At 25.8% G+C, this 72089-nt stretch overlaps 7 protein-coding genes across 7 annotated transcripts; 6 read left to right on the top strand and 1 right to left on the bottom strand.

The window, feature by feature from the left end:
* Positions 1-6365: 6365 nt before the first annotated feature.
* K444DRAFT_542245 (uncharacterized protein) lies at positions 6366-6560 on the top strand (the record flags this gene model as incomplete). The annotated part of the gene is made up of 1 exon (XM_024875865.1): positions 6366-6560. A coding segment is annotated over one exon (195 nt), but the record flags the coding sequence as incomplete, so codon positions are not given.
* A 41446-nt stretch (positions 6561-48006) lies between these two features.
* K444DRAFT_542887 (uncharacterized protein) lies at positions 48007-48207 on the top strand (the record flags this gene model as incomplete). Its single annotated transcript, XM_024875916.1, has 1 exon — positions 48007-48207. A coding segment is annotated over one exon (201 nt), but the record flags the coding sequence as incomplete, so codon positions are not given.
* A 132-nt stretch (positions 48208-48339) lies between these two features.
* Positions 48340-49307, bottom strand: K444DRAFT_542508 (cell division control protein 2; the record flags this gene model as incomplete). Its single annotated transcript, XM_024875881.1, has 2 exons — positions 48340-48592; positions 48700-49307. Coding segments are annotated over 2 exons (861 nt in total), but the record flags the coding sequence as incomplete, so codon positions are not given.
* Positions 49308-49841: 534 nt separating this feature from the next.
* On the top strand, positions 49842-50981 carry K444DRAFT_635816 (uncharacterized protein; the record flags this gene model as incomplete). Its single annotated transcript, XM_024883918.1, has 3 exons — positions 49842-50238; positions 50302-50858; positions 50931-50981. 3 exons carry the CDS (start codon positions 49842-49844, stop codon positions 50979-50981), a joined length of 1005 nt encoding a protein of 334 aa, XP_024729785.1.
* A 431-nt stretch (positions 50982-51412) lies between these two features.
* Positions 51413-51613, top strand: K444DRAFT_542585 (uncharacterized protein; the record flags this gene model as incomplete). Its single annotated transcript, XM_024875885.1, has 1 exon — positions 51413-51613. A coding segment is annotated over one exon (201 nt), but the record flags the coding sequence as incomplete, so codon positions are not given.
* A 1541-nt stretch (positions 51614-53154) lies between these two features.
* K444DRAFT_635815 (uncharacterized protein) lies at positions 53155-54420 on the top strand (the record flags this gene model as incomplete). The annotated part of the gene is made up of 4 exons (XM_024883917.1): positions 53155-53240; positions 53354-53420; positions 53469-53856; positions 54062-54420. The coding sequence occupies 4 exons, from the start codon at positions 53155-53157 to the stop codon at positions 54418-54420; spliced, it is 900 nt and encodes a 299-aa protein (XP_024729783.1).
* Positions 54421-63073: 8653 nt separating this feature from the next.
* Positions 63074-63803, top strand: K444DRAFT_619569 (uncharacterized protein). The gene is made up of 2 exons (XM_024881541.1): positions 63074-63273; positions 63333-63803. The coding sequence occupies exons 1-2, from the start codon at positions 63262-63264 to the stop codon at positions 63633-63635; spliced, it is 315 nt and encodes a 104-aa protein (XP_024729782.1). The 5' UTR covers positions 63074-63261; the 3' UTR covers positions 63636-63803.
* The last annotated feature ends 8286 nt before the right edge of the window (positions 63804-72089 follow it).

The following is a 72089-nucleotide window of genomic DNA, read 5'->3' as shown; positions in this document are numbered from 1 at the left end:
GTATATGTCTTAGTAGCTAATATATAGGCCCAAACTCTAATATAGGTATAATAAATAGTTAGAGATATATCCCTAGAATAAAAACTTAAGGAAATAAAGAAAATAAGTATAAATTATAAATCCTCTCCTATTTCCTATTTCTCTTTTCCCCTATTTCCCTTCTCCTATTTCCTCCCCTATTTCCTCTCCTATTTCCTCTCCTATTTCCTCTCCTATTTCCTTCTCTATTTCCTCCCCTATTTCTACTTCCTTTACTTCTATACTTTGCTTAATATACCATTTTCTTATATATATACTAGTTTCTTTTAAGAATACTAGTATATTTAATATCCTAATTTCCGTATATAATAGTAATTATAGGTTAAAAGTACTAGCTTCCAGGCTTCCTTTAAATAGACTAAATAGTCTAAAACGTTCCTCCCTATATAGTATATAATATAGAAGGAAGTACTTTATATTCTTAGTTTTACTATATTTATATTTGTTATTAGATACTATTTTTAGCCTATATAAATAGAACTTTAAATATCCGTAGCCTAGCTTTAGCTAGAAGAATATACTAGCTATAGGCCTAAGTATTCTTATAGGTAGGTTTATTTTTCTGGATACTTTTTACGGATATATATTATTATATAATTCTAGCTAGGTTTTCGGTTTAATATAAGATTTTAAAAGTAGTTTATACTCTAGTTTCTTAACTTTATTAATTTTAATCCCTAGGAAAATAAAGGAGGTTTTTACTAATTCAGGTTCTAATATAGGAGAAATAGTACCTAGCTTAGCTAGTATATCTACTTCTTTATTTCCTATTATATCCGTATACCCTAGAACCCAGATTAGTTCTATATTAGCTCCTTTAGTTTTAAGGGCCTTAGTAGCTAATATAGCTCTAATCTATTAACTTTAACCGGACTTATTAGAAGGAGTTTTTAGTCTTAGTAAACTAGCTTGGTTATCTATATAGATATTAAAAAGCTTTCCTCTCTTTACTTTATTACTAGTATATTTAATAGCCCTAGTAACGCCTTCTAGTTCTCTATTATAGACTATAGTACTAGCTCCTATATTCTGGCTTTCTCTATATTTAGCTATAACCGGAATATAAGGAGTTTCATAACTATAAACTATAAGCCCTAGGCCTATTCTAATTCCTTTTTTAGTTTGAGATCTATCTATATATATAAATAGTATAAAGCTACTATTATATAAAGTCTTTAGGTAGAAATTATATAATATAGTAGTCTCTTCCTTTGGCTCTTTTAATATAGTAATTTTATAAGGCACTTCTCTATTCCAGGGAGCGAAATAGAAGTGTCTTATAGTTTCTATATCTTTAGGGTCTACTAGATTACTAATAGAATCTACTATAGTTTCTATTTGAGACTTTTTAGCTAAGTAATCTTGCTTTAGATTAGTATTTAGACTATAAATAGAGTCTATATTAGATTCTATTACTTCTAAATCTCTAGATCTTTAGAAAAACTTCTCGAACTCTAGTCTAATAGGGTATTTTAGACTTAGTTTAAGAATACGAAAGGCATATTAATATTAACTATAATTTAGCCTTATAATAGGTAAAACTAAAGCTAATTTGACTTCTATAGGAATAATAGAAGCAGTTTTAAATACTCCTAGGGTTTTCCTTAGGGCTAGGTTTTGAATTACTTATAAAGGCCGAATTTGAGCTTTATTTTTAGTCTTCTACTATAGTATAGAACCATAGTCTATTATACTAGTAATATAGGCTAAATATAGCTATCTAATTATAAAAAGAAATAAGCTATATAATATATTTATAAGTCTTTATATCCTATAAAAGGCTTATTTTGCTTTGGATACCCTATAGGCTATATATTCCTTAAATCTGAGATTTTCATCGAAATAGATCCCTAGCTATTTAACTACTTTACTAGGAGAAACTAGTTCCTTATTAGGTAGTTTTAGACTAGGCTTATTTTTGGAATTATTAAAATAAATAAGTTCTGTTTTATTTATATTAAAGCTAATAGTATTCTTTTTCCCTAAGTTAATTATATTCTTTACTTCCTATTCTAGGGTCTTTATATTCTTTTTAAGACTTTTAGAAGTAGTAATAAGAGATATATTATCTAAATAGGATCTGAATTTAATATTTACTAATTTAAATAAGTCTCGGATATAAATAAGAAATAATATAGGAGATATAGGGCTACCTTATAGAATACTAATAAGTATAGACCTAAATACTTCTATACTATTATTAAAAGCTAGTTATAATACTTGGTTATCTAGAAATAATAATACCTAGAGAATAAGGCTAGTAAGTAATAGTAAACTAATTATAATCTATAATAGCCTATTCTTGGATATATAATTAAAGGCGCCTTTAATATCTAGGAAAAGAGTACTAGTTTTTAGCTTATAAGACTTATTTAATTCTATTTTATTTTATAATAGTAAAGTAATATTAATAACTAACTTATAGAGCCTATTTTTTATTTGGGAGTAATATAGTAGGTTACTAGTCTTAGCTAAATAGCTAAGTTGCCTAGCTAGTATTCTTTCAGAAACCTTCCCTAAGTAATTAAATAGGGAAATAACTTAATATACTTTAGATAGGAAATAGTTTGGTTTCTCTAATTTCTTTAGAATAAAGCTAATAGCTTATTTCTAGACTTTAGGGTAATATCCCTTATTAATAAATAAGGAATATAGCTTATAAAAGATATCTAAAGAAGCTTTATAAGTATAGACTATAATCTCTTAAATAACTAAGTCTAGTCTAGGGGTTTTTCCTTTTATCTTAGAGATATAGGCTTATTCTAGCTTTATTTTAGATAAAATAGGCTAGTCTTACTTTAAGCTAGGCCTTATTAAAAGGGTAATCTGCAAGCCCGGTATATGTACTTATATATATATACTAGCTACCTGATTTATATATATAGTATATATAAGAGAGCTTTACTCTCTTATTTATATAATATATTTAATATATGCTTTTATTCTCTTAATAGGTTATAATGCCCGGATTTCCGCTAGGACTTAGTCTCTCTCTTTTATCTTATATACTAAGTCCTACTTACTTATAAAAGCATGAAAATTAACCTTTTATAGCTTCTCTTGCCCCGATTTCTAGTATATAAGAGCTTTAGGTATCTTTTCCTTTTAAAAACTATTTCTCGCTTTCAAAATTCGGTATAGGATACTATATCCTCTCTATTCTCTTACCTTACTCTCTTGCTTTGGCCTCTCCTAGCCTCCTTACTTAGTATATACAGATGGTTTGGCTAAAGCTTATCTGTAAACGAGTTATATAGACCCCCGGAAATTAATTTTTCCTATTCTTCCCTCCCTTTTCTACTATATTCTCTCTTTTTCTACTATATTTTACGGATATAGAGCCTCTAAAAGGCGTTTTTTAGCTTTCTTATTTCCGTATCCAGGGCTATAGGCCTACTAGCTCTGTATCTCTCGGTTACTATCTTGTTAAGTACCGATTTGTGGGCTCTGAGCTCTCATATTACTATAGAAACCACTATATCTTTATATAATAGACTAATTCCCTTAAATTATACAGATAAAAACCTTATTCTTAATCTCTGAAAGCTATTAATTGCGAAGCGAGGCCCTCTTATTAGCTCTTGCTTAGTATAGCGGTCCCGGAGAACTTCCGGTAAGCTATATCTCAATTTTTTATACTATACCAAAGTAGTAAGAACTTTATTTCCGAGCCTATACCCGTACCTATATGGTTTATACGGTTTGTTTACTCGATATTTACTCCCAAGTATAAGGAAACTAGTAGAGAGGAGAGAGAATCTGCCCCGGAAAATAAAAGGCAGGGAAGATTCTCTACCGTTCCTTCTCGCCTATAACTTACCGAGTAAACCCTCCTCTAACTTGAGTAATCTCTACTAAATTACTGTCTCATATAGTATAATCTTAGCTATTGGCTCTCCTATATCGAGAGTACCGTTTAAGATATATTTGATATATATTATAGCTTTCTAGATCCCGATTTCTATCTGTCTATATTTAACGGACCGTATTTCTCTATTCCCCTCTTATAAGCAGATTTCTAAGAGAGCTACTACTTACCTGCAGGTTCCTCGGATCTCTTTGGCTTTATAGTCCGCTTTCCTCGAGAGATTCAAGTAGTAATTCCCTTATAGACTTACTCTTTCTCTTATCCTCCCTCTCAAGTCTTATCTCCTACTTAACTAACCGTTATATAGCCCTGCTCTCTTCTTCTCTTGGCCCCTTAAGAGACCCCTTTCGAGTTCTTCTATTTCGAGTCCGAGCCTCCCTCTCTATAAAAGCTATTAAGCTCAGACTCAGATCCTTTATATCTATATCCTCCTCTATAAAGACCTTCTTATTTAAGGTCCCTATTACCTCTCTCTCGTCCTCCTTCTCGTTCTCTATAACTTATCTATCTATATTCGTATAAGTACTATAGATTAACTAATTCCTTTCCTATTAAAGTTATTAAGATCCCAGACTTATAATTAGATAGATAAGCTATATTATCTAATAAGAGTAAGATAAGTAGGATATCCCTTAGCCTAATTCTATAGCTTAAGAATAACGGATCTAATTAGTAGGACTTCTTCTATTAATTAGAAGAGATGCTTATAATAGGGGATTTTATAGATATAATATAGTAAGTAAAGGAGCCATATTACCTGCTCCCTCCGGCGGATCTCCTGGATAGTACTATAGAGGCCTAGTAGACAGTATATCTTATTTAGTATATAGACTATATCCTACTTAAGGCAGAGTATAATAAAGTACTCCCGATCTAGACAGAGAAGCAAGGTTATATATATATAATAATCCGGAGTAAGTACGAGTATAATAATTACTAAAAGGTTAAATCAAAGACCCGAGTATATTAGATACTTGATATTCTCCGGGCTAGCTATAAGAAGGGTTCTGGAAAACTAATAGAGCTTATAACCCGGTTCTATACCCTCTACCTTAGGAATTACAAGAGTATTACTAATTTCTCGGGCTAGCTCTCGTAAATTAATTACAAATTACAAGATCTTTATCTATCTACTATATTCTCAGAGGTTTAGTTTGTTCTCTGCTTTCTCTAAGGCCTTGGCTCTATATATAATATCTTTATTACTATACTTACTTAATCTATAGCCCTAATTACCTCTACTAATACTCCTATAATTATATTTAATACTATAGTTTAGAAGGCTTATAATAAAAAGAAGTAGTAATCCTTATTAATTACCGGTACTAGGATAGCCCTTATAGTCTATAGCTTCTCCCGTCCGTCTAATACGGTCGACTATTATACTTACTATAATAAGAACTATTATATAGAGGCCAAATGCTTTCTAAAATACCTGTATCTTAAAAAGAAGTTTAATAATAAATAAAAGGCCCGGAACAAGAAATAAAAGCAGATAAGCGGAGGCAGGAGGGATTTTAAAAAGCTAAAGGCCTTTTCTCTATCCGAGCAAACCGTAGATATTACGGATATAGGTGTCCTAATAGTTAATTATATAGCTATTAATAATTTTGTATCCGGAAATATTACTCCTGCCCTAATAAATAATTAAGCCTTCTTAGCCCCGCCTTACCCGCTCTAAAATAAGTAGATCGTTAATATGGACTATATAAATCATATTACGGGTATTCTGGCTAACTTCTCCGAGCTCCGGAAGGGCTAGTACGGTACTTATGGTAATATTAGAGATAGTATACGTTTCGAGAGAATTAGGACGGTCGAGATCCTAATTTCTGGTCCTAGTAGCTATCTAATACTTCTCCGCTTAACCGAGATCAAGTACTACCTGTTTATAGGGCTATTTAACCTTATTTTTATATCTCAGATCTTTAAAAGAAAGAAGGTATAGCCCGTTCTTATAGAAGAGGCTATCTATTAGACTATAGGTAAGATTAAGATTAATATATCTGTAAAATACGGGCTCTGGCTCTTAGATTAAGCTAAATAATGGCCCGTTTATATCCGCTCTACTATAGGAGCCCCCTCTTCTTCTTTTCCTTCTCTGGCCCTATAGCTATCTCTTTTAAGCTCTCCGAGTAGCCGTCTCCAGTAATTTCCTCTACCTGAAATCTCCTTTATCTTATATTATCCGCTAGCTCTATAGATCTCCTTTATACTAAGGGCTTTCCCGGCTATCGAGAAGCCCCCTATTAAGAAACCTACTACCGCTTAAGCCTATATAATTCGAACTAATATTATTTAGTAGTATAATTATATAGGATACCTGGATTTATAGAATATAGCCCGTTTACTATCTATATACGAGGGTATTAATCTTACGGAAAAATATTACTCGTTAGATTATATTTATAAGGTATATCTCATATCCAAGGGCTATTAATTACTATATAACTACCCGATTAAGCTAGGGAAATATAAGATAGACCTAATCTACTCGGATATAATAGGCCTAATACCTGTACTAGGCTATAATAGGAGCCGGTACCTGGTTACCTTTATATATAATTATTCCAAGCTTATAGCAGTTTACCTAATTAAAGCCAAGGGTAATATAACGGACAGTTTTATCTACTTTAAGAAGTACTATAAATAGCCGGATCTGGGCTGGGTTATTAAGTGCCTCTATAATAATAATAGAGAGGAATATATTACTAGTAAGTTCCAGAAGATGCTTTTTAAAGGAGAGATTAGGTAGGAACTAACTAAACCATATATTTCTCAAATAAACGGATCTATAGAATATCTTGGATAGACTATTTATTATAAAGCGGCTCTGCTTCTTAAGTATACTAGCCTCGATCTCAAGTTCTGGCCCGAGGCTATTAAGTATACTATATACCTTTATATATAGAGCCCCTATTCCAAGATCAAGAAGACTTTATTCGAGGCATAATATGGCCATTACTTATATATTAGTTATATCTATATATTTAGTTCTACTATTTACTATAGTAATCCCGGAAGATTACGGAAGCTTATTTGTAATAAAGCTAATAAAGGGATCCTTATCGGATATAAGGGAAATACCCTATACCGTATCCTTAAACCAGACGGACGGATCTGCCGGGCTATAGCCCTATAAACTATTAAATAGATATTCTGGCAGTAATTTAATCCGGAAGATATCTAGGAAGACCCGGATATAGATTACTTTACGGATCCTACTAGACCCGGAGTTTACTATATCTTTGAATATATCAAGCCTATACTAATCTCAATTACTCTCTTATACCCTGTTCGAGGGAAGAAATATCCGGTAAATAAAGACTGGTTTGTTTAGCCCGTTACTAAGACCCGGATACTATCCTATGGGTCTTAACCATATTTAAGGGCCCCTATCCTGTAATTACCGGTTCTAATTAATTCTAGGCCTCTCCTGAGCTTCCTTAGACTACTATCTTACGGGTCTTAGCCATATTTATAGCCCCTTATTCCGTATCTACCGGTCCAAACTAGTACTAGCCCTTCTCTCCCGAATTCTATCCGGCGGTTAGGCCTTAGTATTTCTCCTATTCCGTATTTACCGGTCCTAATTAGCTCAAACTTTCCCCTGAGCTCCTCTCGACCGCCAGGCCTATACTAGTTAATCTACCGGAACCTCTAGTAAGCTCCGCCTATCTCTTATAATAATTTCTGGTATAAGTTCGGCGGTTCTCCTTCCGAGAGAACGGTACCCCCTTCTCCTGAGCCTCCTCCTATTCTAATAGCTCTAAGCTATACTTTACCCGTTTAGAACCTACTACTAGCTTAGCTACTAGCTCCAGGAATACCTCAGCTATAATCCTTATAGTCTGTATCCGTTAAATACTTCCCAGAAGCCTCTCTAGTAATTAATTCTATCCCCTCTCATTTATAGACCGTCTATAGCTCCGCCTAGTAAGGCTTATCTATCGAGCTAAGTCTATGGGCCTTCTGGGAAAATACCCTGCCAGAATAAGAGCCTCTCCCTTTATGGGCTATTAAATAAGAGTACTTCTGGTATCCGGAGCTCGATTCTGACTTTAAGGAACCAGAGGATCCGGAGGACTTATACTAAGCTTCTTTATATCTATATTCGCAAGCTATAGTAGAAGATAAGCTTATTTATAATTTCGAGAACCTTTTCTTTCCGGAACTATTTATAGATCCAGATCCTGATTTCTACCTGCCCTTAAAGGATAAAGATACTAACTCTTTTAAATATATCCATTATCCAGAACTCTGTCTATAAACTTTCCTCTCTTTAATTACGGATACGGATACGGATAAACTAGAACCTTTCGAGTACTTCTTTCTCTCTTCCTCTTATAAGTTTCTCTATCGAGTATTCGATTCTTCTGACCCTCTTATACTCTGTCTCTTCCTAATCTATCTCTCTATATTTGACGAGCTCTCTCTTTTTTTCTTTCTCGGCTATACTAATTCTTGCAAGCCTTTCGAACCACGAATATTACAAGAAGCTAAGGATAGTAGATAGTAGGAATAGTAGGAACAGGTAATTTAGAAGAAATACTAGTCTTTAGTAGAAAATAGGATATAGACTAAATAAGATTGCCTATTAAATCGCCAAGTATTTATAGGTAAATAGGTCTTTAAAATTAAGTAAGGGATATATAGAGAGATCCTCCGGTATAAGGCCCGCTAGGTTATCTATAGGTTTGAGTAGAAGAAGGGCCTGGATTTCTATGAGATATTTGCTTTTATAGTTAAGCCTATATCCTATAAGGCTATTTTCGCTCTTATGGCCATATATAACTAGAAAATCGAATAAATAAATATTAAGACTATATTCTTATATAGAGATATAAATAAGGATATCTGGATTGAGCTCCCTATAAGCTATAGGGTCTCTGGGATAGCAAAACTAAGGAAAGCCTTTTATAGTTTAAAGTAATCTCTATAGGTCTAGTATAATATACTTGCTATTTTTCTGGCTTTACTTGACTTTAAGCCCCTTAATACTAATTCTTCCGTATTCTGCCGGAATAGTACGATTATTATAATCTATATAGACGATCTCCTAATTACCGGAGCCTCTAAGCCAGATATTAATAGGATTAAGGCCGCTCTAAGTAAGCGGTTCAAGATATTAGACCTTGAAATATATCACTTTTACCTTAGAATAAAGGTTATCCGTAACCGTCTATAACGGATTCTCCGGCTCTTCTAGAAGGCCTATATAAAAAAGGTATTCCAAGATTACGGGTTTAGTTCCTATAAGCCTGTCTTTACCCCTATAGAAACCTCCTTCCGGTTCGTATCTATAGATAATTAAGCGGATTAAATACTCTATTATAAGTATTAGTCTATTATAGGCTCCCTAATATATACTATACTCGGGACCTGACCAGACCTCGCTTTTGCGGTCTTAGTAGTTTTATGGTTCTTTTTAAATCCTAATAAGACTTATATAAAAGCCATAAAACGGATCCTCTAGTACTTCTATAATATAGCAGATCTAGGGCTTGTTTTTTGTAGTACTTTATAGCTACTCTCTGGCTATATGGACTCGGATTAGGCCGGGGATCCAGATACCCGTTAATTAATATCCGGATACGTTTTTAGTCTCGGGAGTACTATAATTTCCTGGTTTTCCAAATATTAGCCTATAGTATTCCTGTCTATATATAAAGCGGAATATATTAGTTAAACGAATATTATTAAGGAAGCTATCTGGTTTCAAGGGTTCCTTAAGTAAATTAATCCGGGAGATCCCGGTCTGGGAGCTATAATTATCTATAGGAATAATTAAGGGGCTATTATATTTGCAAAGAATAATTAGTTCTATAGACGAGTCAAGTATATTAATATCTAGTACTATTTCGTCTATAAAAAGCTTATAGAAGGACGAATTAACCTCCGATATATCCCTACCTTAGAGCAAGTAGCGGATAGACTTATAAAGGTACTATATCGGGATAAATTCATAGTATTTAGGAAGGCTATAGGGATTAAATAGGGCTATAGGAGCTGGAATTCTCGATATCCGGAGGGGAGATATAGTAGTTTTTACTATATAATATCCGTATAATTCGAATTTCGCTCGGATGATTTAATCCGTAGCTATCTACTTAGCTTAGTTTATCCGATTACTTTCTGTCTTCTCTTTTATTACGGCTTACCATTCTTCTACAGACTGTCTTTTCCCCTATAAAGGGTTTTGGCTATAGTTTACTAAAGGTAGCCCGTTCTATTTATATATAGGAGCTAGCCTCTGCTCTCTTCTTATATATAGATCCTATAGGAGCTCTTAATTATATAGGAATATTAAAAGGGTAATCTGTAAGCCCGGTATATATACTTATATATATATACTAGCCACCTGATTTATATACGTAATATATATAAGGGAGCTTTGCTCTCTTATTTATATAATATACTCAATACATGCTTTTATCCTCTTAATAGGCCTATAGTCTATTAGACTAATAGGTACTATAATAGGAGAAAGTAGGAAAAGTATAGTTCTAAAGATATTATACTTTTCTTAGAAAGTTAATTTTAGCTTATTTAAACTATTATCTAAGATACTAGGAATAGATTAATATATAATATCTTTAGTATATTTTATAGCTTTAAAAATCGACTAGAGGTTTTTATTTTCTAAGAACTTATTCTAGTATACTAGCTTAGTACTCTTAATAGTATTAAAATAGGTGTTTTTTGTATTTTGGAGTTCTTATTTATAGAAAGTATATCCTAAAGCTTTAGACTTATAGCTATAGTATAGTATTAATTTATATAAGGTCTTTAAGTCCTTATTCTACTAGGGTTTAGAATACGGACTAGTAGTAGATTTTGGAATACTATTACTAGCTGCTTTTACTATTCTATTAGTAAAGTCTTCTACTAATAGGTCTAATTCATGGTTTCCAGGTATATTAGTAAATAGAAAGGATATATTCTCAAGGCTATTAATAAGGTAGCTTATAAATTTAGCCCAGTCTACTTTCTTAGTATTAAATCTAACTGGATTAGAACTAGAGCTATAAGTTGACTTACTAATAGTAAATAGAATCCCGAAGTAATTAGAACCTAAGTCTAGTAATACTTACTAGTCTTTAATCTTAGTTACTATTTTACTAGTAGCAAAACTTAAGTCTAATACGGAAGAAATAGACATATTAGGTCTATAGAAGGTACCTTCCCCTGGTTTATTTAATAGCCTTAGAGAATAGTTCTCTATATAGCTAATTAAATAAACTATATAACTACTTTGAGGTTTAAGGGAATTTTACTAAGAATAATATATATTAAAATCACCTAGTAATAGAGAGCTATTATAGAGAATAGTAAGTAAAATACTCTCTTTTAATATAGTTAATATACTATTAGGGTCTTCTAGGTAAATTATATTATAGAAATTAATTAGCTATATTTTTAGTATACTTAGACTTAAATCTATAATTAAGTAATTAGGATTACTTAGTAAGTTTGAGGCTAGACTAGCTTATAGTTCGCGAGCTATATAAAATAGGGTTCTAGGCCTCAGGGTACTATAATTCGGGAGTATTTAGAAATAGCTAGAGTATATAATAGAATAATATTTCCGATTATTACTATTTCTTATTATTACTTATAGTTCCTGAATTACTAGGACTTTAATATCTAGTTCTATAGCTATTTACAAGACGTTTTTAGTAGTAGAGCTATTATAATTCATATTAACTTATAGTATTTTAATATAGCTACTCATTAATAGTAATAGTAAGAATTATAGTAATAGTAGCTTTTTTAATTACTAAGTAAACCTTATATAGCTTAGAACTAGCTAAGTAAGTAATACTTAAGTAATTAGAGTATTTAGTAGTTATATAGGGGCATTTTTTGCCCTTCTTTTTATAAATAGAGCAAAAATGGTTCTTAGTCACGTGACCCTTACTATATAGTAAGTACTTAGGTTCCTTTTTGCAAATAGAATCTAAGTACCCGTATCCTATATACCTAGTATACTATATAGTACTAGAAATAGTATAGTATTTTACTACTTTAGTAGAGATCCCGGCTATAAGGAATCTATTTTTAATAGCTCTATTAGCTTGAATCTTGATAGGAAATACTACTATTACTAAACCGGTTTACTAGAGGCCTAAGTCTCTTTTCTCCTTAGAAGTAGCCCAATAGGGCTAGCTAATAGGCTCTAGTCTCTTATTAAAGGTCTTGATTTCTTCTAGAACTAAGTCTATTCCTTCGGGTATATTAAACTTATAAATAAGTAAACTATAGATAATAACTTTATACTAAGGTTCTCCTTTTTATATACTTATAACTAAGGGAAGCACTCCCTTTATAATAGCTTGATTTTGAACCAGAAAGTCAGAATTAAATTCGGGAGTAATATTAACTATAATATTATTCTTTAAGAAAGAGAGACTATAGAGATTACTAGTTCCTTAATTTCCTTAGAGCAGAAAGTAGTATTAAGCGAATTACAAGTAGAAATAGCAGAAAACGAGCTAGTCTGCTTTATATAAGCTAGTAGGAAGATACTTTTCCTAGAGAGAGCCATAGATTTCGAGCTAGTATTATAAGTACTAGAACTACTAGTATTACGGGTACTAAGTAATTTATTAGTATTACGAGTACTACTACTACTAGTAAGTATACTAGGGCCTTTTCCTCCCTGATTTTTGGACTTAGTATATAATACTATAGTCTAGTTCTTTTCCGAGTGAGATTATGGTTCTTGAGTAGTAATTTTAGCCCAAGTAGGCTTTTCGGGGGTAGTTTTAGCTTGAGTAGCTAGTTTAGCTTGAGTTCTTAACTAAATTTCGATCCGTTTAGTGGCATTTTCGAGATTCGTTACCTGGGAAGCTAGTAAAGTACTAGTATAGCGGATATGGCCGAATTTAGTATATTCTCTAAAGATTTCTACTAAATCTAGTAGTCGAGATTACTAGTTATATAACGAAGTAATAGTAATAGCTTTAACTATTAAGTCCCGGGCTTAATAAATTAGTAATTTAGCTTTATTCGAAGCTTAATTCTAATATTAGTAATAGTTTCCGTGGTTTTGGTATTTCTTATTAATATTACTATTAATATTACTCAAGCTAGGGCCATGCTTTAGCCCGTTCTGGAGGCGGCTTAGTCGAGCTATACTAGCTGAATTAGGCTAAGGAAAAGGGGCTGCAAGTTTGTCTAAAGAGATGGGATTTGTAGCTAAATCAAATACGAATTGAGCTCCCTGGCTGAACCGAGCTAGTAGGGAGCTAGTAGGTAGGTCTAGCTATTTGCTAGGGCCCTCTAGAAGCTCTCCGAGCTCTTGAAAGTTAATAGGAGGGGGGCTAGAGCCCGGGGGGTTAGGGGGGGCCATTTAGCCTGTTCTAGCTCTACTTATAGTAAGTTCTAGAGCCTGGGGCCAAAGGGCTAAGATATATTAAGTGAGTTCTAAAGGTGAGTAAAGTATGGGTATAAAAGTAAGGGAAGTAAAAAAACCGGAAAAAATAACTATAATAATAATATTTATTTAAGAGTATATTATAGTCCAAATTATCTCTTAAAGCTTTATTTATAAAGCAAGAATAATAATTCAAATTTGCTCTAATATCTTTAATACTTATATTAATAAGCTACTAAATTATATTCCTAATAAAGTATAAAGTAAAAATAGCTAATAGTATATTCTCTCTAGTAATTTCTATATAAATATCCTTATTTAAGAGTCTTAATAAGACTAGAGCCTTAATAATATTATTAAAATTTGACTTATAGAACCCAAGTATAATAGGGAAAACATTAGCCTAGCAAGATCTCTTCTAGATATTAAATCTAGCTAGAATAATATAAAACCCTATAAAAGTTCTATAAAAGTTTCTATATATCTTATACTAAAACTATTTATAAATACTAGAAATAATATAGAAATATACCTGGTATTACTATATAACTTAATAGTATCTTAGTTCTTAAAATACTTTCTCTTATATTTCTTAAGCTCTAACTTGCCTTATAAAGAACTAGAATAATATAAAAAGTTAATAATAGGCTCCGGAATATCTAGATTATCTATAATTTACCTAATAAACTACTTATTCTCTGGAAATAAGAATTAGGCTAGTATAATCTTTTCTGGATTATTACCGGATTTATAGTTTAAATAAACTTTTTCTAGTTATTCTCTAATAAAAGATTCCGGAATTTAGCTAATTTTCTAAAATAATAATAGCTTATTCTCGAGTAATAAAGAATCCAAAACCCTAATTATCTTAGTTAAATCCTCTCTATTAATAAAGTAGTTCTGGATTCTTAAAAGCACTTTACTAGGATTCTTTATATTAGCTCGGAAATTTTGGCTAATCTTATAAACTTTACCTAACGAGAATTTATTCTCTATATTCTATAGGAATAAGTAACTAATAAAATCTAATAAAAAGATAGGCTTTTTATCTAAATAATAAATATAATAGCCAGAGGTAATATAAATAAAAGATTACTAAGTAAAGAAGTACTAAAGTTTAGTAAGACTATTAATATAATACCTAAAGCCTTAGTAAATCTTATTTCTAATTTCTAAAGATATAATAGCCTTAAATAGATATTTGAGATTAAAAAATTATAAATTCTTAGTAATAATATTAGCCTTTTACTACTTTTTCTATAAGGCTATAGCTAAGAGAAGTTTAGTAGAATTAAGGGTAATAGGCTTAGATCTTATATCTAGTAGTAATAATTAGTATATAAGTTAGCTTTTAAGAATATTTAGGGTATTTAAAAGTATATTAATATCTAAAACAGATTTCCTATTTTAATTATATAATATATTTAGAATCTTTTTTAGATTCTAATATTCTAATCTAGAAATGCCTAAAGTAGTATAAAATAGCCCTAGAGCTATCCTAATAGCCAAAAAGTCTAATTTCTTTACTTTATTATATTTAATAAATATAAAGTAGTCTAGGAAATTCTTATTAAGAAATATATTAAATATAGTCTTATTATATAATTCCGCCTTATTTACTATTTCTATATCCTTAAATAGTATAATAAGAATAGCTTTATTATTTTCTAAAGCTAACTAGAGATTATTATAGTTAGCTACTTACTAAGCTTCTTTAAAATTAAGTATATTATTAAGTATTACTACTAAAATATTATTCGGATCTTATATTTTATTAGAATATAATATTAAAAAATAGAATTATTAGATATCTTATAGGTTATTTTATATAGGGAAATAATATATAAATACTAAAAATAGTTTCTTTCTAAAAGAAAACTTATTATTATAAAAATATCCTTATTATTAGGCCCCTTATTCTCAAGCCTAATTCTATTCTCAGAACTACTAAAACTACTAAAGAAGGTATTATTTCTATTATTATAGCCTCTTATATACTTATTCTAATTAATATCTTTACTAGAAAGCTAAAATCCATACTATCTAATAGTATTTTCTTAGCTTTCCTAAATAAGCCCAGACTTAGCTTCTCTTACTCGAGATACTAGAATCTAATAATTATTATAAAACTTTCTAGAAGGTATTTTTAAAAGTATTTTAAATATAAAATATAGCTTAAAGGCTTAAATAACTTTAGAAATAGTATATATAGGATTAAATATTATAGTAATATTAAGGAAATAAATATAAATATATATAAAGTTCTTATTATTAGTTATATTAGATAAGTATCTAGATAATAATAATAATAAAATTACTAAAACCTCAAAAATCAGAAAAAATATTTTTTATTAAATTTAGTACTTTATAGGTCTAAAGATAGCCTATTATTAATATAAGCTTAAAATACTATAAGGCTATTTAATAATAAATATTTTAAGATATAATTTTTAAAATTTTTAAAAAAATCTATTTCTTATAATTTTATATATTTAAATTATTAAAGTAATAGAAATATTATTAAGTATTAAACTAATATAACTAAGCCCCTATAGTATATATACTTATTTATATTAATATTAGGACTTTTTATTAAGAAATACTTTATTAAGAAAATTTTAAAATTCGAAAATTAAATTAAAAAAATAGAAAAATTATATCTTATTTAAATCTTTATATTTTTTTATAATTTTGAAACGGGATAATATTTAATTTATATATTTAATAGAATTATTTAATTCGATTTATATTATAGTAATTAGTTATAAGTTTATTTACTAGTACTAATTATTAAAAATCCGTAAACATATCCGTAAGCTATAAAAGAACTATATAATCTAAATAAGGGAAGTTAGTAGCCCGTATATTAGTTACAAAGAGCGGATCGTAAAAGAAGAGCTATATAAAAGAGTATTCGGTATATAAAGCGGGCTATAGCAGGCCTTGGAAGTAGAAGAGCTTGCTATAGATCTGAAAGTACTAGATCCTACAGGAGAAGTTAATCCGGATATCCTTCTTATAGCTAATTAATATAAAGGCAAAAGTATAATTATATACCCGGATATTTGTCCGAAAGGCCCGGTAGAACGGGTTATTACCCGTAAAGAGGTAAGAGAGGTATGGAAGAGGCTTGCGGATTAGAAGAAGTATTATGTCGCCCTTCTTATAACAGGCCTCAAAGTAATTATCCGTATAGCCAAAATAAAGGGCTCCGCAAGCTATATAGTAACCCGTAAGCGGACTAGTCGTAATTAGATATACTATTATTTATAATCTATAATTAGATACTATAAATAGTAATTATTTATTTACTTCTTTAATAATAGTAAATTCAAGTATCCCAAATATATATAGACCCTTAAATATATAATTCTATATTATAAATCTCTTATAAATTATAATCTAATAAGTCTATAAATATAGTACTTCTAGCTTTAACTCTCTTAGCCTTATTAGCCTTATTAGCTTAGAAGAAAAAGGCTCTCTAAACTCCTGGTAACTAATTAGAACCCTCTAAGTCTTAAAAGCTAGCTAAATCCAAGCTATCTAAATCTAATACTACTAAGCTAAAGACTAAGAAAGTAAGTAATATACTTGAGGCTAATTCTAATAATAAATTAGATATCCCCTAATCTTTAGTTACTAGTTCTTATACCAGTTTTATAGCCCCGGTTTCTATATATTATACCTATTTCTTAGTTTTATTTATTATATAAATTATTATTATTATTACTAGTTCTATTTATAAGAAACCAGTTTCCTTTTAAAATCTATATATTTAAAGTTTCTCTTATATAATTTACTTTTTTTGGATTTTTTAATAAGAAATAACTTTATATATATAAGTTATATAAAGCCCCTTATTTTATATACTTATATATATATAGTTTTTTTAACTAAATCTTAATTTTTAAAAGCTATATACTAATATTTTATAGACTAGAAAGCAAAAGTCTCGAATAGACTCTCCTGCCTACCTAATATCTGGATATACTAGTACTAGTTAGAAATCTGATACTATATAATTCTCTAAAAATAATAATAATAATAAGATTAACCTAGATCTAGTTAGCCTTAAAAAGAAAAAAAAACAGGCTTTTTAAGAGCAAGTTTTGGGAGCTAGCTATAGTAATAATAATAAAAATAAAGAAGATAATAAGCCTAAAGTATTTAATATTCTTTATAAAATTAACTTCTCTACTAAAAATAAAAAGCCTACTAGGCAGAGATTAGCTAAGCTATTAGAAAATCCGTATTCTAATAAGTATTATAAGAACCCGACTTTAGCTAACCCGGAGCTTATTAAGAAGCAGGCCTCTACTACTTATAAGTAGCTTAATAGGGGCTATTACTAGCTATTATTTATTTATATAACTAGTAACTTCTATTATAATTTAATTATAAAGATTTATAATAAGTTTAGTAAGCTAGATATTAATAGGGAATTATATTATATAGCTCGGGTAAAAGTCAAGAATATAATTAAGGGCTTTAAGTCTAAGATTTATACTAAGATTATTATAAGTTTATATATTATTTTATTTATTTTATTACCTATTAAAATAGCTTTCTAGTTCTTTTATAATTTTATTATATTTCAATTTTTAAGATTTTTATTATATAACTTAATAGCTATATTATTTTCTTAATTTATTAAATTTATATTATAGTATTCTTATTTTTTAGTATTATTAATATTATTATATATTTAATTTAAGTATAAATAACTAACTTTTTTAATAGAAATATACTAAGAAAATAATAAAGTTTTATAGAAATATTAATTAGAATAAGCTAAAATAAAATAAAATAATTAAATTTTTTAATAAAAAGTTTAGTAAGGTAAGCTTTTTTACTTGCTTTTTTTATATAAATAATTATCTAAATATTAAGAAAAATACAGAATTAGGCTAATTCTTTTATAAATATAAATTAAGCTAATTTTTTATAAGATTTCCTATATTATTTTTGATTTATAGATATTTTACTAATATTTAATAACTATTTATACTAATTTATATATTATAGCTATTTTATATATTCTTATAAAATAGACAAATAATACTATTCTGAATTATAAGAATAATATATTAAAGCTATATAACTTATTTCTAATTTACGAAAACTTCTATAATATTAATAATAATAAGTTCTATAAATTCTATAATAAGATTAGTTATATTTTAAATATAGAAATAAGTAAAATTAGTACTAATTTATATAGATTATTAGTTTTTATAAAAGCAAGACCCTAAATTATAAAACTATTCTTAATAAGTAATTCCGTAGTATTAGTATGCCTCCTAAGAAGAAAGCCCTAGCTTAGCTTCTCTTACCTAATTTTGGTAGTAAGTTCTATTTACTAGGCTCCCAAAATAAGATAAAAAAGAATTTGAATAAAGAGAATAATAAAGAAATTCGTACTCCTAGTAAGTATATCTCCCGGGATTCTCCTAAGTCATATACTAGAATTTATAATAATTTTAGTAGTCTTTCTAGGCCTACTAAAAATAAAGAAGATAATAAGATTTTTACTTATAATAATACTAGTAATAAATCTGAGGATACTATTAAGGATTTTCTACTAAAGAAGTAGTCTTAAATATAGGTTATATAATATTAGTTCTCTTAGATTTTACTAACTTATTTAATAGTATTAGTATATTTATAATATAGCTACTTCTATTTTTATTATTTTTTAATAGTTTTTTTTTTATTAAAAATTATTATATAATTATACCTTATATATTACTAAAGAGATTTTATATATTATAAAAAGTTTTTATATTATTAATAAAAGTATTTATATTTCTTGAATTACTTATTTTTTGAGATTCTTATATAATTAGATTATTTCTTTATTTGCTTTTACTAGTTATTTATATTAGAGATAATAAATATAGTAGTTTATTATAAGGAATTAAGGAATTTGATTATTATTATTACTACTACTATTATATAATATAGCCTATTTTTAGATAGCTTGCTATAGGCTTTCTATAATTTAATTACTTACTATAACGGCTAGTATAAGGGCATAATCTACTAAGAACAGGATATTAGAAATAGATATAAAATAAAGCTAAGCCGGAATTACTTAAATGAAATAATACTAAAGATTAAGGCATTCTTCCTATTTTATTCTATAGCTTAGTATTTTCTAATATATGAGATTCTTTAAACTTTAAGCCTTTAACTATTATATTAATCCCGTTATTATATAATACTAAGCTTATTTGACTCGGCCTATAAAGGCAATATAATACTACTAGTAAAGGACCCGTATTTATTCTTGGAAAGCAAAAATAGAATATTGCTTTTAATATTTAATAATCTTCTCGAACTATAAAGAACTAGAAAGCTTAACTAGAAGTATAATATCCTTTATAACCTAGTTAATCTCGAAGCCTGACTCTTAACTAGAGCAGATAATATTTCCCTTCTAGTAATTGGTTCTCTATTAATATAAAAGAAGAAAGATATTATTCTCTATAACCTAGTTAATCTCGGAGCCTAACCCTTAACTAGAATAGATAATATTTCCTTAATACTAACGAGAGCAAAAGAACTAGTTCTCTCTCCTAGTATAGAAAGAATTAGTAATAGTCTACTAATTTAAAACAAGAAAAGATAATAGTCAGTTTTAGTCTACCGACTTAAAACTAGATAAGACAATAATTAGTTATAGTTTACTAATATTAAATAAGAAGAACTTACTTAGTACTTACCTCTATAGCTAATACCTCTTCTAAAGCTACTATAGACGGCCCGGGATCAAGTACTACTACTATAGGTATATTAGATAAGAGGCCCTAGTATAATAAAATAGAGGAGCCGGAATTTAATATTATAAACCTATATTACCAGGAAAGCTATTATAATACTATTCCGGAAAAAGATATTAAAAAACGGCTAGCCGACTTAGAACTCAAAATTAGTATAAATATTTCGAAAATAGATAAGGTCTAGTAGAGATTACTTATACGGAATAACCTTATTAATAAATACCGTCTTACTACTAATAAATAAGTAGAATACTACTAGAAATTCCACTTGTATATTAACTAACTTACTAAGAAAGTTAATAAGCTAGAGGTAATTACCGGTTAACTTTATATAAGGGAAAGACTAGTATAAGAAAAAGCAAAGAAATAGAGTACCAGGAAGCAAAAGAGGTATACCGGTGCCTGAGATAAAGAAACAAGCCATTTCCGGTATTCTGAGTAAAGTTTACTCACTTAATAATAAAACTGGGGAAGTTGCCGGATAACTAATATAATAATTTAATAGATAAAATAAATCTCGAGTTACTTAAGAGCTTGGGTAATAAGAAGTTTAATGCTTCCAGGGACCTTGCCAAGTAGTATATAGAATAAGAGAATAGGCTTCTCTTAATTAAAAATTAGTAATTCCAGGAGAAATAACTAGTAGAAACTACTTGCTATTAAATATTACCTCGGGCTAGAAAGCCTGCCGGGATCCAAGGAGCTACGGCGACCCCATATCTAATAAATTAACCTTAGTAGCCGGTATTCTTATAGCTAAAGGAGACAGTCTGCCGAGAATTTAAGAAGAGACTAAACCGGCCGGAAGGTCTTTATTATTATAGCTATAGAAAGCCTGGATATATAAAAAGTACCTATCCTGACTTTAATAAGGTTATACTTATTAAAGAGAATTATTTAGAGAGAGCTAATAATTTAGGGGTAAATAACGAGGATACCGGCTCCTACCTACTATCTAATAAGGAATATAATATTAATGAGTTAGGAAAAGTCTAGCTCTAGATATAGAGATAGACTTTCTAGAGCAAGAACTTTACTAAGAACCCGTAGATCTCACTTAGCTAATTAGCAGGAACTAGTTCCTTATTAATTATTAAGTATACTAGAAAGGCAAAACCATAACCCTCTAGTATTTAGTAAATACTAGAGTAAATATATATACTCTAATTAACTAAAAGTATATTCGCCCTTTAATAAAAGTACTATAAATGCCCTTATATAAATTCAAAATCCTTATTTCCTTATAAGATTTTAATAAATAACCTAGTAAAGCTATTTAATATCTAGCTATTATAGATCTAGTAAATTTTTTTTTCTTTTAATATACTTTATTAGTTTAGAACTATATAGTACGGCTAGCTAGCTAGCATGTATCTCAGTAGCTAATATACAGGCCCAAAATCCAATATAGGTATAATAAATAGTTGGGGACGTATTCCTAGAATAAAAACTTAAGGAAATAAAGAAAATGAATATAAATCGCAAATTCTCTCTTATTTCCTATTCCCCTTTTCCCCTATTCCCCTTCTCCTATTTCCTCCCCTATTTCCTCCCCTATTTCCTCCCCTATTTCCTCCCCTATTTCCTCCCCTATTTCCACTTCCTCTATTTCCATACTTTGCTCAATATGCCATTTTCTTATATATATACTAGTTTCTTTTAAGAATACTAGTATATTTAATATCCCAATTTCCGTATATAATAGTAACCGTAGGTTAAAAGTACTAGCTTCCAGGCTCTCTTTAAATAGACTAAATAGTCTAAAACGTTCCTTCCTATATAGTATATAATATAGAAGGAGGTACTTTATATTCTCAGTTTTGCCATATTTATATTTGTTATTAGATACTATTTTTAGCCTATATAAATAAGTCTTTAAATATCCGTAGCCTAGCTTTAGCTAGAAGAATATACTAGCTATAGGCCTAAGTATTCCTATAGGTAGGTTTATTTTTCTAGATACTTTCTACGGATATATATTACTATATGATTCTAGCTAGGTTTTCGGTCTAGTATAAGATTCTAAAAGTAGTCTATACTCTAGTTTCTTAACTTTATTAATTTCAATCCCTAGGAAAGCAAAGGAGGTTTTTACTAATTTAGGTTCTAATATAGAAGAAGTAGTACCTAGCTTAGCTAGTTTGTCTGCTTCTTCGTTTCCTATTATATCTATATGCCCTGGAACCCAGATTAGTTCTATATTAGCTCCTTTAGCTTTAAGGACCTTAGTAGCTAGTATAGCTCTAATCTATTAACTTTATCCTGGCTTATTAGAAGAAGTTTTTAATCTTAGTAAACTAGCTTGGTTATCTATAAAGATATTAAAAAGCTTCCCTCTCTTTGCTTTACTACTAGTATACTTAATAGCTCTAGTAATGCCTTCTAGTTCTCTATTATAGACTATAGTACTAGCTCCTATATTCTGGCTTTCTCTATATTTAGCTATAACCGGAATATAAGGAGTTTCGTAACTATAAACTATAAGCCCTAGGCCTATTCCAAGTCCTTTTTTAGTTTGAGATTTATCTATATATATAGATAGTATAGAGCTATTATTATATAAAGTCTTTAGATAGAAGTTATATAATATAGTAGTTTCTTTCTTTGGCTCTTTTAATATAGTGATTTTATAAGGTACTTCTCTGTCTCAAGGGGCAAAATAAAAGTGTCTTATAGTCTCTAGGTCTTTAGGGTCTATTAGATTACTAATAGAGTCTATTATAGTTTCTACTTAAGACTTTTTGGCTATGCGATTTCGCTTTAGATTAGTATTTAGACTATAAATAGAGTCTATATTAGATTCTACTAGTTCTAAATTACGGGATCTTTAGAAGAACTTCTTGAACTCTAGTCTAATAGGGTATTTTAGATTTAGTTTAAGAATACGGAAGGCATAACGATATTGACTATGGTTTAGCCTTATAATAGGTGGAACTAAAGCTAATTTAACTTCTATAGGAATAATAGGAGCAGTTTTAAATACTCCTAGGGTTTTCTTTAGGGCTAGGTTTTGAATTGCCTATAAAGGCCGAATTTGAGCTTTGTTTTCAGTCTTTTACTATAGTATAGAACTATAGTCTATTATACTAGTAATATAGGCTAAGTATAGCTATCTAATTATAAAAGGGAATAAATTACGTAATATATTTATAAGTCTTTATACCCTATAAAAGGCTTGTTTTGCTTTGGAAGCCCTATAGGCTATATGTTTCTTAAATCTGAGATTTTTATCGAAATAGATCCCTAGCCATTTAACTACTTTACTAGGGGAAACTAGTTCCCTATTAGGTAGTTTTAGATTAGGCTTATTTTTGAAATTATTAAAATAAATAAGCTCTGTTTTATCTATATTAAAGCTAATAGTATTCTTTTTCCCTAAATTGACTATATTCTTTACTTCTCTTTCTAGAGTCTTAATATTTTTCTTTAGACTTTTAGAAGTAGTAGTAAAGGATATATTATCTAAATAGGATCTGAATTTAATATTTACTAACTTAAATAAGTCTCGGATATAGATAAAGAATAGTATAGGAAATATAGGGCTACCTTATGAAATACTAATAAGTATAGACCTAAATACTTTAATACTATTATTAAAAGCTAGTTATAATACTCGGTTATCTAGAAATAATAATACCCAGAGAATAAGGCTAGTAGGTAATAGTAAACTAATTATGATCTATAATAGCCTATTCTTGGATATATAATTAAAGGCGCCTTTGATATCTAGGAAGAAAGTACTAGTTTTTAGCTTATAGGACTTATTTAATTCTACTTTATTTTGTAATAGTAAAGCAGTATTAATAGCTAACTTGTAGAGCCTACTTCCCATTTGGGAATAGTATAGTAGGTTACTAGTCTCGGCTAAATAACTAAGTCGTCTAGCTAGTATTCTCTCAGAAACCTTTTCTAAGTAATTAAGTAAGGAAATAACTCGATATACTTTAGGTAAGAAATAGTTTAGTTTCCCTAATTTCTTTAGAATAAAGCTAGTAGCTTGTTTCCAGACTTTAGAATAATATCCCTTATTAATAAATAAGGAATATAGCCTATAAAAGATGTTTGGAGAAGCTCTATAAATATAGACTATAATCTCTTAAATAACTAAGTCTAGTCCTGGGGTTTTCCTCTTTATCTTAGAAGTATAGGCTTATTCTAGTTCTATTTTAGATAAAATAGGCCAGTCTCATTTTAAGCTAGGCCTATAGTTTATTAAACTAGTAGGCTTAGTAATAGGGGGTAATAGGAAAAGTATAGTTCTAAAGATATTATACTTCTCTTGGAAAGTCGATTTAAGCTTATTAGAGTTACTATTTAAGATACTAGGAATAGGTTAATATATAATATCTTTAGTATATTTTATAGCTTTAAAAATTAACTAGAAGTCTTTATTCTCTAAGAACTTATTCCAATATACTAGCTTAGTACTCTTAATAGTATTAAAATAGGTGTTTTTTGTATTTTGGAGTTCTTATTTATAGAGAGTATACCCTAAAGCTTTAGACTTATAGCTATAGTATAGTATTAATTTATATAAGGTCTTTAAGTTCTTATTTTACCAGGGTTTAGAATACGGACTAGTAGTAGATTTTGGAATACTATTATTAGCTGCTTCTACTATTCTATTAGTAAAGTCTTCTACTAATAGGTCTAGTTTATGGTTTCCAGGTATACTAGTAAGTAGAAAAGGCATATTCTTAAGGCTATTAATAAGATAGCTTATAAATTTAGCCCAGTCCGCTTTTTTAGTATTAAATCTGACTGGATTAGAACTAGAGCTATAAGTCGACTTACTAATAGTAAATAGAACCCCGAAGTAATTAGAACCTAAGTCTAGTAGTACTTACTAGTCTTTAATCTTAGTTACTATTTCACTAGTAGCAAAACTTAAGTCTAATATAAAAGGAATAAATATATTAGGTCTATAGAAGATATCTTTCCCTAATTTATTTAATAGCCTTAGAGAATAGTTCTCTATATAGCTAATTAAATAAACTATATAACTGCTTTAAGGTTTAAGGAAATCCTACTAAGGATAATATATATTAAAATTATTTAGTAATAGAGAGCTATTATAGAGAGTAGTAGGTAAAATGTCCTCTCTTAATATAGTTAATATACTATTAGGGTCTTCTGGGTAAATTATATTATAGAAATTAATTAGCTGCATTTTTAGTATATCCAGACTTAAGTCTATAATTAAGTAATTAGGATTACTTGGTAAGTTTGAGGCTAGACTAGCTTGCAGTTCGCAAGCTATATAAAATAGGGTTCTAGGCCTCAGGGTACTATAATTCGGGAGTATTTGGAAATAGCTAGAGTATATAATAGAATAATATTCCCGATTATTATTCCCTGCTATTACCTAAGGCTCCTGAATTACTAGGACTTTAATATCCAGTTCTATAGCTATTTATAAAACGTTTTTAGTAATAGAGCTATTATAATTCATATTAACTTATAGTACTTTAATATAGCTACTTATTAATAGTAATAGTAGAAATTATAGTAGTAGTAGCTTTTTTAATTACTAAGTAAACCTTATATAGCTTAGAACTAGCTAAGTAAATAGTACTTAAGTAATTAGAGCATTTAGTAGTTATATAAGGGCATTTTTTACTCTTCTTTTTATAGATAGAGCAAAAATGGTTCTTAGTTATATAACCCTTACTATATAATAAATACTTAGGTTCCTTTTTATAAATAGAATCTAAGTACCTATATTCTATATATCTAGTATACTATATAGTACTAGAAATAGTATAGTATTTCACTACTTTAGTAGAGATTCCGGCTATAAGAAGTCTATTTTTAATAGTTCTATTAGCTTGAATCTCGGTAGGAAATACTACTATTACTAAACCGGCTTACTAGAGGCCTAAGTCTCTTTTCTTCTTAGAAGTAGCCCAATAGGGCTAGCTAATAGGCTCTAGTCCCTTATTAAAGGTCTTGATTTCTTCTAGGACTAAGTCTATTTCTTTAGGTATATTAAACTTATAAATTAGTAGACTATAGATAATAACTTTATACTAAGGTTCTTCTTTTTATATACTTATAACTAAGGAAAGTACTCTCTTTATAATAGCTTGATTTTAAACCAGAAAGTCAGAGTTAAATTCGGGAGTAGTATTAACTATAATATTACCCTTTAAGGAAAGAGAAACCGTAGAGATTACTAGTTCCTTAATTCCCTTAGAGCGGAAAATAGTATTAAGCGAATTACAAGTAGAAATAGTAGAGAACGAGCTAGCCTGCTCTATATAAGCTAGTAGGAAGGTGCTTTTCCTAGAGAGGGCCATAGATTTCGAGCTAGTATTACGAGTACTAGAACCACTAGTATTATAGGCACTAAGTAGATTATTAGTATTACAAGTACTATTACTATTAGTAAATATACTAGGGCCTTTTCATCTCTAATTTTTGGACTTAGTATATAATACTATAGTCTAGTCCTTTTCCGAGTAAGATTATAGTTCTTAAATAGCGATTTTAGCCCAAGTAGGCTTTTCGGAGGTAGTTTTAGCTTGAGTAGCTAGTTTGGCTTGAATTCTTGACTAAATTTCGATCCGTTTAGTGGTATTTTCGAGGTTCGCTATCTGGGAGGCTAGTAAGGTACTAGTATAGCGGATATAGCCGAATTTAGTATATTCTCTAAAGATTTCTACTAAATCTAGTAGTCGAGATTACTAGTTATATAACGGAGTAATAGTAATAGCTTTGACTATTAAGTCCCGGGCTTAACGAATCAGTAATTTAGCTTTATTCAAAGCTTGATTCTAATATTAGTAGTGGTTTCTGTGGTTTTAGTATTCCTTATTAATATCGCTATTAATATCGCTCAAGCTAGGGCCATGCTTTATCCTATTCTGGAGGCGGCTCAGTCGAGCCGCACTAGCTGAATTGGGCTGAGGAAAAGGGGCTGCGAGTTCGTCTAAAGAGATGGGATTTATAGCTAAATCAAATACGAATTGAGCTCCCTGGCTGAACCGAGCTAGTAGGGAGCTAGTAGGTAGGTCTAGCTATTCGCTAGGGCCCTCTGGAAGCTCTCCGAGCTCTTGAAAGTCGATGGGAGGGGGGCTAGAGCCCGGGGGGTCAGGGGGGGCCATTTAGCCTGTTCTAGCTCTACTTATAGTAGGTTCTAGAGCCTGGGGCCAAAGGGCTAAGGTGTATTGAGTGAGTTCTAAAGGTGGGTAAAGTGTGGGTGTGAAAGTAAGGGGGGTAAAAAAACCGGAAAAAAGTTGGCTGTGCCTTGGAGATTAAGAGTAATAAGCTCGTCCGCGAATAATCTTTATCCCTCTCTTCTTATAAATCTCAATTACTTTCCCCTTAAACTCACTCCTATTATTATAGGCTAAAATGGAAATATACCTATTATTATTTAGCTATTTAATAAGCTCGTCCGCAGCTTCGTCTATAGTCTTAGCCTTAAGCCCACGGATCTATATAAACTTGGAAAAGTGGCATTTCAATTACCAGATCTACATATATTCTCTGTCCCGATTATGCTATAATAGTATTAGTAATAGTAATACTATAGTATTAATAAAGTATAGATAAAAAGGTTCGGAATTTACGAAAATCGCAGGAATCGCGAAAATCGCAGGAAAAGCTTAAAAACGTATGAAATACAGGAATATAGGGGTAAATCACATGACTTAAGAGACACTTACACGAAAATCTATTAAATCTAGAACCATACGCTCGCCAGGATAATAAGATTAGATAGGTATAATTCCCTTAGGATTCTTCTGAGCCTTTTCCTTATTATAGTAAGTATAGCGGGCACTTATCCAAGCATAGTTATTACGGGATAGGCTATACCAAATACGTCTTATATACTCAAATATAGTATTAAAGGCTATTATATAGATTATTAGTATAAAAATTAGTAAATTCAAGGAATACTTACCTATATGCATTAATTTCTCATAAATAGTAATTAAAATCTCAAAGGCATTATTATAGTAAAGAATATACCGGGCTGGAATAATCTTATTATAGCGGGTATTGCGGTATTCCTTATAATATACCTAATTATCCTAAAGCTTATATAATTAGGATTCGTACTTAATATTAGCCTGGTAGCGCTTCTTTGCTTTTGTTCTACTAGGGAGTAAAGCATTAGGATTTTGTAACTACTATCTAATATCTATATACTTCCTAGTAATAAGAATTTTCCTACTATTGCCCTTAGTAAGCCTTTGATCCCATATAACTTCGTCTTTAGCGGACTAATTATTAGTAGGGTCTTTAGTAATAGGAGAGGGCAAAAACTGAGTACTAGAGAAACGTACTCCTGGTATAATAATATTAAAATATTGCTCTGCTCGGCCATAGATACGTTAACGAGATATATATGGGGCTGGAGATAAACGAAGGGTTAAAAGAGACATATTGGAAATAAGGTAATTAATTAGAAGGTATATAGAATTAGTAATTATGCTTGGAAAGTAGGTGCTTGTACTATGAACTATATACTATAAACTGTGTCTAGGTAGTAAAAAGGGAGCAGAGGCCCTATATATATCTAGAAGCTCTAGAGAAGTGTCTTTACCCCTATTACATACTGAGAACTAAAGGGTTTCAGCCATTAGTCTTAAGGATATATTATTACATACTGAGAACTAAAGGGTTTCAGCCATTAGCCTTAAGGATATATTATTACATACTGAGAACTAAAGGGTTTTAGCTATTAGTCTTGAGAATATATTATTATATACTGAGAACTAAAGGGTTTTAGCTATTAGTCTTGAGAATATATTATTATATACTGAGAACTAAAGGGTTTCAGCCATTAGTCTTAAGAATATATTATTACATACTAAGGACTAAAGAATTTCAGCCTCCTCAGCCCCGAAACCCTAATATTATGCGATTAATTAATCGGCCATTCGATTAATTAATCGGCCCCCTTATTAATTAATCGGGGCCTACTATAGCTTGCGAATCGTATTCCATTTCCTATTAATTAATGGGAGCTATAATTAATTAATCGGAAGGCCGATTGACTAATTATAGCACCCGATTAGTAAACCGCTCGTATTAACGAACGGGCGTAAACATATCCGGGAAATAGATCTATTTCTTTATTTACTAAGACATTGCCATATTAGCGGCCGCATATAAATATCTCTAATTTGGATTATATTTTGGCCGAATTAGAGATGTTTATATGCGGCTACTAATATAGTAATATTTTAATAAACAAAGAAATAAGTATAAATATAGCCCTAATAAAAGTATTATTTAATATAAAGCTTAATAGATAATTTAAAAAGACTAGTAAAGAGAAGAAATAAACTTTAATAAAACATTTATTATAATAGTTAAGCTAATAAGCTATAAATTAATCTTTATTATTATAGTAGCTCTAAACTAGGAAATTAATTAAATAAATATTAAAATAGCCTTTTTTTATAGAAAAATAAAAGAAATAGTTTATATAAAATAACTAACTAGCCTTAATAATAGTATAATAAAGATATATAAGCTTAATTATATATTTTATAAATTAAAATAAGCCTTATATATCTAGTATAATATTCTTTCGGAATTTCTTTAATAACTCGGCTTCTAATTACTAGATACTAATACTAGTATCTTTTATAAAAAGAATATAATTATTACTATTTATATTAATAATCTATTAATTACTAGCTATAAATAAAAAGAAATTAATACTCTTAAGAAAGCTCTTAATAAATAATTCCAGATAAGTAATCTTAATATTATTAATTATTATCTTAATATAACTATTACTTATAACTAACTAAACTATATATTTTGCCTCAAATAATAGTTCTGTATCTTAAAAATACTTTGGGATTTTAGTATAGAAAATATAAAGCTAATAGCTACTTTAATAAATATAAATAAAAATAATCTTATTTCTATTCTAAAGAATTATTAGGCTTCTTTATTTGAAATTAAAGAATACTAGAAACTAATTAGCTTGCTTATATATATTATATTTGAATTCTATTTAGATATTATCTTTACTATATCTATAATTAGTTATTTTACCTCTAATCTAATAATAGAATATATTATAGTAATAAAGAGAATTCTATAGTATTTGGCTAGTATATTTATATATTAACTTATATATTATAGAAATTTTAAGAACTTAGTCGGATATTTGAATATAGATTAAACTAGTAATAAAAATACTTATTAATTTACTAATAGCTTTATCTTTTATATTAGTAATAGAATTATTAGTTGGTTTTTAAAATAATAAGCTATTATAGCTCTTTTATCTTATAAATTAGAAATTATAATAAAGATTTAAATAGTAAAAAAGATAGTCTAATTAAATAGGTTTTTTAATTAAGTTCTCTAATAAGAATAAGTTATAGTAGTTATATACTATAATAATTAAAAAGTTATTACTTTTATTAAGAATAACTAATTTTATATTTAAATAAAGTATATTAATATTTAGAATAAGTAAATATATAAGATAGTTACTATATACTAAATAGAGCTTAAATATATCTCTATAGATTTTTAATTTACTAATAAATTAATAAAATTACTTACTTGAAATAAGTTCGAGTTCTTTTAAAATATAATTAGTATTAAGAAAGTACTCTAATTATAAATAGCAGAAAATAAGAGAAGTAATATAAGAGAACTTATTTAGATATATAATTTTCACGTGATTTTTCTAAATAAAATAGCTATAACTACTATAATTTTATTCTTAATAATTCCGGGTAATTTTTAAAGCTTTTATATTTTACTTTAATTTCTTATAGTATTTTATATAAACTCTAGGGGAAATTAAATATAATAATATTAAGAAAAAAAGCTTCTTATTTAAAACTTTATAATCTAATCTTCTTATATTTTAGTTATATACTAACCTCTTTTTTATACTAGTTTATTACTAGTTACTAAGTAATTATAAATAGATATTTCTTGTTTTCTAGAACTCTTTCTTTCTTCTAATAAAACTCTAATTAATTAGAAAACTCTTTAAAAAATTCCAATCTTATAACTTATAAGCCTTTAGCTCTTAAATATCTCAAAACTCACTTCTTAGTAACTTATTTTCCCAAAATAGATATTAATATTATATATAAAGAGCTTTTAGTAATAAAATAGTTATAAGAAGATATTAATAATACTAAAGAAATATAAGATTAGATTATAATAAAGAAAAGAAATCCCGATATACTTGCCTCTAATACTATAAAGAATACTAAATCCCAAAGCTATAATAAGCTTAATTCCTATAAGTATATTTCCTATAGCTTGTTTTATTACTTAAAGAAATTACTTAAAGATATTAGATATATAAAAACTAAAAAGGTTATTTATAATATAATAGACTTAACCTAGCCTTTTTTTCTTTTATTTTTAGAGCTTTAAATGAATTTAATCTTTAATAAGATCCAGGGCTACCTAGGCCTTATTATAGCTAGTATAGAAGCCTAATATCTGGTATTTTCTTTAAATAAGCAAATAATATTCAAATTTCAATTATTTAAATAGCTTTTTACTTATTAAACTAGTATAAAATAGATTAACTAGAAAAAAAGTAATATATAATATTTTAATATCTTTTTAGCCTTTATTAAATATATCTAGAGAACTAATTACTTTCTTAAATATAATAATATTAAGACTACTAATTACTTCGGACTTTTTATTATAAAAATAACTAATTAAATAGAAATAAAAAAGAATTATAATAAGTACCTGTTTTATATATAAGTAATATAGTTTTCTAAAAAAAAATTATATATATTTAGCTTCTTATTTTTAATTCTAATAATACTAAAGCCTCTAGTACTATAATTTATAAGAGTAAGCTAATCCTAATTCAAGCTATCTTTATTAAGGAAGTTCGAAAGTACTAGAAATTAATAAATAATAATTACTTGTTTTATATTATAAATTCCGGTAGAAACCCGGATAAGTAATATATAAAACTATATTTCGAATAGCTTTAAAAGACTTTATAAAATAAGAATTAGTAGAATTTCTCCTTAGTAAATAAAGAAATACTAAAATTAGTAACTCGAATTAATATAATAAATAAGAAATAGAAATCTTTCTTCTATTTAGTATTTTCTGCTTCTCTTAAATTATAATAAACTTGCTCTAGATTATAATTCTTTTCTAAAACCTATTCTTATTCTACTTTATTTATAGAACTAGCTCTTTCTGCTTTTTACTAGAAAACAAGCCGCCTAAATATTATTTTAATACTAGTTCCGGATTAAATAAGAGATATTATAATAGCTATAATAAATAGAAAATATAAGCTAGTTTCTAATAATAATATAATTACCTATTAACTTAAATAATTAGAAATAAATATAGAAAATATAAATCTGGACTTACTAATACCTTTAATAAAACTATCTAAATTACTTTCTATAAATTACTTTTCTATACTTATATTTAATAAATCGGGTATAAAAGAGAAAATTATAATAGTTCTAGTTCCTGTTTTTCCTGACTTTACTAAAGGCTTATTATTTACTTTAAAAGCTCTAGTACTTATTTCTTCTTATATTTTAATATATTTCTTATAGCTCTAATTAGTTCTTAATACTCTTATATCTTATATATTAAGTCCTCTAAGTTCTTCTGTTTTTAAAATACTAATACCTCTAGCTTTTAAATTATTTATTACTAGATCCTTAACTATTACTTTTTAAAGCCTCTCTCCTAATACTTCTCAAAATTAGTTTAATATTAAAGGATATATAAGAGAAAGAAATTAGAAACTAGTAGCTAAATAAGAGAAAAAATATCTAGAAAAGAAGAAAAGAAAAATAATAAAGCAGGCTACTAAGGAAATAAGGAAAAGTATTATTTGAGCTATATTTATTTATTTTATCTTTATATTTTATAATTAGAATTATTTGAAAATACTAGTTTTATTTAATACTATTCTTAAATAAAAGTATTAAATATAGTTATATATTATATTATATATATATAACTATATATAAAGCTAACTAGCTAGTATGAATATATATATAAAATAGGCTTTACCTATTTCCTATTTTATATAAGTAATTAATTATATTTTACTTTTTATATATATATTTATATAAATTCGTTTAATATTTCTCTTATTTATAAAGCGAATTAAATAAATTAGAATAAATAAATAATAACTAAAAGGTTCTAAATTAGTATATTTATATATATAAATCTTTTTAATCTGGGCTATATTTCTAAAATACTTAATATAGTTTTTATAAAACAAGATAATATATTATTCTATATTCCTGAAATTATATTATATTAATTAAAATACCTAAAATCCATATTAGAATTCTTATAAATATTATATTTTATATATATTACTATAAAACCTTTATAATAAAAGTAAAGTAAATTATTAAGAAATATAATAAGAAATATAAGAATTATTATAGTAATCTCAATTTTAATTTCTAGAAGCTAATTTTTGGTTTATTTAAAAGTAATAGGTTCTAGCTATTTTATAATTAACTTTTTATATTCTAAATATAATAAATAATAGAATAAAGTAGTTTTCCTATTTTAGAAAACTTAGTATTATAAGATTTCTGAAAAACCTTATATCTAGAAATAGTAATATATAACTAATAAATAGTTTCAAGCCTTATTTATATAATATATATAGTTTTAAAACTGACTTTCTTATTTATAATAGTCTTATTTAGGCTAAAGGCATAATTTTTTCCTGTTTTTAGAGGCTAGAAAACTTTCTGTTTTATACTAAAATAAGGAAATATTTATAAATAATTGTATTTAGTATTTCTAGCTCTTTACTAAGCTATATAAATAAGTAAAAATTAGCCAGACTTGTTTAGAAATAGTAATTAAGAAGAAGTAAAAGAAGCTAAATATTTTATATATTATTTAAAAAATAGAAAAAATAGAAATAATTATATAATATTTCTATAAAGTATTATAAAGTAGTATTTAAAATAAATATCTAATTTCTAAAAAGTAAATAGTTTAAATAATAAGATGTTTTTTAATTAAATTCGAACTTAATTTATAAATACCTTAATTTATAAACTAAGAATATTCAGATTTCTTATCTTAGAATAAAAATAATAAAGCTCTTATTATTTCAAAAAGTAGAGGTATTTATTATTTGAAAATATTTAATAAGAAGTAATATCTTAATACTAATTCCTAATTTAAAGTAATTAGTACTATAAACTTATAGCTTTATAGAAATAAAATTAGTCTTAGTAAAACTATACCGAGATTATATTTATTTATAAATACTAAAATTATATGAATTCTTATAGAAAGACTAAAATATTATATAAATTCTTATAGAAATACTAGTTAAATTATAAGAATTCCTATAAAAAGAAATACTTAATTATATAGAAAATAAAGAAGTATTTTTAGTTAAATAGTAATAAATCTAGCCTTTCTAGAATTTACTAAATTCTAAAATAGAAAGAATCTTATAAGAATATAAATAAAATAATTCCTAATACTTATATAAATTAAAAGAAGTTCTATAGGAAACCCTATTACTAATTATATAACTACTAGAATTATAATAATAATATAAAATATAAATAAATATAAATCTAATTCTAAAGAAAAATTAATAAAATCTAATATATATTTATTAAAATTAGTAATAGCTAGTAATAAAATTAAAATAAGATTTAAAATACCAGATATAAATAAGTAATAAGAATTCTATAGATATTAGAGATTCTATTAAATAAATAAATATTATATAAATTCAAATATAAAGAAATAATAAAGTTTTAGATATATAGCTATAGTAATATAAAAATTAAGAACTAATAATATTAAAAATATATAAAACTAATAAAATAATATAACTTATAAGTTAGTAAATACTAATTTCTTAATCTAGAAAAGCTATTTCTTTCTAAACTTATATATATTTTTATATTTATATTTGATTTAGTAGGCTTTTTATAATAGAGTTATAAACTATTTAAAACAATAATTAGTATTAAGATTTATAGTTTTAATTAGAAGTTTTAATATATTTCAGATATATATTATAATAATATAGCTTATAGTTATTAAATTCAGATAGGTTTTCGAATCTATAAAAGAGACCTCGTTTTTATTAACTAGGGCTTTAATTTAGTTCCGTAAAGTCTTATACTTAGAATAAGATAAAAATAATTTAAAAAAAGTCAGGTATTTCTGGTTAATAGCTTATAACAATCTTCTATTTCTGTATTTATATCTCGTATTTTATTATTTAGTAATATTCTAACTATTTATTATAAATTTTCTTTATCTAATAAGGCCTTTTTAATATTTATATAATTTGTATTATAAATAACTTATTTAAAGAACCTATAGTAAAACTAGTTAGCTAATAATACTTTTAATAATTTCAGGAATCTATAAAGTATTTATAGGAATTCTTGAGATATATAAGATAATAGAATTTAAGAATTTAAGAAGAAAAAAGAAGAAGTTATAAAATATTAAAATATTAGTATATAAGTAATTATATTATATATTAAAAGTGTTTTTTAGCCTAAAAGCTATAAAAATACTCTTGTATATTAAATATAAGCCTATAAACCTATGAAATATATAATAAACCCTATTAAAATAAGAAAAATTATTAAATAATAAAATAGAAATATATTAAATATTATTATAACTTACTTCTAATAAGGCCGAGAGCCAGGCCAAGATTACTAAAACTTATAAGCTTGTATTTTATATTTAGTAAAAAATTAATAAAATAAAGATATATTATATTAAAAATAATTAAAATAAATAAAATAAGTATTAGATTTTATATTAGAGCTATTAGATTATAGTTACTAATATAAAAAACTTGAATTAAGTAATAGTAATAGAATAAACTAGAGAAAAGAAATACTAAAAATAAGAAAACTATAAGAATTTTAAAACAAAATATAAAAAAACTATAACTTATTAATATTTATTCTCTCTAATTAATATATTATATAAACTAGGAAATCTATACTAATTTATTATTTCCGAATAGTAAAGTCTAATATAAATATTAGAATAATAAATATTATTAAGATATTACTATTACTTATCTTTTAATTACTAGCTTTTTTTAGCCAAATTTATTCTAGACTTAATAGGCTTTTTAAAAAAGGCTATTATAAATATAATAGCTTTAGATCTTATAGCTAGAATAACTAAATCTTAATTCTTTTAGACTTTTTTAATAAATTTAAAAATATAATTATAAAGCTATTAATATTTATTTATTTTTTCTAGAACTAAATTATTAAACTTCTATTTATTTTTAGAAGAAATCCAGGTATTTATAAATAAGCTATTATTTTTAATAATAATAATATAACTTAATATAATATAATCTTAAGAATTTAGTTATAAATTATATATTATAAACCAGAATTAGAATTTAATATAACTTTATTAAAGTTATTTTTAAAGTAATTTAGAAATAATAATAGATTATCTAGTATAATCTAAAAAAAAATAAGAACTTAAATAATATATAAGTAATTATAACCTAGCCTAGTTAAAAAGAAAAGAAAAGATCTAAAAAATATTATTATATTTATCTAGTATTTTAGTAATTAAAATAGTATTTTTAAGAAGCTTATATATAAGTTATAAGAGTTTTTAATATTTAGAATAAACTAGATTTAGTAAGAAAAAAGTAATATAGTTTATTATTAAACTAATAATAATTAATACTAGCTATTTATTAAGCTTTTATTTAAAGCTATATTTATTTCGAGTTAATTTAGTTAAAAGATTCTTTATATACTTATATATTATTATAATTTAGTAATAATAATAGTTTTTTAAAAGTATATTAAAACCTAAATTTCCTTTTTTCTTTCTATTTATATAATAGAAATAATATAACTTTTTGGCTTTTATATTTTTAATATTTATAATAAAATCTCTACTAATTAGATTTATTAAAAAATTAAATATAAAAATATATAGAATTATTTTCTTATTATTAATAATAGTAGTAATACTTTTATTTAAAGGTTTTAGAAAAAATAAAATAGTAATAATATTATTAATTTAAGAGCTATAAGATTCGAGAATAATAAGAAAAATATTAGTTTAGTAGTTTTTCTTTCTAATAATAAATCTAGTAAATATAATATAAAAGCCTATAAAACTTCTATAGCTATTTTAATATATTTCAAATCTATTTATAAATATCTGAATTAGTACTAAGATATATTTAGTACTAGTTTTATTAATATTCTAATTTTTAAAATATTTTTTATTTTATAACTTTAATTCTAATTCTTCTCTAATTAAATATAAATAATATAGCTATAAAATAGCTTTTTTCTTATATAGATCCTCGAGGATTTATCTAATATAATAGCTCTTAGAAATAATTTTTTTTTAGAACTTTTAGGCTATTTTTATTAATATTTAGTAAAATAATATAATCTTAAATACCGGATTTATAATTTAAATTAATATTTACCTAATTAAGAATAGCTAATTTTAGTAAGTAAAAAATCTGATTTTAGTATAAAAGAATCTTATATTTAGTTATAAAAGAATTCAAAATACCTAAAACCTCTTCTAGATCTAGAATCTAGATATAGTATTACTAGACTATTAAAGTTAGCTATTTAGAACCAAAGTATTAAATATAAAATAGTATTTAATAATATAAATATAGCTTAAACTAAACTTATTAAAGTTTTTAAATAAGTTATATATAATAAAATTAAAAGAAAAAATAGGTTTTTTATCTAGATAATAAATATAATAGCTAGAGATTATTTAAATAAAGAATTTCTATATATATAAATATTAAGCCTTAGTTTTATTATTTATAAATATTCTAAAGCCTTAATAGATCTTTTTACCTATATTATAAAATATAATTAATTTAAAAAAGTATTCCGAATTAAAATAATATAAATCTTTAATAATTGAATTATTTGACTTATTCTTTTAACTAGCTAGTAAAGTAGGTAATTTAGCCTCAAATAAAGAAATAGCCTTAGTTTATATATTTAATAAGGGAAGTTATTATAAAATATATAATTTAAGAATTCCGAAAGTATTTAGAAGTTTATTAATTTCAGGAATAATTAGATTATTCTAGCCTTTTAATATTCTAAAAATCTCTTTTAGTATCTAATATTTAGGATATAATATATTAATAGTTATATAAAATAAGCCTAAAGTAATTTTAATACTAGAAGAATTCAGATTTTTAATTCTATAATATTAAATAAATATAGAATTATTCGAGTAATTAGATTCAGATATAGTATTTAGATTTTCGGCTAGCTTTAGGCTAGTCTTAGCCTTATATTCTATAATATTAAAAGTAGTAGTTAGTATAGTATTCTTCTTTTCTAGAGCTAATTAAAGCTTATTATAATTAGTATCTAGTTATAATTACTTTAATTCGAGCTTATTCTTATTAAAATCCTATAAATAATTAAAAAATAATTATAAAAATAAGGAAATTATATAAGAAATTATATTTCTTATATTTAAATAATAATATAAGAAAAGAAATAGAGAAAATAAAAGGCAAATAGACTTAATAAGTCAAATATAAGCTATAATAACTTATAGAAGCTTAAATATTTTTAATCTTATTAAATTTCAAATCCCTGAATCTATTATTACTAAATTTACTAAATCCTATATTAGAATTACTAGAATTCTTTCTAATTTATTTAGGCCTAGTACTTTTACTATTTAAAAGCTCTATTAGCTTATTTTATAATATCTTATATTTAGAATTATTTAGTAATTACTATTTAGCTATTTAATTCTTTATTATAAAAATCTAATATACTTTTTTTTAAGTACTAGCGAGTTTTTTAAAAGGTATTTTAATAGATCTTTAATATTTTTAGTATAAAATAAGGCTTTAAAAGCTTATAGAAAGTATATTTATAATTATAGTCTAGATATTTAAGAAATCAGAAAATAAATAAATATTAAAGTTTCTTATTCTAGGCCTCTTATTAGTATATTAGCTAACTTTATTTATTTTTAGCTTTTATTTCTTAATCTTATATTAGAACTTACTAGATACTAAGATATATTATTAAATAAGTATCTAATTTAATAGACTTCTTTTATATTTATATTACTATAATTTAAATTTAACTTGATTTTATTAAAAGAAAATAAAAATATAATATTTTTAAAAAGATTATAAATATAAAAAAAAAATTTATATTTAATTTTTAGTTTATATTTATTAAACTAATTATAATTCTTAAGCTTACTTATAAAATTATATTATATTAAAACTTTAAAAAGCTTAAAATATATAAATTTAAATTTTTCAAAAATTTCAAATAAATTACTTAAATATAATTTATAAAAAATTATTACTTTATATTTATTTTATAAAAATTAAAAATTCCAAGATTTTATATTTATTATTAATTATATAAAAAAGAGTTTGAATTAAATGAAATTTAGATTTAATATTTAGTTCTTAAGTTATATTCTATTATATTTTAAACTTTAACTAGTACTATTTTTAGAACTATATTAAATAAGGAACTTATTTATTAGTTATTAGTATATAATAACTTTTATTTTTTAGAAATAATATATTTATTAAAGAATACTAATATTTAAGCTCTTTAAATACTCTAGTAATATAAATTCTTTTAATATATCTTTAGTTAAGTATTAATTCTAATAATAAAATAATAAAATAGCTTTTTTTATAGAAACCTCTTTTCTAAAAAGCTAGTAAAATACTAAGACTTTAATAATAAAGATAGTACTTATTAGTTCTTATAAAACTATTACTACTTCTAGTATTAAATATATATATAATATAATAGATAGTAATTCTGAGAATAAGATTTCTATTATAGGCTCTTAAGCTAGCTCTTATAGCCAAATTCTTATACTAGCTTAAATAAGTTATATATTATTTTATATATATTTTTTTATATATTTTCTTATTTTCTTTTAATTATTTATTTTAAAAAACGTTTTTATATACTTTTTAAACGTCTTTAAACTAATATATTACGTGATTTTATTTATATTTATATGTTTTTAAGTTTTATATTTTGGGTTTTGGGTTTTAGGTTTTGGGTTTTAGGTTTTAGGTTTTGGGTTTTAGGTTTTGGGTTTTAGGTTTTGGATTTTGGATTTACTTTTTTCTTTTATATTTATATATATTACTATTATATTTTCTTATAGTTTTATTATTTTATATAAATAAAAACTAACTTTTAATAATATATATATAATAGAAATATATCTCTATTCTTTTCTTCTTATTATACTTTGAAATTAAAGCCTTTAAAGAAATTAGTTACTTTTATTATAGAAAATAAAAAAGATAAAGAAACTATTAAATTAGAAGAATTAGAGATATAATATAAGAATAATATATAAAATATTACTGAGACTAGTAAGAATAAGAATAAAGATAATAAAGAAAAGGCTATATTTAGTAATAAAAATAAGTTATTTACTAGAAAGTATCTAGTTAAATTACTAGAAAATCCGTATTCTTATAAGTATAGAAAGGCCCTAAAGGCTAATAATTCAGAGCTTATTACTAAGCAAATTTCTATTATTTATAAGTAATTAAATAAAAGCTATTATTAGTTATTATTCTTATATATAATATTAAATTTCTATTATAATCTAATTATTAAGGGTTTTAAGAAATATAGTAAGCTAGATATTAATAAAGATTTATATATTTAAGATTAAGAAAAGATTAAGTTTTTAATTTGTAATTTCAAGTTAAAAACTTATATTAGATTTATAATAAGTATTTTTTGAGTTTTATTTATTTTTTATTTTAATACTAATAAGTATTTTAATTTCTTAACTTACTAATTTTTAATAAACTTATATAAAAAATAATAATAAAGAAATATAATAAAGAGAATTAGGCTAAAATAAATAAAAAAACTTATATTTATTTCTTTTTTAAGAAATATAATAACTTACCTTTTATAAAGTATATCTTTTATATAAAAAAATATATTAATTTAAATAAAAGTATTAAGCTTAGAAAATTCTTTTATTAAAATATATATTAGATTTTCTAATGAGATTTATTCTTAAATATATTAGAATTTGTACTATTTTGGGCTATTACTAATTATAGTCTAGTTATTTATACTAATTTATATAATACTAGTATAATTTATATTTTAATTAAAAAAATATAAGATAATATAAGAAATTATAAAAATAACTTTTTAGAGCTATATAATACTTTTCTAATTACTATTAAATTTAATAATATTAATAAGAATAAGTTCTATAAAATCTTTAATAAAATTAGTATTTAGATTTTTATTTATTTTAGATTTTCTATTCTTAAATAAAATATAAATTTAGGGTTTTACTATTTTAAACTTCTATTTATATTATATTAATTTATATAGCTTTAAAGTATAATTAATATAAATAAATTACTAGAACTCGAGATAATAAGGCTATTTTAAAGAAATAATTTTTTTTACTTGAGTCTTTATTAAAAAAAAGCAAGCTAGTCTAGCTATTAGCTCCTTAAATAAATAGAAAGGCTTAAAAGCAGGCTAGAAAGTAAAAAAATAAGAATATTTAGCCTTAGCCTAAATATTAAAAGATCTAATTTTCTAGCTTCTAGTTCTAAAGCTTCTCTAAAATAACTAGAGGCCGTCCTATAATTATTTAGGGTATTTATAGTACTTCTAGAGAAAGAGGTTCTAGTTATAGATATAATATAACCCAAAATAATAGTACTAATAACTTTAATATAACTTGGTTTTAAGAAAAGTTTTAATAAGTAAATAAAAATTATATAACTTTTTTTCTTAGTTTTTTTGAACTTATTACTAATATATTTTATAGAATACCTATTCTTATATTTTAATATACTTTTATTATAGTTTTTTTTTATAATTAGATATTATTACTTTTCTTTTATTTTTATATTAATTTTTTTATTTACTATTTTCTTGTTTTTACTATTTCGTTTTTTATGAATTTTTTATAATTATTTTAAGAGATTTCTTATATAATTACTTATTTAATTTCTTGTTTTTTTATATTTGGGTTATTATAAAATTAATTATATTGAGTTTATATAAAGTTTTAATTATATATAGTAGTTTTATTACTAGCTATTAGATTTTCTATAACTTTTCCTATTAGATTTCCCGTATAATAAAGCGCTTTACTTTATTTATATAATAAATTAAAGTACTAGTTTCTTTTATATAATATCTAGAATCTTATAGTATTTTTATATATCTAATTAATAAATACTAGAAAAATTCTAGTAATTAATTTTTATAATATTATTTTATTTATTAATATTCTTAAATACTTATTATTATTAGAGCCTTATTTATATAATAAAGATATACTAATTCTAATTTATAATATTTATATTATAAGCTTTAATAATTCCTTTAATAAAAAGAGAAATAGAGAAATACTAATATAAGTAATAAAAAAACTAATATAAATAATAAAATATTTATAATTATAATATAATAGAAATTAATATAATTATAATATATAATTATTTTAGATATAAGTTTTAGTAGAAATATATATTCTATAATATTTAGTTAGCTCTAATTAATACTATAATAGTAATATATTAGGTCCCGATTAGAAATTTTATAAGAAATACTAAAATCTTATATTTTTAAAAACTATATATTATAATATAACTATATCTAAATATTTTAAACTAAGCTATAAATAAAAAAGAAAAAGCTTAAATATCTTATTTTTATATTTTAGTAATTCTAAAATTCTAGAAAGCTTTATTATAATTTTCAAGAATCTTATTTAATAAAATAAACGGATTTTATATTATAATATAGCCTTTTTAAATTCTTTTTCTAATTATTATATATTAGGTTTAATTAGAAATTCTATAAAACTAATAATTTTATATAATTATTTAAGCTTTTTTTATATTATTAGCTTTTTTATTTTTTATTCTAATAAATAATTATTTAGTAATTAAGATTCTTATAGAATTACTTACTAAAATAATTATATACTTATAATTATATCTCTAATATATAATATCTAGTTTACTAAGTTATAATACCTTTATTATATTACTAAGTTATAATACTAATATAATAAGCTTTTATATTTCTTATAATAAAGAAGCTAATATAAATAATAAAATATTTATAATTATAATATAGCTTAAGCCGAATATATATTAATTATTTATAAAATTATAATAGGAATTAATATAATTATAATAAGCTATTATTTTAATATATAAGTTTTAGTAAAAGCTTATTAAGATATAATAAATAAATTATTTAAATATTATATATTATTATAACTTTATTATATCTTTTTACTTATTAATATATTATTAAATAGCTTATTATATATTATAAATATATATTAATTAATTATATATAATTATAATTATAATTTATTATATATTTAATTAATTCTAGTAATAATAAGCTCTAGGCTTTTTAGAGGCTTATTACCTAAATTATAATTATAACTAAAAAATCTCTAAATTAATTCTAGTATATATAGGTATATTAGTATAAGAATTAAAACTAGTATAAAATCTTATATATAAGAATTATAACTAGTAGAATTTTATAGAAAGCGTTTTTTCTATTTATTTATTAAGGTAATTTAACTAGATATTTTAGATTTAGTTTAAGAATATAATAGATATATTAATAATTATTATCATTTAGTCTTATAATAAATATAATTAAAGCTAATTTGACTTTTATAGAAATAATAAAAATAGTTTTAAATAGTTTTAAGGTTTTTTTTAGGGCTAGGTTCTATATAGCTTATAAGAGCCGAATTTAAGCTTTATTTTAAGTCTTTTATTATAATAAGGAATTATAGTTTATTATATTAGTAATATAAGCTAAATATAATTATTTAATTATAAATAAAAATAAATTATATAATATATTTATAAGTTTCTATATTTTATAAAAGACTTGTTTTATTTTAGAAGCCTTATAAGCTATATATTACTTAAATCTGAGATTTTTATTAAAATATATTTCTATTTATTTAATTATTTTACTAAAAGAAATTAGTTCTTTATTAAATAATTTTAAGCTAGATTTGTTTTTGAAATTATTAAAATAAATAAGCTTAGTTTTATTTATATTAAAGCTAATAGTATTTTTATTTCCTAGATTAATTATATTTTTTATTTCTTATTCTAAAGTCTTTATATTTTTTTAAGACTTTTAAAAGTAATAATAAGAATTATATTATTTAAATAAAACTTAAAACTAATATTTATTAATTTAAATAGATTTCAGATATAAATCAGAAATAATATAAATAATATAGAACTATTTTATAAAATACTAGTAAATATAGATTTAAATATTTTAATATTATTATTAAAAGCTAGTTATAATACCCGGTTATTTAAAAATAATAATATCTAGAAAATAAAGCTAGTAAATAGTAATAAACTAATTATAATCTATAATAGTCTATTCTTAAATATATAATTAAAGGCACCTTTAATATCTAGAAAAAAAATACTAGTTTTTAGCTTATAAAACTTATTAGTTTCTATTTTATTTTATAATAATAAAGTAATATTAATAGCTAACTTATATAGCCTTTTTCCTATTTAGGAGAAGTATAATAAATTACTAGTTTCGGCTAAATAACTAAGTCTTTTAGCTAATATTCTTTTAGAAATCTTTTTTAAATAATTAAATAAAGAAATAATTTAATATATTTTAGGTAAAAAATAGTTTAGTTTTTCTAATTTTTTTAAAATAAAGCTAATAACCTGTTTCTAAACTTTAAAATAATATCTCTTATTAATAAATAAGAAATATAGCCTATAAAAAATATCTAAAATAGTTCTATAAATATAAACTATTATTTTCTAGATATTAGTAATTTAATTACTATTTTTAGTAAGTATTTACCTACTATTTTATATTACCTCTCTACTTGCTTAAGTACTTAATCTAAGGCTACTAAAAATTTAGCAAGTATCTCTTATTACTATTTTAAATAGAGAGTATTATTCTTCTAACTTTATTCTCACCTCTAGAAATAGCAGAACTCATTAACTCTCCTGAAAACCGCAGGCTCTCTCTTAAGGAAAAGTTTTCAAGTAGAAAATAGATTATATTACCTATTTAAACTTCCTGCTCTTGTATTATAAGATATATATATTCCTACTACTTTATCCTCGACTTTCAAATTTATTCTTTATTCTTTACTTTATTCTTTATACCTCCTAGACCTACTTATTTATTTATTACTTTACTCTATTACTTCTTTATCTCTCGTACTACTAAACTATTTACTTTTTACTATTACCCTTAATTATTTATTTTTCGCTCTTCTTTATACTCAATTCTCTTATTACTTTCCAGTACTTATAAGTTTAATTAGCCTATATATTACTGAGCTAGTATAGTATTATAATAGCTATATCTATAAGATTTATAGTTACTTCTTATAAAGTAGTATTTATATCTCTTCTTATAAAGCTATTTATCTAGTAATAATATAGCTTGTTTTTCCCGATATTTTATTTAGTATTAAACCCTTTATTATAGCCGAGATAAAGCTTCCCTAACTTTACTAAATAGAAAGAAATAATCTCAAATATATAAATTATAAATAAAGTTAAAAAGAAAAAACCGGATATGGAAATTAAACTATACTTATAATAGTAACTTTAGTTCTAATTCTGACTTTACTAAAGATTCTAGCTATAATTCTCTATCTAATAATAAGTCTGTTTCTAAACCTAATACTAATACTAAAGCTATAGATATTAAGTAAATAATATAAGAGTTTAAAGAAAAAGAAATTATATTATTTAATTCTTATAATAAAACTAAAGCTATAATAGAAGTAAAATTAGAAAAATAAAAGAAGTAAATCTCTTATTTTATAAAAGATTATTTAATATAAATATTTACTAATTATATTTTAATAGGTTTTATAATTTTATTATTAAATAATTAAGAAAAGAAAATCCAAGCTTGCCTTTTTTCGGAATAATATAAGATTTATATAAGGCTCTTAAAATATATAAACCTAGCTACTTTAAAATATATTTCTTCTAGTAAATAAAGTACTTATAAATTAAGAAAGAATTCTTTATTATTATATATTAGAAAATCCTTAGTATAATATATATATAATTAGTAAAAAAATATATAAAAAAGAATATCTTATATAATATATATAATATATTTTACTTATTTCTATTTTTTTTAAATTCTTATACTTATTTTATAATAATAGATTCTATAAGTTCTAATACTAGTATTTGACCTTAATAACTCGAAAAAAGAAAAGTTAGGGCTTTTTATTAAGGATTTATACTAATTTTAGAATATTTACTAGATATATAATATAGAGGTATTTATTTATAAATAGCTAAAAATCTAGTTATTACTTTTTTTAATTCTTATTAGCTATATTACTATTTAACCTAAAGCTCTTATTAGACTCCGGTATAAAAATATTAAGTTTTAGTTATTTTTGCCTCGAATTAAAGAATAGCTATTTATTATTATTATAAAGCTTAATCTAAAATATATTAAAAGATCTAGTAAAAAGAAAAAGAAATAAATAGAATTACTTTCTATATTTAATTTTTATTTCTTTAGCTAGCTAATTTAAATTAGAAAAGTATTTATATTTTATGAAATAAAAAATCTCATATATTATAGAATTACTTTTATATTAGCTTTAATACTTACTAATAATATATTTAAAAACAAATTCAATTCTCTAAATAATATTTATAGTCTAGAGGTTTTATCTAATACTAATTATATTTGTCTCTAATAAAATAAGAACTAGATATAAAAGCCTATTTTTCGGGATATTAAATATATTACTAATAGAATTTATATATCTAAAACTAAAGCTCTAGATTACTTAAAATACTAGTATTATTTTATTTATATTAGCCAAATAAATAAGTTTAAAAAAAAGCTCGAATTCTATAATTTATAGTAAGTTTTAAGAAAAAAATTAAAGAATAGATTTTTAGTATTTCTTATTTTACTTCTTTATAGATTTTTATAAGTTATTACTAAGCTTAGCTAATATATCTTATTATAAAAGTATTAATTCCCGAAGAGTACTAGTAAATTATAAGCTATTAGAAAGATATTTATAAATAATATTATGTATTATTATTTATTAATTAGAACTATTAGGTAATATACCTTGGCTTTATATAATAAAATAATTTTATTCGAGTAATTAGTAGGCTAATCTGCTATAAAAGAGCCCCGAAATATCTAATAGATATATAGAAATTTGAAATTAGTTAATACCTCAAGTTTCTTAAGCTTATTAAAAAATATACTTAATATATATGAAATTTCAAATATTATAGTTTTCTTACTATTAAATTAGTTAAGGAAATAAAGTAGTTCGAGAAATATAAAAGTATATAAGCTAATATTAATACCTTAAAATACTAATTAAAGAATAATTTACTCGAGAAAACTATTATAGAGTTCTATAAAACTATTTATATTACTAAAGTCAATTAATAATTATAGGATATCTATCTAGCTAATATAATTACTTTACTAATTTTTAAGTATAAGCTCGAGAAGTAAGGCAAAGTAACCAAACTATTCTTTAAGCTATTTAATAGCTTAATTAAGGATCAAATTTTTGAAATACGGGTCGAGCTCGTTAATAACCTTATATAACTTTATAAGAAGCAAGAAACCCCTTATTAATATAAGGTACTAAAAAAGAGAGGGCATCTAAAGGTTTATTATATATATACGAGTATAGATACGAATAAAGAGGAGGAGAAAGAGGATATCTCCTAAGGGGAAACTGATATAGAATTTGATATTAACTAGAAAACCAAGATACTAGCAGACGAAGATTCAGATACGGACTCTATAGCTCCTATAGAAGTTAAAGAGCGGCCCGTAGTACCTATACTATACTATGCCTTTTACAAATAGGTTAATAAGAAGGCAGGCCGCCGGAAACGGGACCATAAGTTCTCCCGTATTAATAGTCTTGGCCGCCATATCCGGGCTCAGCATCTCTGTCCTCGGGCTGCCGGCGAAGGCTTTGACTGTCCATACCAAGGGTACTCGGCCTTCATAGGGAGTGCTCTACACTTCGTAACCCATACGAAACATCAGCATGGATTGAGTCTTTGATACCGTTATTAATAGATCACATGGGTTGCAGGTTTCCCCAGTCCTGGACATTCTAAGGGCATGATAGCCGAGCAGGCCCCACGATTTTGCCCCTGGTGGCTATAGAGCCATGCCACACACGTTGTGAGAACACTAATAGATTAAGTTACCATCTTCGAAGTAGGGATGGATGTAGGGATGGATGCAGGCTTGCTTGGCAGAGATGCGGCCGGCAGGATCGTAGACCAGCATCATTTCAAGAAGGTCGAGGCCGTGATCGCCGAGGTTGGTGCAGAGGGGTTTGAATTGGTCGCGTTGCCATTTGGGGAAGGAGGATTTGAAGTCGGGGAAGCAGGTCTTGTCCATGACGCCGGGCCAGTCGGCTTCGGTGGGGATGCCTAACAGTCTGGTTACGTAAGCATGTATTATGGCAAAGGAAGATAGCTCGGCCTTCATGGCAGTGGCCCCTAGAGGACCAGCGAAGGAGCGACAATTACTCGGATGTAAACTTACTGGAAGATCTTGAAGATTTCATTGATCTCAGAATCGCCAGGGAATAGGGGTTTCCGAGTGCACATCTCAGCAAAGATACATCCAAAAGACCACATATCAACACCAGTCGAGTATTGGCGGCCTCCAAGTAGAATCTCTGGTGATCTGTACCAGAGGGTGACAACTTCATGGGTGTAGGTGCGAAGAGGAACACCGAAAGCGCGCACAAGACCGAAATCCGCAAGCTTAAGGTTTCCTTCGCGATCGATCAATAGATTCTGCGGCTTGAGATCTCGATGTAGGACGCGATGGCTGTGACAGTATCGAACACCCTCGCACAATTGACTCATGAACTTCTTTACCATCGCGTCTCCCAAGCCGAGTCTTCCCAAGTCAGGTCCAGATCCTTCAGGAAGAGATTTGCCTCGTCCACCATCAGACACTGGGAGCGCCTCCATGTATCGCTTCAAATCTAGATCCAGAAATTCGACGACGAGGTAGAGTTTGTGGCCATCAGCGTGTACGATGTTGAGGAGACGGACAATGTTTGGGTAGTTCATTTCTTTAAGGAGAGAAATTTCGCGAATTGCGGTACTGGGGACACCTTCATCTTCGGCTTCGAGGCGAATCTAATGCGACACTTGTTATCCCAGTCCGCCACCCTTTCCATCCTCCTTTTCCTAACCTCTTCGATCGAATGCCGAACTGACTGCTGAATTCTTGACCAATCTTAACCTTCTTACAACAGCCACGCAATTAAAAGGAGCAAGGGCCAGACAGCAAGAAGGTGAGAGGATCACGTCAATCTGCACACTTTTCGACACAGAAGCCACTTAAACTTTAGGCTACCCTCTGTGCGACGGAAGGAGTAAAATTCGACGCATATCCCCAGAGTAAGTCGGCCAGGAGACATCCCGAGACGGATTGGCAGGGAGTGCCTTAACAGGGTCAGGGTCGGCAAGCGAGTGTTAGAGTTTGTTGCGCGCACTGCAGATCGAGATTCTAACCAATTATATAGTTTGATTTTCGAATCTCTTCGCTTTAAGTGTGGACATTCCCTGTAGGCCAGCCCCTTGAATACGCCCTGTGGTAGAAGGCACTGAGCCTTTATAATCCGGGACCCTTCCTGTAAACCTCATTGTCGCTCCCTCCTGAAAGCAAAAATGGCATCGATAACTTATAGTTCGCCGACTTTTACGACCTTCACCAATATTGGACCAATTACAACATCGTTGTCCTTCCCTCCAGACTGTTATACTGATCACTATGACTTCCAAACTTGGGGACTTGGCTTCCCCTGGAGGTACACCACAGCCGGTACGTGCACCCGAAACATATCAGAACGCGACTTTGGCTCAGATCCCCGTCGCACTCCAGGCTGCGCAATAAGTTCCTGTTGTCCCTCTGGGAAATACTACTCGCAAGGATTTGCATGGATGACGAGCTATTATTCTCCTGGTCTGTACTGTCCTTCAAACTACCACACCTGCTCTCCTCCTCCGTCGCCGTATCAGCTTTCCTCGGCCAGCGGAGAGACCATTGCCTTTTGCTGTCCAAGCAGTGAGTCATACCCCTTCTATCCTTTTCCTTCTATTCTAACATTCTTAGGCTATGTTTGCCCAGCGTGGGAAAGTCAAACTGGAGGAGGTGGGATCGTATATGATGGCTGTAATAGCGGCTTCTCAACTGGCTCTCAGGTAGTCACGGTGGCAGACAATATTTACGACCAGAGCTCATTGTCACAATACACCTTCACAGAAACAGGAATAACGACACTATGGCAAATTGCCTGGCCAATACAGATTCGGTGGCAGAGCTCTGACTTCATTACAAGCTTAATCCAAAGCACCAGCACTGGGATCGCGGTGACGGGGCCGACTAGCACCTCCAAATCCACCTTACCTGTGCCGTCGCCATCTCGACTCTCTAGCGGGGCAATTTCTGGGATTGTCGTTGGTTCGCTCATTGGCGCTGCACTCCTTATCGGTTTCCCGCTCTTCCTTTTTTTCTTTCGTCGGCGTCACGCAAGATCCACGCAGCCCGTCAACAACGAACCTAGTGGCAAGCCAGAGTTATCGGGGGATGGAAAACGGCTTTTTGTCCCACATCCATCCGTGTATCCGCAACCTAACGCTGAGTTGGAAGGGAGTGATTCTAGAGGGCCAATATCAGCATCCTGGGTAAGTGTATAAGGATTCCAAAGTACACTCTTTCTATTTATCGTGTACTGACTTAGCCCCTTTTTAATGCAGAATCGTCACTCTCTAGATCCTAATATTTCGGAACTACCAGCAATGAAGTAACTACTTTTGTTTGGTTGCTATACTAGCTACCTAAACACACGGGACTTATTTCAAAGTGGTGTGATATATAGCCTATGATGGTGCGATGTCGGGTGGAGAGTGCATGACGTCAGTGCTGCACGGTTTGTATGCCAGCTAATACGAGGGCCTTAGGGAAGATTCCTGTCGCAAGGGAGTGATGTCAGGAAAGAACTTCAGAGCCTATATAGCTGGACGAGACCACTCCTTCTTTTCCTCTTTCTCTTTAGCTTAGAATTTTTCTAGCAATAGAGTAATTTCGGCATAGTCTCCCTTTCAGAGGACTGCCCTTGACAGTGATCGATGACCCTGATAATCTCGTACAAATGGAACGGCTCCAACAGCTCTGCAAAGAGTACGAACCGCGTAATATTCTAAATATGGACGAGACTAGTATGAATTAGAAGAGAACACCTGATCACACCCTCGCGACACGTACATATTCAGGGACGGAGAAGAGCAAGGATCGAATCACAATTGTGCTTACAAGTAACGCTGATAGCTCAGAGAAGTTTATGCCTTGGGTCATTAGGAAATCGAAGAATCCACAATGTTTTTCAAAGATAAATCGACGTCACTTGCGTGTCGAGTATCGGTTCAATAAGACGAAGTAGATAACAGGATTGCACGGGACGTTAGCAATCCGCGTGGGACTTGTAACCCCCACTAAATCTTCGGAGTAGTACTTTTCAAGAAATTGATCGACTTATACGCGTATGCAATAGAGATTATATTCTCCTCGATGTCACAGTCCTAAATGTACGTGTAGGGCTTTTAAAGAGTATTTGTTTCGCCAGCCGATGACTCATGACGCGCAGCCTTGCAAAGCCTTGCGTCAAGTGCGCTGCCGTCTGCCGGAGTGGGTGCTCAGGTTCGTCTTCAACGTCGACTTGTCAGGCCTGAGTTAACCTCGACAAACCTTAGCGAAACATACCCCCTCGATCTATAAACAATACGTAATATCGTTTGGTATTACGTTTGGCTCGATAAGAGATCTCATCGCGGTCGGGGAGATCGCATGGAGACTTGGGAAATCGTTAAGTGAGAGTCGCGGATCTGCAAAGGAGTATTAGGCTCTGGCGAAGGAGCTATATACCTTTAATAAAGCTCTTCTTCAAGTAAACAATCAATTTTTACCTAAAATCAACTGCAGATACTGATTAGTCTATATGCAGGTAGTCGCGCTTTGGCAGAATTACACATTATACCCCGAATTAGAGGAGCTAGGAATAATAATACGAGATATAGCTAAAGATTAGTATAATATCTTACTTGAATTCCAACTCAAAGTTAATAAGAAATATGGAACGAATTTATATATAGATAGATCTGGGAATTAGAGAAAGAATATAATAAAGAAGTTTATATAGGTAAAACAAAAAGAGGATATAGCAGAGCTATAGAGGAAGCTATATACTAGTAGCGAGACAATCACGATATTAGTAATTACGGCAATAAGGTATATGGCTATTAATTTGAGAGAGGGTATAGAAACTAACTAGAGTTTAGCAAATTAAACAAGTTAGATAGTACTTTATAGGCTATCCGAGTTCAGGTAGTCAATTCATTATTATAGGATTCGCTTAGACGAATAAAATCACTCGGCTTAAAGTACTAGATAAAAAAATCGAGGCACAAAATAAGATAACAAACATTATATTAAGCCATATAAAAGATATAGCTAGAGTACTATAAGTGCCCCAACCTTCTGGAAATATCTAATAAAGCCGTTAATTAATAACCCTAGAATACAGATCCGAGCTACTATTATAGATATCCGAGGGCTCCTGCTATATTTCCAGAGGCAGATATCTATAGTATAGTCTTCTTCCAGAGGTCTTGGAATATATTAGCAACAAGCGCCTATTACCCTGGAAAATACACTAGGAAATATAATACTAATACCTTTAGAATTAGTTAACTTATGGAATATAAGTATGAATCAGACTTATTCCCTTATATAATAAAGTACTAAAATGGCCCTATATATTAGATATTTAAAATAATACTCGTTAAGCGTTTCGAGTATCTATCTGGCAAGAACAAAGTCGTTCGCAAGGAATATACTATAGAAGAGAGCAGAAATGGAAGAGAGCTTACTAGAAATAGGGAATAGTCTATATACTTCCGGGCTAGATAGAAGGTCAATATAATTATGGTCTTCAAGCAAAAGCAGGCAGTAATCACCTGCCCGGAATGCGAAGCAGAAACTCAAGCTACGGATACCGTAATTATTCAGTGGTAAGTTCTATATATTATATTGAATTATTGGTCAGTGAAAAAGAAATGGACTGACTGCAGTAGTGACGAATGTGGATATTGTTCCGTCGCGTCGAGGAGGCTATCGAAGATAGCTCTGTTATCGCAGAAGTTCCTCCGCAACCTACTGAACGTATACTTGCAAAAGAAGTCGAGGATAGGGTGAGCGACTTCAGGCGTATACGGCTCCTCTATCAATAACGGCGGAAGAGGCCGCCGTCGGAATTGCTGAGCGAACTTCTCATTCCCAAAACCCGAAGTACAGGAAACCTCGTCGCTGACGAGTTCATTCAAAATCGGCAAGAGGTCTTGAAGAGATCTGTGGAATATATGAAACTGAAGTTAGGATGGAGAACAAACGATGCTGGAATTGCCAGTGCACAGCTGCGAGGCAGCGGAGATCAAGAAATGCAAGGCATGCTAGAACTGTTGGCAAGAGCAAAATTGGTCGGCGCAAACAACTCTCAGAACTGGGATCAATCTAAATTCGAAAATCCCGACTCCACTGACTTCGACATTGTACCGGAAGAGGAAGAAGCACGGGGTCGGAGTCGCCGGAACACTCATGAGAGGACGGCCTCTTCTGTTGTTTCAAACCGTGTGCCTAGTCTCGACGAAGCTGCATCGAAGATATTGTCGAAGAGTCTTCAGGAAGCGAATTTACGAGTACAAATGAGCAACTTTGCCTTCGAACCAGTTTCTCTACCCTCGTTGCGCGATTCTTCAATAAAAAGGGAATCATAACCACGTGACGTCTTCTCATCGAGACTCTACCTGGTTCTCTTTGCTTGAATGATCATCAGACTCAATCGGATCGATAGAGCCAGGACCAATGGCGGAGGAGACCACATATGTCTTCCCCAGATGGGACATCAAGTCCTTGAAAACCCTCGCTCTGTTCAAGCTTCACAAAACATTAACATCGTTCACTCTATATGCAGTCCGGCGACCCGACATTGTAGCGCTTCTACGATACACCTTCTCTACTGACCACACACCGGATCTTGTCGATACCATGGACGATTTGAGGTTATTGGTGATGCTATATACAGCGTGCGAGGTGGAAAGTCTCATTCACTGTCCCGAATTCCTATCATTGATTGGGGAGGGTGGTCAACTTGCCCAAAATCTTGTTCAGATGCTGATGAAGCGTATTAGCTGACTTAGGGTTGGAAATATTTCAAATTGAGTATGAAGAACAAGTAAGTTAAGTAGTTTTCACAATTGCTCCCTTTTACGCTTCATCTTCTTTAGTTATTCACCATAGCCTGGTGCAAGGCTCTCTAGATTTCGGGTAGATGGCAGGGCTAAGCAATATGAGATGGATGTACTGATATCGCCATGCTTATTAATTTAGAGCTATCGCGAACATATTTCATAACCCCTTAGGAAATCTCTCAGAGTAAGGCATATAACGTCTGAGTCAGTGCTCTAGCGGCCTATACTAAGTATATGATCTCCAAAGCCATTATTCCTTCACATTGCCTTGTCATCTTCTTTGGTAATATTAAAGTCTGCTGGCTTCCTAATCTCATGTTCCTAAGAGTTTGTTGGTCGCAATCTTGAGATGGCGGTAGGAGAGACTTACGAGCTCCTCCTTTACTGGCGGCCAGTCCAGCTCTTCTCTCGAGTTATACCCACAGTATTTGCCTCTCTTTCGGATAACCAAGAAGATATCCGCCCCAAAGAAGCGGTAGAGATCGTCTGCTTTGCTAATGAGATTGATTTTCCTTCGTCGGAAGTTTTCCTGAGTATTCTTTCTGGTCTTTCTATTTTGCAATTGCTTAGACATATTTGCCCTGGGGATCAAATCCTCGCAGTTTGAGAACTTGATTATCAGAATAGGCCATATATATAAAGTTGAATAATTTTAAGTGATTATATTTCATACGTACATAATTAGAACCTGGACGGAAACGAAACGGCAAATTACAGCCATTTCCTAGAGGGGCGATTTCTGGAGGAGCCATTTCTGGAGGCATTACTTCTAAAGGCATCACTTCTAAAGGCGTCACTTCTGGAGGCGCATTACTAGAATACAACTACCTAATTAATATACGCAAGTATACTGAATATTATGGCAGCTTTTGGCTTCTAGCTTGAATGCGTTCCCATAAACCGATCTATCGGGACCTGTATCATTTCTACTGCTCGGTATATTTGGTCTTTATACTATATTAATCTTATTAAGACCTCTCGGAAATAGATACTATTCAGTAGTATACTATAGCACTTGCAGCTATTATAGCCCTTTCTATTGTTTTCTATATAGTAAGGATTTCAATTAGGTTTCTATATACTTATATAATATACCATTTTCTTAAGTATGTTTTTTACCTGCAAGTCTACAAGTATTTAGAAGATACTACTCGATATTATATACTTTTAATTCTTGCTTTCCTGGGGGGCAATATTCTTTGCCTTATAAGTAATTATATAAAGATTATATAGTAAATAGAACGGTTAACTATTATAAATCTCGTTCCTCTTACTTTTGGAAGTTATATAAACTCTATTATTAGTTAGGGAAAGTGGCCGTAATTAAAAAAGTAATTTATATAGTTCTTATTACTATATTATAGAAGCCTAACCTATACTTATTAATGCAAATAGTAGTATTAGTAGTAAGTATCTTTCCCGTAAAGCGAGAACTACTAATAAAATGAACTAGACTACTTCTATAATAGCTGCTATTCTAATTACTTTTTTTATTAATTATATAATATTACTTTTATAAGATTTTTTTAAATATTTATTAGGTTCTAGTAATAATAGTTATAACTATTACTTGAACTCATATTTCGGGAAAGCTATTTAGTATACTAATAATATATTTCCTTATTATATACTATTTCTAGATAACTTTATATCTTTTCCGGATATATTAAATTCTTTACCGGATATATTAAATTCTTTACCGGATATATTAAATTCTTTACCGGAATTTCTATAATTAGAAATCCTTATATATAGTTTCTATTAAATTCCTACCGGATATTTATTAGATCTATACTAAGATTTCGAGGCCCTAGAAGTATTAACTAAATTAATATATATACTTTTATATTCTAAAAGCAAGCTATAGTACTTTTCTCTAGTTATATTTATATATATTTATATAATAGTATTTATATAATAAAGATTAGAATATTATTGTTTTTATTATTTAGTAATAGAAAGAATTTATATAAAGTCTTTCTATTAATAATAACTTATTCTAATTTACTAAATTAAGAGCTATTATTAAAGGGCCTTATAATAAGAAGATCTATTTTAATAAATATAGAATAGTCTTATTATTTATAACGAGTATTAGTATAGCTAGCTAGCTACTTTATATAAAGCAGCTTCTTGAGAACTTTTATAATTATAATATAAAAATAAGAAGAATTATTTTATTCTAGTAAATAAACTCTGAAAATAGGCTATAATTAATACTAGAAGAAGCTTTACTAATAACTATCCTGAAAAATACTTGTAATAGGTCAGATAATAAATAATAAATCTATTTAAATAAGACTCTAAATATATAAGTTTAATTAAGATAACTATTAGAATATTTCCTAAACTATTCTATCTAGATCCTTAATATATATTTCTTTATTATCGGAAATTATATTACTAATAGTATAAAATATAATAAGATTAATTAAGTTAATAAATATAATTATATTATAGTAAATTACTAAGATCTTAATATTAAGAATCTAATTAGATCTAAAATTAAAGAAAGAAAGAGTTAAAATATAATCTTATATAAATCTATTTATAAAAAGATACCGAACCCCTAACTAATAACTTAATATAAAGTTTATATAAATAGTTATATAGAAGAATAAGCCCGAGAGGCTATAAGGCAAATATTAGATAAAAATATTTATTTAAAGAAGTTATTATTTTATTTATTATAATACTAATAAGTAGTATAAAATAATTAGAACTCGGGAACTATATAATATTATATATATTTGCCTATATTTCTTTTAAATAATAAAATTAAGAATATTCTATATTTTTATTTAAACTTAATATATTCCCGAACTTTATTAGTTACTTACTTATATATTATATATTTTACTTCTATACTTCTATAGATATCTATTAAATAATAAGTAATAATATAATTAGTATTAGTATTAAAAATATATAAAATAATAAGATAGCCTCTAATAATACTTTAGTTAGGTAAGAACTTCTAATAATAATAATAATATTAAAATATACTAGCTAATTTCTATATATATTAGTAATATATTAGGCTTTATACTTTTAATAAGAACTAATATATTTATTATATATAGTAAATATATTAGTTTTTCTTCTTAATATAGTTATTAACTAAGTAATTAAAATAATATAATTAAATTAATTATATATCTATTAATATAATAAACCTCAAATAATAATACTTTATTTTTATCTTATTTATCTTTCTTTTTAAGATAATATAATAATAGCGAGATTATTTATAAATAGAATAACCGAGATAACTATTAAATAAGGTTCTAAAAAGTACTTTAGCTATTTAGTAAACCAATTATTTATTTTCTTTTTTACTCGACTAAAGTTATTAAAAAAAAGTTCTAGTAAAATAAAATAAGACTTAGATATATAAGAAAAAGAAATATATTAGTTATTTATAATAATATTATAATATTTATCTGGCTTTTAATTTACTAAATTAATAAAAATTTCTTAATAATTATATATACTAGTACAAGTTTATATACTAGTATAAGAATCTGGGTTAATATAAGAATTAAGGCTAGTATAAGAATTAAGGCTAGTAAAAGTATATAGGTTAGTAGAAGCAAATATTATTATATGAGATTTTAAACTATTATAAGCTTATATACTAGTATAATTATTATATATTATACGAGAATTAAGTCTAGTATAAGAACTAAGTCTAGAACGAGAATTATAATAATATAAGAATTAAATCTAGTATAAAAATCAAGACTTATATAAGTTTTATATATTTATTTTTCTATAATTATTTTTCTTTTTAGTTCGAGTATTAAATACTAGGGCTTATTTCTTATAATACTTACTTTAAAAGTAATTAGTAATTTATTAATCTCGCTTTCTTCTCTTAGTATAATTACTATAATATATATATTATTACTAATTACCATATTATAATATCTTTCTAAAATAAGGCTATAGCCTTTTATTATTATTAAATATATATTTTTTTCGAATATATTTAGTTATTATTTACTTTATCTTAAAAGAATTATTATATAATATAAAGTATTACTAGTCTTAAAAACCTTTTCTTTAATATATCTAGAAAGTTATTTAGTATTAAGAGATATTTATATTATCTTTATTAATATATATAATAATTTTCTATATTAGTTTTAGTTTTCTAATATATATAATTATAGAAAGAGAATATATATAATCTTACTTATTTATAAAATAAATACTAATATTATTTATTTCTAGCTTAATAAAAATAGAAGTATTAAGTAGTTTTTTAGTATTTCTCGCTATACTAAATACTTGTTTATTAGGCCTTAGATTAGAGCTAGCCCAGAAATAGTATTATAAAAAGATAATTTATTATTTTTTCTAATTATAATACTTTCTGGTTTTTATAATAATTACTTTTATAATACTTTATTTATTATATTTAGTAGCTATTTATTAAAGAATATAAAATATATTAATTTCTAAATAAAGATTAATATAATATTCTTTTCTCTTATATTAGTATTATTATTAAAAATATTTAAAAAAAGATAATTCTATTTATACTTATATATTATTTAGAAGAACTAACTATATTATTATAAAAGAAACTTACTAGGCCTATTTATTATTATTAGAGGCTTAATATACTATTATTATTTCTTAATAGCTTTTATATATACTCTTACTAAATACTTTATATATTTCTTAAAAAGCTCTAAATTAATATTATATAGCTCGAGAAAATTATACTTTAGAATAAAGTTATAAGCCTTAGCCCTAAATAAATTATTAGTCTTTAGCTTCCGGATAATTTCCGAATTAAAGCCTAGCTAATTAGCTAAGAAAGTAAACTAGTACTAAATAACGAAATTAGATTCTTTAATTATTAGTTTTAGTTAATCTTTTTTCTTCTTTATATACTTTTTAATTATATGAGTAAAATATTGTAATATAAAGAAATAGAACTATTAATAGCTAAATTCAAACTAATCTATTATATTTCCTATATATATACTAAATATAGTTTTAGTTTCTTATATAATAATTTTACTAGTTATTTAATTTATACTAGAAAATTATTACTTTATTATATTATATAATAATTTCTTTAATAGTAGCTTAATTAAAGCCTTAATAATTTTTATATATAGACTAAATAACTTTAGATCTTTAAAAAGTATATATAATAATAAAATAAGACAAGCTATAATAATAATATTATTCTAAATAAATTACTGCTTTTTTTCTTTTCTTATTTTAGAAAAGAGCTTACTTAAATTAAAAAATAATTTCAGGAAACTAAAATCGTTTTCTAATACTTATAAAACTCTTAGCTATAAAGCTTTTATAATAAATTAATTAGTTTTAAATATAAGATCTATATTTTTACTTAAAATAAAAGATTATATTTAGAAAATATAATTAAGATAATATAGAATTTCTTATATAAGAAGTTAGTTTATATAATTATAATAAGAGTTATCTAATAAATCTTATTAAATTATATAATAAGAAGTTCTTATATATTACTAAAGAAAAATCCAGGCCCGGATTAGAAACTATAAATAACTAGTAAGATATTAAAAGTATTTTTATACTTTTATTATTTTAGAAGCTAGCTCGGATTTTTCTGCTTACTCTTAAATAAATATATCTGCTATTATTTCTTAATAAAGAACTTGTTTTACTATTAGTAATTCCGGATCTTTTTATAAAATTTATTATTAATAAAATTTAATAAATTAGAATAGTTTTTACTTAAGGCAACTTAGGCCTCTAGATTTATTACTAGATAGAAATAATATTAGCTATTTTCTAGAAGCTATTAAGGGTTTTATAATTAAATCTAATAAATATAAATTTATTATTTATTATTTATTTTTTAATACTAAGATTTCCAGAATAGCTAGAATCTAATATTAGTTATAGAGATATTTAAATATATATTTTAGAGGCAATATTAGTTTTAGTAAAATATCTTATATATTATAAAGAATATCTTTAAATATTTTCTCTAAATATTAGAATATAATATTTAAATCTTATTTAATAATAATTACTAATATATAATTAGGTAATAATAGTTATAAATAGCCTTATTTTATAAAGATTCTCTTTAGTCTTTTAATATTTTTCCTATTTATATTTCTCGAATACTCGAGTTTAAAAATAAGCTTTCTTAAACTTATATAAGCTATTTCTCGAAAATTCTCTTCTTAATTTTAATAAGCTTTCTTTTTTACTTTATAATATAATACTAAATATTATATTATATATTTATTATTTTATTTCAGATATAAGAGAGAGAGAGAAAGAAAAAGAAAGAAAGAAGTAATAAAAATTAAAATTAAAATAAAATTAAAATAGACTTAGTTTATAGAATTTACTATAAAAGAATTAAGGAAGTCTATTTTAAATAAAGGCAGAATTAGAACTAATTAAATATATTTACTTCTATTACCTTAAAGTATTTTAGAGATAATTATATAATTTTAGCTTCTAAGCCTTATTTTAAATACTAATATTCTCTAGCTTATTATTAGAAAAATATCTTATAGTATTTATAACTTTCTAGCTAGTAATATTATTAATTATAGTACTTGCTATCCTATTTTCTTATATAGTTCTAGTTTTGGTATTAATAATCTAATAATAGTAATAACTCTAATTTTACCTAATTGCCTTTCTATATATTATAAGAACTGCCTTATATCTAAACTAGATTATAAGAAGTTATAATACTATATTATATTCTCTAAAGTAATCTTATAAAAAGGATTTTAAATTTATTAAGCCGGCTTTAGTTTATAAAAGTCTTAAATTAATAAGCTACTTTTAGAACTCTTATAACTAACTTTATATTATTATATATATAGCTTATTAACTAAAGAGATTAAACTCGACTTTAATATAGTTTTCAGGCCTTATTTTATTTAAGAAATAAAGAAACCTAAAATCTTATACTATTATATTACTAAAAAGAAACTAATATAATAATTATTAGTATTTCTAATTATAGAAAAGAATATATTATAAAAAGTAATCCGACTTTAATATAACTAGTAATAATACTAGTAAATTTATTAATAATATATATTTATATTAACTTTTACTAAAGCTTAGTTTAATTAATTCTCTTTTTATACTATAAGAAATCTATAGTTCAGAAAAGTTACTATTAGATCTTTTATTACTAAAAAGAATATTATTATAGTATTACTATATTAAAGTATACTATTATAAGCTAAAGGAATTAGTAATTATTATAAGTAAAGTTCCGGCTATATTTAAGCTTTTTATTATAAAGTATATAGCTTAAATAGAGATTAATAATTAAGTATAAATTCTCTAAAAAATTAGATATAAAAATTTCCTTATTTATATTAAAATATTTATATATAATAATATAGTCTTTACTATTTCCGAATATATAATAATCTCTCTAACGGATTTTAATAGATCTATAATATTACTAAACGAGATTTAGATAGTAATAATTATATATAAAGTAAGCTATTACTATTAAAACTCTTTGGGCTTTAATATTAAAATAATAGATACTAATAGAACTTGATTTCCTTGCCTCTCGAGATATAATATATAGAGATATTAAATTAGTAAGTTCTTGGCCTAAGGATACTTGCTCTACTAATCTGTTATTTAAACTAATTCTAAAGGCTATATTAATATTAGTCTATAAAGTTACAGGCTATATAAAGATACCGAAGTATTAGGCTTTATAATACTCTAACTTATGAAGCGGGGCAGCCGCCGCCGGGAAAGACTAGCCTTAGAGTATCCCGATAAGTAGTCTCCTCAAGCAGATAAGTTTCTATAGTTAACCGCTTCGAGCTCGGCCGAAGAACTTCTGTCGGTTAGTTACTTGAATTCTCAATTCCTATATATTCTGATTATTCCAGTACGCTTTCTTGAAGAATTCACTACGAAAGGAGGAGCTTGTAAGCCTGGTTGGTTATACTCAGATATCCTCGCATATCCCATTCTGTCTTGAAGGATTATAATGGTTATCTGAACTCGGGGAATAGTTTTGGCAGTACTAACCTAACTATATGTAGAAAACAGAAAAGAGTCATACTTAATGCATTACAGTTGCTAACAAAATTGGCTTCTCGAAAAAAAAACAACACACTCGAATTCAACTACCCTAACTCTCGCTTATCTCACCAATGGTATGATACTATTAGTAAGCAAATACCCAAATGTCTAAGTCAGTTAGACATTCGAAAGCGGTGCCGAACATCATGTAGGAGGTACAGCAACCACAGCCGCTCGGGATGACCATGAGGTCGGCAAGCTGACTGCACACAAAGCAGAGAGCTGCGAGGCACCGATTTGAAGGACGCGCTTTTACAGTAAACTTCGAAACCGGCTTCGCCCAAAACACTCTCCCGTTAACAGGTCGCACTTTGCGTATTAATCCTTTGCATACCGCTTTACCATATTCAGTAAAGCGTGACGCAAGTGTCACGTTCCGATGAACCTTTCCTCCAAGGCTAAATGGGCCCTGTCCGCAGCTGGTCTGTGCGTTTAGCGCCCAGAGGAAGAGCTGAAGACCATCGTTTCCAATGGCTCGTCATGATGATATCCCAACACAAATACAGAACTATATTTACTCGATGAGATCGATCCAATACCTTGAGATATCTGATCTTGAAGTCTTGATAGACGTATATTCGGTTGACCCCTCTTATAGCCACTTCCAGCTGTTGCATTGGCTACAGCCTTGTGCTTGCCTAGCGCGAATTTCAGCTCGACATTGCTTCCACTATCAAACCTTGCGATGAATCCTCCGGTACGTATAACGTAACTCTAACTCTGCTAGGGAATCGAGACTAAAGACAGTGGATGCAGGATGAAGCTGCCAAAGAGACGCCGCAACGCCAAGAGCAAAGCCTTGTACGAACGCTAGTCTCGGAGGCTCATCCTACTCGAACACATAAAGACTACCAAATCGGAGTCATTTGCGCCTTAGCAACTGAAAAGGCTGCTATGGTAGCTATACTAGATAAAACTCATCCTAAATCAAAGAAGGAAAACGGCGATGATAACGAATATATACTAGGCAGAATTGGGGTATATAATATCGTTATTGCTTGCCTTCCAGCCGGCTTGATAGGAAATGGTCCTGCTACTATTATTGCAAATAATATATAATATAGCTTTCTAATCAAATTCGGCCTTATAGTAGGTATTAGAGGGGGGGTTTGGACTAAGAAAGGTAATATTTATCTTGGAGACATTATTATTAGTCAACCTATAGGTATTTATAGTAGTATTATATAATAGGACTTTAGAAAGATAGAAAAGGATAGAAAATTTTAGCGGACTGGTTCTCTGGATAAACTACTACCGGTATTACTATATACGTTACAGGAATTAAAGACGTTTAATATTATAAATAGTATTAACCTAGAAAAGTCCCTTTCCCTAATAGTTTAAAATAAGCCGCAAATGAGCCAGACCTATTAATATTAAGAGAAAGATTACAATTAGCTATTTGAAGCTACTTATAACTATAAAGGTAATGGAATATATAATAACTGTAACCCTAACAGAATTATATAAAGACTAGCTTGCGAAAACACTGCTCCTAGAATCTACTATAGGAATATTATATCTGGGAATAAGGTAATAAAGTATAATATTACTCGAGACAAGATAGCTAAGGAAAAAGGCATAATATGTTTCGAGATAGAGGCAGCTAGATTAATAAACAATTTTCGGTATCTTATAATTAGGGGCGTTTATAACTATACGAATTCGTATAAGAATAAGATATAGTAATTATATACTACTACTATAGCTGCGGTATTTATTAGAGTGCTTTTTGGGTTCATTAATAAATAAGAAGTAATTAAGACGTCTTATAAGTAGATAGTTTTACTAAATATTAATCTCTATTTAGTATAGCTTATATTTTCAAGATTATATTCTAAGCAGGAAATTTATTATTACTATATCTTTTAATCTCTTATAAAGATATGAGATATTTAGGCTCTAATTTTATAATATGGCTTTATGAATTATAACTAATTTAAATTAGTTCCTATAAAACTACTTAGGATACTATCTTTTGGCTATAATAAAGATTTCGTTAGCTACTAGTCTTAGTTAAATCGGCTAATTACAATTCTATAAACTGAGAATACTAAGAATAATTATTAATATATAGCTCTAGTAAGCCTTAGTAAAATTAGAAAAACCCAGATTGCCTTGAAATATATATTTTAGCTCTAGTTGAAATCTCTAATATACTTTATATTTTGGGTCCGGGCAAGTAATAAAACGAGTTTTGAGATTTCCTTTTACGAGATTAGATAGCGATTTGAGATCCCCGAACTCGAGGATAATAAAGCAGATATAAAGAGATTAGTTAAGACTAGGCTATCCCAAGAAAATACGGGGAAATAGCTTATAATTATAAATAATATAGATAATTTCGAAATATTCTATTCTAGTAATAATAAAGATAGCCGATCTAGTATATTATCTGAGTATTTTCTATTTAGTTCTCTTGGTATAATTCTTTTTATAACCCGGGATCGAGTGGCTATTATAAGATATACTAGTATAATTCTAATTAATATAGACGAGATAAATAATAAAGAATCTAGAGAGCTTCTCTAATATAGTCTTTAAAACAAGTAGCTTATTAATAATAATAATAGTATAATAAAGCTACTAAAATTACTTATTAATTTTCCTCTTATAATAATACAGGTAGCCGCTTACCTAAATACCAAGAGTTATACTATTACTAAGTATCTTAGAATCTATAAAGAAAGTAGTAATAATATTATTAAATTATTAAGTAAGAACTTCGAGAATAGAAGGAGATATTCTAGTATAAAAAGTCTAGTTATTATAACGTGGCTTATCTCATTCGAGTAAATCCAAGTCCGGAATCCTTTAGTAATAGAATATATAGCCTTTATTTCTTATATTAAAAAGTAAGATATTTTATAAGACCTGTTACCTCTAGCTTCCGAACTCGAAAAAACAGAGGTAATTAGAATCTTAAAAGCTTTTGGGTTTATTAAAGAATATATTAGTAAAGCCTTATATAATATATATTAACTTATTTATATTACTATACGAAATTAGCTCAAGCTTAAAGGCAAATAGAGAGCTTAGAAATAAACTAGTTTGAGACAAATTACGAATGTCTTTCTATAGCTCTAGTATAAAAATAGAGCTATTTGAATAATATACTTTTCTTATATATAATATATTATTACTATTTTAAATCGGGAGATTAGTATAATAAAGGAAATAAAAAAACTACTAGAGATATTATTATATAATTTAGGAAAGTATTCCCGAATTTAGGGCAAGTATATAAAGGCTGAGATTATATATTAATAAATATTATAGCTTAAGGAAATAGTATTTAGTAAAGAGTATTTAAGTATATTCGAAAATATAAATAATCTTATAACTTTACTTTACTAATAAAGCAAGTTTATAGAGGCTAAGATTATATACTAGTAGATATTATAACTTAAGGAAATAGTACTTAGTAAAGAGTATCTAGATATACTTATAAGTATAATAAATCTTATAACTTTACTTTATTAGTAAGGCAAGTATATAAAGGCCAAGGCTATAAACTAGTAAATACTATAGCTTTAGGAAATAATACTTAATAAAAAATACCCAGATATATTTATAAGTATAATAAATCTCGCAAATTTGCTTTATTAATAAGGCAAGTATATAAAGACTAAAGTTATATACTAGTAAATATTATAGTTCTAGGAAATAGTATTTAGTAAAGAGTATTTAGATATACTTATAAGTATAAATAACCTTATAAATTCGCTTTACTAATAGGGCAAGTCTATAGAGGCTAAGGTTATATATTAGTAAATATTATAGTTTAAAAAAATAATATTTAATAAAAAGTATCTAGATATATTTATAAATATAATAAATCTTATAACTTTACTTTACTAGTAAAGCAAGTATATAGAGGCCGAGGCTATAGACTAGTAAATATTATAGCTTTAGGAAATAATATTTAGTAAAAAGTATCTAGATTTATTTATAAATATAATAAATCTTATAAATTTACTTTACTAGTAAGATAAGTTTATAGAGGCCAAGAATATATACTAATAAATACTATAGCTTTAGAAGATAATATTTAATAAAGAGTATCCAGATATATTCGAGAATATAAATAACCTTATAAATTCGCTTTATTAATAAGGCAAGTATATAAAGGCCAAGGCTATATACTAGTAAATACTATAGCTTAAGGAAATAGTATATAGTAAAAAGTATTTAGATATACTTATAAGTATAATAAATCTTATAACTTTATTTAATTAATAAAGCAAGTTTATAGAGGCTAAGGCTATATATTAGAGAATAGATTTAAAATTAGAATACTTATAGGGCTAATTTAATATAATAGTTTATAAAAAAAGAAAAATAAATTATAAAAGTTATTAGGTCCTATATAAAAGTACGAGAATAAAAAGTAATTAAGTAAGTCTCTAGAGCTTTACTAATACTTATTTATTATTAGTTAAGAGCCTACTAAAAATCTCGATATTAGCTTAACTAGCTAGTAAGCTTTATCTAATATATTTAAATATAAATATTTATTAATAATCTTCTCTAGATCTAGATATACTATAATACTAGATTAGATAGTAATCTGAGATACCTTAATTACGAAATTAATTAACTTGCCTAGTAGAATAGAAATAGAAATATAAAGCTATAAAATTAATAACTATATAAAAGTATTAGTAAATTTAGATAAAAAGAGAGCTTATTAAATATTACTTAGGTTATATAGTATTATTTCTCCTTAAAGGTTCTATTTATTTCTAGAATTAAGAATATTATATTATTTAGTTAATATTTATAATAAGAGATTATAGAAATGAAATAATAAGGAACTTAGAACTAAATAATTCTCTAAATAATATTATAGCAAGTATAAAGTAAATAAAAAAAAGCTTAATCTCTATAATAATAATAAATAAAAGTCTTAATAAATTATTATTTTATATACTAGATTAAAGGAAGTTTATAATACTAAAATAAAGTAATAAAAAGAAGTATTTTAGGTTAGAAAATTTATTTACTATTTCTATTTCTATTTATATTTAAGCTTTATAATAAGTTATTCTAGAATCTTTACTTTTATTTTTCGAGTATATATTTATTATAAAAAGAAAACTATAATAAGACAAAAACCTATATAAAGTATATTAGAATATAAAATATAACTTAATAATAAAATAATAAATTAAAAGTATAAATAGTAAAGTATAAATAGTATATAATATATAAAAGCTTAATTAATTAAATATTTATAAGGAATTATTTTCTAAGACTATAAAAAAACCAGCTTTTTTATATAATTTCTATAAGTTATATATAAAAGATTACGGCCTTTATTATATAACCTAAATCTCAAAACTATTAAAATAATATAATTTTTAAAAAATATGGCTTATTATATTATCCGATTCTTTATTTATTTATATTTATTTCCTAAATACTAAAAATAATAGAAAAATCCTATTTAGAATCTGAAATAATAAAATAATTAGGATTCTTTTCTATTAGCTAATCTAATTTCTTTTCTATATACCTAAAATAAAACCTATTACTCTTAAATAGTCTTATTTTATATTCCCGAACTTACTTAAAGGTAATTCGAATTCGCTTAATTATATTCTTATATTAAATCTAATATAATTCTTTATAATAATTAGTATTTGCTTTTAATTATTATTTAATTTCTGCCTTTATTACTAGATATTAAAGAGGCTTATTATAGTAAATTATATTATAAATTATACTAATATATTTTAAATAAATAGCTTTTTTAAATTTCGTATTATTTATAGTATTCTTAAATTAGCCTTTAATAAAAGAGGAAAGCTCTAGATAAGAGGCTTTAATAATCTTATAAAAGACTTTATTTTCGTATATTTTATTCTTAATAATAACTAGACTTATTAGAATTATAATAAAAGGCCTATTAAGTAATAAATTATTATTAAGCTATTCTTTAATTTATATATTATTTGAGAATTAATACTTGCCTATAATTTTAGACTTATAGATTATTTAGCTAAAGGCATTTATTTATTTAGTTAAATAAACTATATTTGAAGTCTTTTCTCCTATTATCTTTAGTAAATACTTGCTTATTTCCTTAGCTACTTCTAGCTCAAATTTATTAGAAATAAAAAAGTAATTAATATTTTTAAAGAATTTCTTATTAAAAATAATAGCCTTCTTGTGGTTTATAAGAAAAATATAGCTAATATTCTAATACTTTTTATTAAGATAGAATTTGCTATTTAAATCTTTAGTAATAGCTAGATTTTTAGTATTACTTTTATACTAATTATAATTAATATTTCCAGAAATATAGAATTAGGCTAGCTAAAAATAAGTAACTAGATAAATAAGATATTTATTTAATATTTTATAAAATCCGAGCTATATTAATAAATCTATTATTAAAAGTTAAAAGGCTAAAATAAAATAATTATTATCTAGATCTCTATATTTTAATTTATTATTTTTTTATAAATAAAATTATAGTATTTCTATTTTCTTTATTAAGAGCTTTTAAATACTAAACTTTTTAATTTATTTTAGATAATTCTTTTTATAAATATAGCTATTTATATTTAGATAAGTAATACTAGATTCAGGAACAGAAACTATAATATTAAATTAGAATTATAAATTTAGATAGAATTAATTAGAAATATAATACTTATATTTATATTTCTTAATTTTCTAGATTTTAAAAAAGAAATCCCGTATTTTCTTATTTACCTAAATAACGGAAATATGCTTTTTGCTTTTAATAACTTTATAGATCTTAGTAATTAGTTTTGTAATATCTTTAATATTTTATATATTAATAAAAAGAATATTAGTAAGCTATTAAATATATATTATATAAGAAGCTTTAAGAAATCTATTAATAATCCTATAATATTCTCGCTTATAAATAGATTTCAAAATACTATTATATACTTTCTTAAAAATATATTTATTTTATTAAATAAATATTAACTTTTATTTAGCTAGTATTTTATAAGTATATTAAATGCCTTTTTTAAGTTTTCCGGATTTAATATTTTTAGTTTTCTACTTCTTGGTTCTAAATATAGATATAGAAGTCTTTCTAAATAATATTTTTCTTTTTAAAATAAAGAGTTTCTTTTTACTTTCCTCTTTATTTTCCTTTATTTTCCTTTATTTTACTAGCCTTATATTTAAACTAATATTTAGATTTTTGCTATTTTTTAGAAGTCTTAGGCTTAGCTTACTTTTCTTTCTTACTAGATTCTTCTTATCTAGTTATACTAGTTCTACTAGTCTTACTAGTAGTTTTTTTACTAGGCTTTATTAAATTAGCTCTATTTTTCTTAGCTAGATTTAATTAAATTAAAGCTGAAATTATAATAAAAGCCTATTTTTTAGGCTTATTTTAGAAAGTAGAAAAAGACTTATTATTATAAACTTCCTTAATTAGAATTCTAGAAGTATTAAAAATATATTATTTAGCTTTATAATTATTAGCTAATAATAGCTTTAGTATATTTAAATACCTTAGTAATATTTAATTTAGTAAATATACTAGTATTTTAATATTTCTTATTTTTAATATATTTTAAAATAGCTTTATTAATTAACTAAATAGCTTTATATACTAAAACTTTTATTTTAAAAAGAAAATATAACTTCTTATAAATATTCTTACTAAAATTATTATAGATATTATTAATATATTAGCTAAAAGCTTTATTATATAATATAATTCTATTCTAATTCTTGGTTTTTAGACTATTTATTATAGTTTTAATTTTATTAAGCTTCTTTTATCTGCTTTTAGAAATGCCTTTAATAATATTCTCGAATTTCCTATTATTAGCTTAGTAGTTCTTTAGCTTCTTTTTAGTTAATTCTAGTCTAGTTCTATTTCTAATAAAAGTTTTCTATTTCAAGAATTTATTATATATATTATTTAGCTTATCTAGAATATTTATATTAAATTCAGTAATTATAGTTATTTTTTTTAGTATTAATAGGCTTTCTATAATTACCTAAATTTCTTTAATACTCTAAACTTTAATACTATTAATTTATAAACTTTTAATAATACTATAGCTTATAAGAACTAGCTATTATACTTTATTAGCTTAAGAAATCTATTTTTTAGCTATTTTATTATTATTAAAGATATTATAAAAGTATTATTAGTATAATAATTATAGGTTATAGAATTAAAGATTCTCGAGATTATAATAATTTCTTTTAAATATATTCTAAAATAAAGAATAAATTAGAATAAACTTAAATTATATAAAGATATTATATATATTTGAGTTTTTCTTTTTTCCTAATAAGAAAATAAAGCTGAAATAGTAATATATATAATAGGGAAAGTAAATATAATAATTAGATATATTTAAAATAATATAATTATAAATTAGAAATAATTATAGAAAATAAAATATAGAATTAGGCTTTTATTATAGAAAAGAATACAAATATATATATTTAAGAAAATATAATCTAGGAAATAATTAAGGCAAATTAAACTAAATAGTAATAATAAGAAAATAAGAAAGTAATATAATAGAAATATTATTATTATATTTATATTTCTATTAACTTAAAAAATAATATTAAAGAAAAGAAATAATATAAGAAATATATAAAAGATAAGATATATAAATATATTAAAGATATTTAAAAAAAAAAAAAAAGTAAATATTAATAGAAAAGAAATTAGAATAAGATATTATTTTTTTTAAAACTAATTTATATTTCTTCTAAAAGCTAATTATATTTATTTAGTATTTATTAAAATTAATTTTATATAATATAAAACTATTTAGTTAGCTAGGATTTTAAAGTAATATTTATATTTATAAAAGTAATATTAAAGATATTAGAGGTTATAAAAAGAAGAATTATAAGATAATATAAATAGAATTTATAATACTATTATTAAGTTTAAAATAGTTAATATTAAAATTAATATAAAATATAAAGAAATTAGATATTCTAAATTAGTATTAAGGATATAGGAATTATTTAAATAATACTTAATAATATTTAATAAATTAATAATAAGAATTAGTAAATTATATTAGCTTTCTAAAGAAATAATTAGTTTTTAGTAATAAAATAGTATTATAGTCTAAGAAATAATTCTATATAAGAGAAGTTCTCTTTATATAGAAATAGAAATATATAAAATATTAACTAAGCTTTAATATATATCTTAAGTATAGTTATAATTATATTAAAAAAATAGGTTTTCTAATATAAAATAGGCTTTAAATAAATAAATCTAGTTTATTTAATATTTAAAAGATTTCTAGAATTATATATTATTAAATACTTTTAGAAATAATTATTAGATTTAATAAGATTTTCTTTTCTTTTATAAGATTTCTAGTTTGGCTATTTCATTTATATATAACTTCTAATTAGAAAGTTTATTTAAATATTATAAATAAACTTATAATAGTAATTTAAGTTAAAGTCGAGATCTATAAATATTATAATCTAGCTTTAGACTAATATAAGCCATAAAAATAGCTAGTT

This window comes from Hyaloscypha bicolor (genome assembly GCF_002865645.1).
Source record: "Hyaloscypha bicolor E unplaced genomic scaffold K444scaffold_165, whole genome shotgun sequence".
NCBI lineage: Eukaryota > Fungi > Ascomycota > Leotiomycetes > Helotiales > Hyaloscyphaceae > Hyaloscypha > Hyaloscypha bicolor.
This window is presented reverse-complemented; position numbering and strand designations above follow the sequence as displayed.